General features: G+C 42.9%; 1 protein-coding gene across 1 annotated transcript; it reads right to left on the bottom strand.

Moving 5' to 3' along the window:
- Positions 1-3,738: 3,738 nt before the first annotated feature.
- Positions 3,739-60,123, bottom strand: fam20cb (FAM20C golgi associated secretory pathway kinase b). The gene is made up of 10 exons (XM_079577622.1): positions 59,062-60,123; positions 58,365-58,543; positions 53,734-53,812; positions 10,340-10,432; positions 7,773-7,888; positions 6,972-7,152; positions 6,715-6,824; positions 6,508-6,649; positions 5,640-5,790; positions 3,739-5,353 (listed from the first exon to the last, which is right to left on the bottom strand). Exons 1-10 carry the CDS (start codon positions 59,565-59,567, stop codon positions 5,237-5,239), a joined length of 1,674 nt encoding a protein of 557 aa, XP_079433748.1. The 5' UTR covers positions 59,568-60,123; the 3' UTR covers positions 3,739-5,236.
- Positions 60,124-72,089: the final 11,966 nt, after the last annotated feature.

A 72,089-nucleotide genomic window follows, 5' to 3' on the forward strand; every position in this document is an offset into this window, starting at 1 on the left:
GCCTATTACGCTGGTACATGTATCCGCACACGGGTCACCGAACACAGGTTAACCCTCATTGGGTCGACACCTGATTCTCTGAACAAGTCCAGATGAAATATGAAACATAACGGGACAGATGCACCAAGCTTTTGTTCATCTAAAGCAAAGCCACTGGTTAGTATAGCTCACATTTACGTTGTTTTATCGACTTTACACTAAATACATGATGGGAGAGTCATGTAAATATGATCCTTTTTATCAGATCATTTCTAGATCAAACATGTCTCTTTATCATACTATACTTTCCTGCAGTCAGTAATAAATAGTTTGCTGTATAAATTAACACATTCATAGATAAACTAATAAATGCTAATAAATAAAGAGAAGGACACATTTCAATCCTCTGGAAGAATGCAGAAGGTCAAAGTTAACTGACCATGCAGATGATAGGGCTGCACAACAATGAGATACAACAACTATTTTGAATACTGCGATAATAATATAATTGCAATATATTTCTAAATCCATTTGAACAGAGTAAGCTGTGCAAAATTCTTAACCCCCTTTTTCTCCAGTTCAACCCAAATCTTAACACTTAACACTTAACACGCAACAAAAAAGGAACAAAAATGCAACAAAACAGGTAACAAAAAAGTGATGAAAAAGCAACAACAACAAAAAACAAAAATGCAACAAAAAACACAACAAAACAGGAAAAAGACACAGCAAAATCGCACAGAAATCAGACGAAGAAGTGACGGGAAGAAGTACTGAAAGTTCCGAATGAATTAGAATTAACATATACGTGCAGTGATAGCACGTAGAAGCTTAACTCTTCATCCCGAGGCTATAGCACTGGACAATCCCTCTCTCCCTCCGCGCTCATAGATTTCTGGGTGGTCCGCTGTGCTCATAGTCTGCCTTTTTGTTTTATTTTGCTTCTTTTTATATCCTCATCTCTTTAACTGTACATAAAACATGCAGACTGCCCCAAACCAACAAACAGGACCCTTTGCATCTTTGTTTTCTTTTTCTCTCTGGTAAATCTTTAGCTTGTGTGTGTGTCCACCCTGGCCTCCGTTGAGTCAACGACGGGAAGTTTTGTAGATGCTATCTATAATGCTCCATAATGGCCATAAATTGTTTCCGTGTCCATAAAACCGGGCATGTGTATTTTGAAGGGATCTTAGCGAGTCTCTGGGGGCGACACAGGCCGGGACAAACAGCCCGGGGTCTGCTATAGGCCTCTGTGTGTGGGCCCATTGGTGCACAGCAGCAGCAGTAGCCTATAGGAGCTCAATCAGTCAGGCCCAAAGACATTAAAGCCATGACTGTTTATTTCTGATTGGCTAATGAAGCAGTCAAAAGGTCAGCACTGCACCTCCCTGTAGTTTCGGGCCCATTACAGTGGCTCTGTGACTTCCCCAGCTTTGTATTATTATTCGTAAAAAGGGCCTTCAGTTATGGCACTACATTAGGGATGCACAATATATCGGACATATTGCAATAGTAGACGCAATATCCATATCACAAGAACGTATATGAATAGACCTTTTTTTGCTATCAAATATTGCATTTCTTGCCTTAACTCCAGAAAATGAAACCTAAAATTCTGCGGAAACATTGATGAGATGCTTTGATACATAGTCATACAGATTAATTATGTATTTTTTCTTTATATTGTGGGAAATTCCCTACATACCATGGAATTGTATAGAGTTGTGTATAGACTTTTTGCCCAGTCTGAGCATTAACCTCATTATCTATATCTTCTTCCTTTTTTTGTCATTTGAGTGTGTACATCGGGAAAAATGTGTTAGTCAGACACTGTAGGATCATTTGTGAAGAAGGCTAATGTGAAGTCACATACCAGGTCACAGAGTGCTTCAGGTTGGTTTGTGGTGCGATCTGATAAGGACTCACTCCCATGACGAGTCTTCCTCTGCGTCCTGTCTGCGGCCGGCCACACTCATTAAAGCCCCTCACGGCGGAGGCGACTGTACTGGGCCTGCGATGCTTGTCTTACACACACAGCTACAAATGTGTGTGTAAACCGTCACAGTAACACTTTTCCGAGGCTGTTTGTTGAGGAAAGACTGTCGAACAACACAGTAGGGATGTCACAATTCTACATGTTTGAGTCACAATTACTGAGAGGAAAAATATTATGATTTTACTGATGATTTTATTATTCACGATGATCAAAAGAGAGAAAATACAGAGTTTCCCAATCCTTTACAGTACAAGAAACAAGAGATTATATGGACATTTTTATATTTATTTAAGGGTTGTTTTACTTGTAAACCAATGTATTCTTTCATCTTTATACGTTTACCCTTATGAAAAAAACAGATCAAATGATATTACAATAATGAATAGAAAAAAAGAACATTACTATCAGCCAAATCTAAAGGAACAAACTGGCGTGAATGTTTTCACAGATCATCTATATTAAGATATTTCCTTTGCTCTGTGTCTGACTAATTCACTATAATTACAAAAGAGTTCCTAAACAAATGGACCAATGAAATCAGCTGGTTTCCCTGCTCACACACAGTTTCCCTTTTTTTTTTATTTTTTATGTGGCATAGCATACGCACCAATGCATAGTTCTTTTGGGACTCTTCCTTTGGCAACCTTATACAATTGTCATGTGAAAATGGATAATATTTGGTCTCAGCACATTGGACTTGAACTTGCCGCTGACTTGTTGTGTTTTAGGGGGTGTCATACCCGTTGGCACAAATATGCTACGGCTCATGACACATGGCGGTTTACCGCGGGTCCTAACATTTTTACTCTTAACCTACCGTGAGCTTTTATAACCGCGGTAATTGTCAAATCAGTTGATCTTAACAACAGAGCACTGGAATATGAGAACAAGCCTCTCAACACCGGCACGGGGGTGCAGTGGTTAGCCCTTGTGCTTCACAGCTAGAAGGTCTGGGTTCTATTCCCACCTGGACGGGGCCTTTCTGTGTGGAGTTTGCATGTTCTCCCCCGTCTGTGTAGGTTTCCTCTACCACTAAAAACATGTACAGTAGGAGGAATGAGAGTGTGCTTGAGAGTGTGAATGGGGGACGACGCATCAAAATTAGCCTAAGGCTACAATCTGGCATGTCGTGTATCCATGTATATTCATTAACGTGCACTGTCCCAACCAAATAAACAAATAAATAGATAATAAATAAACTTTTTTTTATATTATTTCACACATTATGAAAATCGCCGTACATGATTGAGTGTACAGATGATGACTTGCTGTGTAGCTAAAACAAAGCTTTTCTGCTTTTGTACTGTTTCTAATCTTTGGACTCTGCAGTAATTGTCTTGTTTAAAGTCTGCTTAATGCATGAAATGGATAAAAGACATTTTAGTTGTTGTAGCACATAAGCTGAATGAAAGTGTTCATGTCGTCAGTTTTGAAAACAAACGAGCTTCATAAGTTTTATACTAAAATGGAGCAAATTATAAGATGTCTGTGTACAACCTCAAATAGTTGCTCTTCATATGACTAATTTATGAACAGCCTCTTCAAATTAATGGTGATAATAATATATAACAAATGCTATTAAATCAAATGAATTATATTTCTTGTAAAATGCAACTCATATGTTCGGCCAGCAGAGGTCAGTCTCATCCACAGTACTATTGTTTCCTTACTAACAATAATAGTGTTATTTTAGATTTTGAGACACAGTCCATTAACATGATGCTTAAGTTCATAAAAACACAATACAACCACAGTTCAGCTCATTTTGTTTATTGCACTTTAACCATGATGCAAAGAAAAGGAAGAGGAAATCCACAGAAACAATGAGTTGAATTAAAACAAAAGAAGCATTTTCACTTTGACAACACTTCATCTACTGTTCTCGGTGAAGAATCCAGCCACACTCCCGCACACTCTGCATCGACACATGACTCTGGAGACCGGAGCGAGTCCAGATGCGGTCGGCAAACACACACACATGTATTCCCCGCCTGTCTCTGTAGCTCGTACCTGGGAGGAATGGATCCAGACATTCAAGTATTTCTATCATTGCACAGGCACTAGATTTTCCTACAGTATATATATTAACTTTCAGCCAAAGACCCAACTGCCCACATTAACAGTTAAGCTCTCAGCTGGTATGAATGAAATATACATCCTGGAAAATAATCTCTCCACAACAGCAACATCAAATATATTACAAAGAAATCATCATATAAAAACTCTTCTGGCTTCTGGCGCCATAAACCTTCTCCCGTTAACGTAAAGGAAAACAGTAGTTAGTAACAGAGGAGATGTAAACAAAGGCATAGACGTGCTCATTTGACCGTTTGCGATACTGTGTTAAAGCGGGTGAAACATTTGTTGAGTGGTGAGTTCTGTAGGATTGATTCAAGAGGCACAAATCTGGCAGCTGCTTTAGCACGTGCCCCTTTTGCCCTCTTGTGGACAGATGAGGAAATACACCTCTGTCTTGCATTGATGATTTTTTTTTTCTAACTGAATCTTGTATGCTGCTGCTTAATTAATTTTAAATAAATATGAATTTTAATAAATACTCTTTCAAGGACACAGAACATTTATGGGCAAATTATTAGACAAATCCTGGAGTAGGCCTGCACTCCAATCAAATAATATCATTTCCAGTACCAATGCCATGAGCTGAAACAGCTCAGGAACAAAAGACACTTCTGCCACAAATAATTGTTTTGATTATTAAGACAACAGGAACCCCTTCTCCCTGTTCAACCCCAAAACACTAGGCAAAACCATCCTGAAACACACAGTTCAGCTGCAGAAAGAAGAAGCAGTTCTTTACAAGTCCCCCAGAATTCACTGAATTCAACACAGGGTCCTGGACAAGAAGCACAGCGGGGCCTCTTGTGAGACTCGCATGGTTTGTCGTGTTGCGATGAGCCAGTGAGTGCCAGCTGTGGTACTGTCCCGCATTAGTGTCATGACCAGGTGCTTTTGGAGCCATTTAGTCCAAGATCAATCCCCAAATGCAGAAAGTTCTTTGCATTGTAAGCAGTAGTGCACATAGAGTCGTTGCACTGTGTAGTTCCTATCCAGCAGGCGTGCAGGTCCAGACAGCTTGTATTCACCTCAGGCAGGTGACAGCACAGCAGTCCCTGTGAGAGCCGCAGCACTGATGCTCTCATCTGTGCTGAGGAAGGGAGTCCAGTTCAAACTGGTGCGCTCCGTCCAGTCTTCATTCCCTCAGGCTTCAGTTCAATTGGCGCTGTCAGACCCCACAGTCAGCTACCTCCTGCGGGGGCCACTGTGGCCCGGCTCTGGGCCTGGCTCTCCCTGGAGGTCATCCTCCACCACGTAACTGTAGCCCTCCTTTTCAATGCATTCAGCCAGCACCCTCAGCACCTAGAGACACAGAGCACAGCACCAAATCAGACCTGGATGAATAATGGAGGAGAGAGCTACAGTAAGGTCAGCAATAAACACGCAATGTCTCTGAGGATCTTTATTCATTTAAACACACTCAAGGCCGGTGCTACGAAAAGAGTGTACCCTTAAAATATGAAAGTGTATCTATGTACTTAAGCCCATAACTGATTTCTTTTTTATTTCATCTTATTCTGACCATTACCATGGACCATATAATAATACAAAGTATACATTCGGAGACTGTATTGAAATGTGAAATGACCTGGCGCAGTCTCCGGTCCATGGCGTCCAGGTGGGGCTGGATGAGGATGGGGCTGAGGCGGTCTCTCAACAGGGATTCTGCCATTAGCGAGGACAGCTTATATTCCTCTTTAGCCAGCAGCTGCACACGCAAGTGGGTCGACTTCCTTACTCTGCAGAAAGAGAGCAGCAGGGGGGAGAAGTCAGTGGCCACAGAGCACAGTGATATCCCTGTTCTGCAAAACCAAAGTCTATATATCATCAACTTCATATTGCAGCATGCTACTTTAGGAGTCGAGTTGGCCTCTTAAGAATATATACAGGATAAGGTATAAAGTGTCATCTGAAAAAATAGCCATCTTGGCTTTGATGAGCACAAGTGAAAGAGATAGCTATGTTTTTCAAAATTACAGTATGAGGTTTATCGTGGAATGTTCCAGAATAGCTTGAATGCAGAATGGAAGCTTTGGCCAATTACAACATTGGAAACACAAGGATCCTTGACTCTGAGTTAAGTTATTCTATAAAACTCAAACCAGATATATTATTATATATAACATATATGTAACATATGTTTTAAAATCAAGGTTCAGTTCATCAAACATTCTTGCATTTAGCTTTAGACTTAGAAGCAAGCTCCAAATCACGCTGTAAACTCTAAGTAAGTAAGTAAGTACGTAAGTAAGCGCCATATTTGTCATTGTACAATTGTACAACAAAATTCCGTTGAGGTGTTGGGTTAGTCCTGAGGTGCAGCGACGGAGCGCGCCGCCCTTGTGGGCCAACCTGACCTGCATGTTTTTGGCTACTAGCTTAGATTTGCTTGAAGAATTAGACATGAAAGCCTGAAATGTCATCTTTTCAGGCATAAACAAGCCCAGTTTGCTCACCTGCAGCACTGTGTCAGTGGCACCAGAATGGACAGCTCGTCATGCGAGTGTTTCCCAAAGCCTCTCCCATTGTCCAGGTGAATTATGAAGGTCTCGTTCCCAAACTTTTCAAAGGTCTCGTAGTGGTGACGATCCATGTTCCCTGCAATAGTGATTTTGTAACATAAGCATTTCTTTTGGATGAAGAAGTTTGTATGGACATCTTACCCATCAGAAAGTCGAAGATTGTCATGTCCATAATGTCCAGCAGCCTTGTCCCACCATCATATGGTGGTGTTTGTTTTACCTCTTCACAGTAGTCAGGGTCCACCTCCCATCTAAAAGTTTGATTAGATTAGATTTTAGGACCAGGATTTCAGCAAAGGTCTTCTTGGTCTAATCTAGCCATGTTTTAGTTTAGAGATGAGGCTTTTCTTTGTCTAAAAAGTTTGTCTGACTAGCCCAGTGCATGTCTGTTCACTCACTCTGCCTTCTTGCGCTTGTGATACGAGCGCCTCCACGGGTTCCTCCAGGTCTTCCGTTTGGCCAGGGCGAGGTCCGGGAGGAAAGCGGCCAGAGAGCCCTCGATCTGGTCGGGCTTGCCGCACAGAGCGTGCTCAGTGGAGCAGTAGTAGGAGCACTCGCCGTAGAAACACACATTATTGGCTGCATAAGCAAAGACACAGACGTTCTTTATAAATGAGAGGAAAGACGCGTTCTAAAAAAGTACTCCGTGATAAATACTGCTATTAGATGATACGCCCGTTTGGGACGCATTTTAAGATAGATGATATTACACTGGCCCAGGCTTTTTGTATTAATTGCTGAGATCCACAGTACTTTTAATCCTGTGAGGATATTCCATATATAATATGCAAAGTAAAAAGTTGCAAAGCTTATGAACTGTCATGTTTTGGCCCCAGAGTCCCCTGATAAAACTAATCTTGTGCAAATGAATATTGAGGACACGGGATGCTCCACATTCTAAAACAGACCCCCCTGTTGTTTTATGCATTACCTGAAGCATGTTGGAAGCACTAAAAGTTATACATAAAGCTCTTCTCTTTGAAAGCTCTAAAAGGTCACATATTATGCATCATTCACCTTTTGTCAAATATTTTTGCCATATATCGCTAAATGCAATAATGCAATTGAAGATTCAAGAAAAATAGTAAGGTAAAAGTGAGTGGGGGGAGTTAAGAAATATATCGAACCTCAAAACAATAAGCCCTTAAAGATGAACTCTCTACAATGTAGCTGATGTAGTCACTTGATTTGTCAGATACCTGGTGATATGAAGAACGTCTTCCAGAGTTTTTTGTCCCGGGTCACATCACGGATCTCCTTCGTCATGTTGACCAGTCGGCCCGCCACAGGAGGCACACGACGGAAGTCCAAGATCCTAGACACAGAGTAAGTATTGTGTTTTTTAAACCCTCTACCAGGCATTTACAGTATTCAGGTATTTTACGGCGAGTTAAAGAAGTGATTAGTTTCTCCTTCACTGAAAAAGGGAGCCCACCCCAGATGGGACTCGAACCCACAATCCCTGGCTTAGGAGGCCAGTGCCTTATCCATTAGGCCACTGGGGCATGCTTGAAAATATAATGTGGATGGGTAAAGTACAGGCATCTGCCACCAGAGGGCACTCTCATGCCACTGAACACCATCAGCTGTGATTCAAGCCCAGAGTGTCTACATTAAAACTTGAATGTAGTTTATAATAATGCTTCAATACAGTTTTATATTGATGTTTTTCCACTTTGAATGTGCTTCGTGCCCCACGTGCTGTTTGCGTGCTGAACTCTTGTGTTGAGCACCACCGAGATCGAACATCACCGCGGCCTCTTTAAAAATTGATCACCCTGACAGCCCCTAATGGCCACGGCCCGCGGGCACAGAGACAGAAGAGAGAGGACGGATGGACGCACAAGATGAAAGCTGACAGCAGAGGGACACAGGAGCAGGTGAGGAGGAGCATCAAACAGACAGACACAGAGAAGAGGAGACAGACGGATGGACACAGAGACATCAGAGAGTGCTGTTTGCCGTGCGGGGTCAGCACTAACAGCCATGCTAACAAGAACAGGACAGCCAACATCCTTTACCCTCCTAAAACTCTCTGTTCGACCCCTGTCCCGTGGACTTAGGTCGCACTGCTGGTGGTGGCTCAGGGAGGGGACGGTCTCTGACAGTCTCAGGGATCGGACTGTCTCAGCGAGGGGACAGTCTGGACAGTCTAAGTGAGGGGACAGTCTCAGGGATGGCACAGTCTCAGAGAAGGGACAAAGGGACAGTCTCAGCGAGGGGACAGTCGGGACAGTCTCAGTGAGGGGACAGTCTCACTCCCCATGAAGGAAGAGGATGGAGGGATATTTTTTGGACGAGTGGAGCCTTGTAACGCAGCATGTGCAGAGGTCTCTTTTCTGCCTAATGCAGCAATACCAAATGCACTCCCCATTTAAATCCAATCACATAATTAATGATGCGATGTCGCTTGTATTGGAGAAGACAGTGCAGTGTGTACGTGCACACAAGGCTTTGCGAATGGCATTTTAACAGAGCCTGATATGTCTGCGGCCCCCTGGGAGGCACTGTAGCCTAAGCCTCTGCACCAGCAGCAGCTCTGTAGCCAGCCACTAATTTAGAACAGACAAAATAAGGGAAAAAATAAAGCAGTGCTTTTGGCAAACCCAACGTGGCTTATATTTAGAATGGGCACAGGGCCTTTCATGCCTTTGGTTTTCTCTGCTTCCTCTTAACCCACACATATGCTCCTGGAGCAGGACGAGCAGATGTGGGACAGACTGTTGAAGAAAAGGCTGTAGTGCAGTTGAAGTGTGTCATTGTGCCTGAAGGAAGAGCAGAAGCACATCTGTATCAGTGTGAAGCACACGTGTGTGACCTCAGCTTCACCTTCAACACTAACACCAGCTCCGCTACAGCACAAAACCAGAGCTGATAAAACAACAGGCCATCAGGAGCAGTCCAGCCAAACACACTTTTTATGAAGTCAGTGCAAACAGGCGGCTGTGGCCTAAAGTGTGGCCTTGTAAAGCCAGTGTCTGCAGTTAGCTAAGCAGGAAGCCTGCACTATTGTTCAGTCAGAGGCTGCTGGAGTCCAGCATTCATTCTCTATGACTCATGGCCTCAGAGCCCAGTGCCTTTTCTGCACACGAGTCATGCTGCGCAGAAGGACACAAATACAAAAGAGGAGCACATGTACCAATAACCACACAGGCAATCTGAGAACAGCAAGGCGCTCAAGCACAGGGAGAAATGGTGTGTGCTACTGACTCCATTCATACAGTACACAGACACCCAGACACCCAGCAATACACTGATTTATCAGTGAGCAATCAAGACATTTCTATATTGAATGTGGTGGTCACTCATTAAGTTCTCAAGCAACATTATATTATCAAGTCTTTCCATTTGCATAAAATATGGGAAGCATTGTATTAAAACAAACACATTTCTTATTGCAGTAAAACTGTTTTGCCCTTTGCGCTCAGAGCTGAACAGGTTTTCCATCCCCCTGAGGTTAATGAGCGAAGAGGCAATTTGGCAATCAGAGAGGAACCAAAACGCTGCAGGATGTTAATGTTGAGGGCCGCGAGAGCTGTGTGCTCCGAGGAGATGAAGAAGACCATTGCAGTTCACCAACTCAACTGTCACATTTCGGGATCTGGACAATCTCTGTAGTTACTCTGTAGACATTTAGTTTCAATAACTCTTCACTTATTGCATTACATACACATGGCAATGTGCAAGTGTTCTTTTTATTTAGAATGTTTTGTTTGCCATAGTAGAGTGGCATCCACTACCGTAGCAGTGTGCACAGTCAACTTACTTGTCCAGATGAAAAGCAGCGATCTCAGCGTTGTGCCTCTCAAAGTCAGAGAAGTAGAAGAAGTCCGGAGGGGTTTCCTGCTCACGAGTTTGCCTGCAGAAACACAGAGAAGAAAAAAAACATTAGTAACTTGTTCCAAACTTGGCAAATGACACAAGTTATACGCCAGTTAATTTTTTTTCTTTTTTTTTTTTTACACCTGTGTACTTTCTCTCCACAGACTTTGTGCACAATAACCAATCCACTGTAAACGTCTGTCCTTGCCTGGGCGCCAAGTTACAATGGCTGTTTTGTGACATCGTAGAAGCTTTTGACAACTCAAGGTCAGTGTCTTGTCCTCAGCTCCTCTCTCTACCTATTTCTATCCCGCCTGTGATCCTGTTCCCCCCCCAAAAAAGTGCTTTCTACACACATTCTGCCTTAAAGCTCTTTAGCAGCGGCTTTTAAAGAGGCTTAAACCGGGCCGCTGATGGAACGCCAGCCAGGACGGGCCGGGGGTGAAAAGCCAAAGTCAAAAAGGAAGTGCAGGTGAAAAGAGGCGGTATTGAAAATATGTTAATGTCTAATTCAATAAACCTTTGGAGGCGGCAAAGAGCGGAGCAGCCCAGCGTCGCTTTCCCGTCCCTTTGTCCGGAGCAGCAGCATTTCTTAGTTATTTTGTCCTCATTCTTTCTATTGACAAGACTTTCCAGGAAGGCAGCTGAGCGCAACGATTTTGGACCGCGACCATTTGGGCTTCAGCTAGTTGAGGGAGGATGAGAAGAATGGGAACTATCTTGGCAACTTCTATTTCTCTCCCCATTCCCTCCGGATGTCTCTCTCGTGTTTATAGCGCTCAAAATCCTGTATCTCACCGCCTCCACTTCGGGAGAAAGCTCTCTCTTCAATTTTTTTTTTTTTTTTGTGTGGGGAATTTGAGGCTTAATACTTTTCTCAGCGTGTCTGCCTTTCTCTCCCCTCCCCTTCGGCTGGCGGGGCTGATTGTAACTGCACAGCTGCACGGCCCGACATATGCACCAGTCATTAACTAAACCAACGTCGAGCCCAGAGACGCGCACTCACAATCCCTCAATTTCCTCCACTTATTGTTATCGCTCGCCTCGTGTCACAGCCTAATTGCTCGCAAACCGAAGTTAGCGGAAGGCGGTGACGGACAAGCGGAAGCCCTGGCCTGACCTTTTGAGTTAATTTCCCTATACGTACAATACCTTTTTTTTCCGTACTTCTTCTTCTGCACAGTTTCAATGGTCGCAATTAGCAAAACATACTCATTTTCTTGTCTATTCCTTTACTACCGTTACTTACAGACACATGTTTTAGCCAATGGCGGCTGGCTGCTCTGCTTTATGCCCACGACACTGGAGGCCGCCATTGCTGTAGTACCTCCATATCGCTGCTTGTGCCCCATTGAAAAGCATTGGAGTTTAGACACCTTAAAGGGACTATACGGAGTTTAAAAATGTTAAAATTAAGTATTTTCCTCCCCCTACATGTTCCAACAATGTCCTAATGTGTAGAATGAGCCCAGACCTGTTCACCACAACTGCCTCTAAAATCCTGCACTGTCACTAAAAACGGTGTTGCTTCGGCCTGAAGTGCCGTCATGCACGAAGGTGCAGTTACACATATGACCTGAGGTGGCAGTAGTGAGTATAAAATGGCTAACTTGCGTCTCGCCCAGGGGTGCCCAAAGTGGGGCCCGCGGGCCAAATTTGGCCCGCCGAAACAATTCTGTTGGCCCGCCAGAGGGTGACCTACTTTTGCGCTGCATCTGGTTAACTCTCTTCCATTCATTCTCAATGGTAAATATGGATGCAGTACACTTTTTGGCCACCAGCGTCAAATTGGGGGCACTGTTTCACTCCTTTCGCAAAGTTAAGGAAACTCTGTTGTGGTGTCTTGGTATTTATCAATGCGTTGTAGCATCAACTTTCACAGTTTTCCAACTTTTATTGCAAAAGTTGTTGACATCGACAACAGTATATGTTAAAAATTGACTTATGAAAGAATTGATGCTGAACTTACACTTTCAAAATAATCTAATGTGTCATTTTCTTTGAGTTAACGAATAAGGTGCTGTAGATACAGGTTTTTGTTTTTTTTGCACTAAATTGCTACAATGGTTGATTTTCTTTTATTAACATTATGCTTTTGCCATTGTTACCATTTGTTTTGATACAGCATGTTATTTGCATAGATAGAATCAAATGCAAATGTAGGCTATTGAAAAAATAAAAAGTAAATAAATAATAATAAAGTAACTTTATAATTTGCAGTTATATGTGTTTTTCGTGCTTGTCATCGCCGTGTTTGGCCCGCGACTCACAGGCACTTTTTCATTTTGGCCCTCGGAGACAAAAAGTTTGGGCACCCCTGGTCTAGCCCCTTTAAAGGGACTATACGGAGTTTAAAAATGGTAAAATGATCTAATTTCCTTCCCCCTAAATGTGCCAACAATGTCCTAAGGCAGGGGTAGGCAAGTTTGCTCGGGGGGCGATTTTCTTTATTGTAAAAAGACCAAGGGCCGAACCTGACAATTTTAGCCAAAAGTAAAGCTCACAAATGCCAGTGCTGTGCATAATATATGACCTCATTTGGTGTTCTGTTTGGAATTTTTTAAGTAATTGACAGTATTTTTCATATTTTTCCAGTACTTAGCCCCTTAAGCGAACACATTTTCTCCAGTTCAATCTTTCCCAGATCTTAAAAGCTTCTTGGAAAAAAATTAATCAAAAGGTCAATGCAGCGGCAACCTGAGGAAAAATTGTAGATCAGTTTTGACGGTCTTAGCTTTCAAATGAAGTGTTACTCCTATAGGCTGTAAGCTCCAGTTGATAGGCTTTTTAGATTTGGGTAAAGGAAAACTGGAGAAAATGTGCTTGGTTAAGGCAGGGGTTAAGAGGTTAAACTCTACAACGGTAAAACTACCTCTGATTTGTATGAAGTTATTTCTCACAATCATCTTGAGGGCCAAAGGTTCCATGCTGGAGGGCCGGATTTAGCCCCCGGGCCTGACGTTGCCTACCCCTGTCCTAAGGTGTAGAATGAGCACAGACCTGTTCACCGCCTCTAAAATCCTGCACTGTCACTCAAAAAGGTGTCACTTCGGGGCCGAATTGCCTTCATGCACGCACTTAATATAGAAGGTGCAGTTACACGTATGACCTGAGGTGGCAGTAGTGAGTACAAAATGGTTAACTTGCATCTAGCCCCTTTAAAAACAACTGTAACGCCTGGTTTCAATTTTTTTCAACACTAGACTAGGCTAGATATTCCTCCTGAGATAACGCTGGGTTAGTCACAATTTAAGAAGCCAGGCTGGTTTTCGTAAGAAGAATTTTAGAAATCTCGTACTTAATGAGGGCCGGACTGTTAGCATCGGAGCAGCGCGAGCTCCACGTCATGCAAGGGCCGAGTCTACGGTGAAGATCCCGCCCGCATGCCCTTTTTAGGAACATGCTTCGTCAGAGCTGGGGAGGGGGAGTCTGTAAATCCGCCATGACTTCCCCCACGGCCGTAGTCATTATGGTAAACGGGGAGGAGTGAGCAGAAGCCGTCCATTTATATATACAGTCTATGGTTTCAGCTCAGCCACACAACAACTCAGCAAACAATGATCGTCCTTTTGTTTACATTTACATGATTGTGTCAAACCTCTCGTACGAACAGGCCTACCCCACGCCAAGCCATAGATCAAACTCCCTTTGAAAAAAACGGCGTCAGCTCCTACAATAACCTTTCCTTTGTTAATTTCCCCAAACTTGGCCGGCCTCGTCGTCCCTCTCGCCCGTGCGGCCGCTGAGCCCGTGCCAGTAAAAAGATTGTATCGCTCCCCTCCTTTTGGACAGCCTTGGATTCGGGGACACGCTGCGTTCTCCCTCTCCCCCCCCCCTCCCCGATGTCAAGAATAAAATGATAGTGACTTTGAACGCAGCGAGCGGTGTCTATTTACACCGAGCCCTTTCCAAACAGGCCAATATCACTCAGACTGGCATATAAAGTGACTGTGAGCGCGTTATCGACGGAGCGAGCCTGGGCAAAGTCACTTCTTGGATTTATTTTGTGACAAATGTGGGAAGTGTTTGTCTTGGGCAAATAAATCCATCTTTCCGTTCAGAAGGCCGTATTATATAAGGCGGCACGCACGGTTCTGTCTGTAGTTTAGCGAGCGTGTAACAGATTGGTTTGAGAAATCATTAGCAGCTCCAAGGTAAAGTTGTTTACAGAAGAAAGGGATTCGGTGTAACATTTTCAGCCCACAAATAATGATTGGATTCGTTGTTGTTTTGCAGTTAGACAAAAGAACGGATTGTTATTATCGCGATATGATACTATAGATGATGAAAGACAGTTGTCAAATATCGCATTTTATCCCCCTCGTTTGGCATCTATCCCCTCTCAACCGCAAACTAACAAGCAATTACCACGGAGAAAGTAAAAGATGCAATTATCTCTCTGCATTGCTTAAAAATCTGGTAATAGGGCGATTTGTTAAACTATTAAATTGCTTCCTTAGCCCTTTATTGCAGATTAACGATTAGAAATTTGAGCAACTAGCTTAAGGCAGTTTTCCATGCTTTCCATGAGGCACACAGTCAGACCCCCCCCCCCCTGCGTAGTTTTACAGCTTTTTCACAACACTATACGTAACCCATACACTTAATTAAAAGAAAAACTCATAAACCGCTCACAGCTGCCCAAGTTTATGCAAAGAAACCGAGCGCCAATTTTTTTTTTTTTTCCCCCACTCAAATGAAAGCTTTACAGAAACCCGTATTTTTTTTTTGGTGGTCGGAAATTGGTTCTTGGCTCAACTCTGTGTCTTGTTCGCCTCTCGCCAGAACACCTGCCGGGCTCAAGACGTCCCATTGGCCGTTAACACACACACACACACTCACACACACTCACACACTCAAAAAAAAAAACCCTCTTACTCATCCGAACTGTGAAGTATTTTTAGCCCCGCGTGACATAACCGAGATGATCCAAATCGGACAGAGAGCTGGGTGTCATTATTTTAGGAGTGGAATCGCGCCGATGCCGAGGAGCCTCAAGAATTGTCGCCATGGTGATCTGTCCGCGCAAACAATGAGGCGCTTCGCGAAATCACGGCCATTCCCGCCTTAAAGCATTATTCACATGTTTCCACCACGCGCCCGGGGACCATATGGCAGGATACTACAGTGCTGGTTTTGCAGCTACACCGTCTGCTAAGGCTGCACGGTTGTAACTAAAAAAGTCTGGTGGCAATTTCTCAGACGATTACAATTACTACACTCAGCTCGCGGTCAGGACTCCGCAATAGATCGCCATTTTTGACCTGTTAAGCCGAACAAATGTACGATCGTGCGTTTCTGACTGGTCGCTTTTCGCCAGTGTTTCGAGATACATTTTCTGTGGCTGCATTGACTCCCAGCCAGCAAGCAGGAAGGCATGATAATTACTGTGATCCTCATCCAATTCAAATGTCAATAAAGTTATTTAGAGCATGGCAAGACTCCCCTGGTGAATGGCAAAGAGGACAATGGGGGGGAAAAGGAAGCAGAAAGGAGGATGAAAGACGGAACAAAAGAGAGTGCATGTAGGTGCTTTTTTTTTTCCGAAGCAAAAGAGAGATGCGTGCGGCGGCGGGGACCTGAAGCCGTTATGTAACATTACAGCGGCACCGGTGTTGTTCCGGCAAAAACCCGGAGCAGGATTTAATCAGGCAAACCATTAGGAGGGGCTTGTTACGAGGGAGGCAGCGGCCGTGGCATCGACAGTACGTCAACCCAGGGAAAGCATGCATAAATTCATGACCGCATAATACAGCTTTCTTGGCTCTATAAATGTTTGAGCACACAGCAGGCAGTAAGCGGCGAGAAAAACAGAAAGAGGGGCAGAGACGCGAGCCGATCGAAAGGCCCCGCTCTCTTTGGACCAAGAGCGAGCTTGACCTCTAAAATATTTACAAATCTACTGTGGATTTGCGCTGGATGATAAGACGATGTACTGCAGATGATGCCAGACGATGTGATTTCGTAACGTCGAGGCTTACAGGGGATTCAGAAAGTATTTGTTCCTATGTTGTTACAGTAAAGTCTCTTATTGAAGATTTTAAACTCTATTCGACCAACATAACATAACATTTGCGTTATTGTGGAATCAGGCCCGCTGCATAATAAAACAGAAATAATCAAAACAGGACGGCAAACTTTGTGAACCCACTGCACACGCCAGTCGTTTGATGAAACATTTTTATTTGGCTTCGCGGCTGTCTGTCCACACAACAAGGTCCTTTATCAGCACGAGCAGGTGAGCCCGAACTGAGCATGCCCACAGTGACCCTGCTGTAAACACATAGTTTACACTGTGTGGCCAGACAGATTCTTGGCTTCGCTTCTCTCCAGCCAGAGGCCTCGGCGGCTGCCACCGGGACAGAGGGAGCAGGGAGCAAACAGGGCAAGTATGTCGAGGGTAAAGCGCATGCAGAATGTTTACCTGGGGTTTGACCGTAACAGAAAAACACATTTTATTTGTGGCTGTGGGAATGAAGGATGGGATTGTGGATAATGCTAATTTATTGGGTTTATGGTTGTACTATTTTGCAGATGTGGTTGTGAGATGGTTGGTCAGATGTGGTGCAGTTTATCGTTCACATAGGAATACTTTTCCTACTTTTGCATTTTGCCAATCCCTCAACATATCTTCAAATCTGCCAGGTTCAAGGCCAGGAGAGTCTAGCTGGAGCCTATTGTGCATGCTTTGCGTTGGAGTAAGAAGAAGTCCACTGCAAAAAGTGGATTCTAAGAAAGTAAAAAATGTCTTACTTTAAGAAATAAGTTCTTATATCAGGCGCGGGCAATATTTTCTTTAAATATTAGTATTTATTAAGAACATTTTGCTCAAAAATGTGTGTAATTTATAACATTTTACTTAAATCAAGCAACATTTAAGTAAAATACCCCACAATTTTTCCCTAAATAAGAATGTTTTCCTTAAATTATTCCATTTTCTGAGGACATTTTGCTTAATTCTAGCTATTTATTTGCTTAAATTTAGTGTTTCTTTCTTGTTTTATGATAAGAAAAATATTCTAGAAATAAGAATTCTTAGCAAGAAAAAAATGCTTACCCCATTGGCAGAATATTTTCCTTAAAACAAGACAAGATTGTTTTCCTTGTTTTTAGTAGGGTACTTTTTGCAGTGTAAGAAAAAAACAACAACAACACTGAGCAAACTACAGTTTAAGACAGCACTGCATTATGTTCTGCTTGATATTCAGTATAATCGTTGCTTTTCAAACTCAAACCGTTAATAGTTTAACAGAGTGAGCCTGTCTTTCTCATTTGTCCTGTTTGAAATATCTGGATGCTCTGATACATTGAGCGTGTCTGGTCGCCCTCCCAACATCACATCTGTGTTTCTCGTTTGTCAGACACCATAGTCGATACTCGCTGCTCCGGCTCATTCATTATGAACAATCGCCAAGTTGTGACAGCTCAGTGTTATGCAAAAACCCTTTCACTGTGAAGTTTCATTCCCCAGCTTCACAAAAACCTACTTGGTCTCTGCCTTTTATTTCCAAAAGGCTTTTCATCTTTTTTGTTCTTCTTCTTGAGTTGTCAACACAGCGCTGCGACTTTACAGTAAGATTGAACACGCTATCTACAGTGTACACAAGTGATGGATCATGGCCCAAAAGTCACACTTGTCGCCGCGAGCTTGCAAACGTGGCGGGAAGAGGATGTTTTATCTAGTTTCAAAGTCAAACTGTCAATCGATCAGCGCGGGCCAGGAGCTACAGTCGGAGGCCACATATGCAGGGGAGTGGAGGGGGGAGAAGCATCGCCCCGTGAGTAAAAAGATACGCTGTAAAATAAAAAGGGACAAGGGCATCTTCCAGCCCCACTGGAACCCACCAAAGGGCTGACTCCACAGACTTGTCACACACCATCCGTCAAAGGAACACACAAAACCTTTTAGGCCCCGGCTGTACGCACACACACACACACCGATGAGAACGTGTGGACAGCTTGCTTAATAAAGAAAACCTCAAGGGGGAGGCGATGAGCAGTAAGCAGGAGGTAAGCCCTGTATAGATACCAAATCCCACAGAAGAAGAATCGGCCGCGGCGCCTTTAGGGAGATGGCAGATGAGACGAGGCTTGCATTGTTTTATCTCAAGCGTGACGAAGGCTGACCTTTACAGCAATGGCATTTGATGAATTGGGACGAAAAGCTTTTACCAACACAGACGCACCTGCCCCCCAACCATACACACCGCCGCTTAACGTCACTGCCACTGTAATCTTATGTATAAGTCTGCACAAATGGAGGGCTGTGACAGGCTATTTGCTATGAGTAAGAGCTGGCTATGTAATACACCGAGATGGCATTTAGAATATCGAAGTAAAAGGGTGCATGGCTGTAAATAGACCAATCTTACACAAACAACACCACAGAAAGAATAGAAAAGGAATAAGACAACTGTGTAAGTATAACATATTTAAGAAACTCAGTTAAAGGGACTATACAGAGTTTAAAAATGTTCAAATTAAGTATTTTCCTCCCCCTACATGTTCCAGCCATGTCCTAATGTGTAGAATGAGCTCAGACCTGTTCACCACAACTGCCTCTAAAATCATGCACTGTCACTCAAAAAGGTGTTAATTCGGGTCATGCACGAGCTTAATATAGAAGGTGCAGTTACACGTATGGCCTGAGGTGGCAGTAGTGAGTATAAAATGGCAAACTTGCATCTAGCCCCTTTAATGTTGACGAAAGGTTCTTGGGAAACACCTCCAAGCTCATTTTTCTTTTTATCCAACAATGACAACCTCTTGACTCCACTCTTTAGGCCCACTGGTTCTCAACGGGACCGATTTCAGTGGCTTGGATCCAGTTGTTTGATTATTTACTCACAGGAGGCAGCTCTTGAAACAAGCACCACAATCCAAAGTTCCAAGTTTTTATTTATTCACATTGTAAAGTGGATCATGTTGTGCCAGGCTTAGCGCTTGGTGAATCGCAACTCACTAAAACCTTCCAGCCCAGTTGCTTTCATGTTGCTGTATAAAGACACGCTCTCTGACAGAAGCATCCTGGCAGCAGTGTTGCGTTGGGCGCGTTGAGGAGCGTTGAGGACATACAATATGAACAGATACAGCGTTCTGTCAAAGCCACCGGTGCATGCCTCAGATGTTGATGGCTTCATACGCTCTGTTTATCTGCCAGCGATATTTACTGGAAAGTGAATGATGGCTGAGTTATAGGCGGAGTTGAGAAATGTACAGTAGATTTAAAAGTGAATTAATTTTGGGACAAATAGTTTAAGATACGGCTTTACTGAAAGAACCGCAATGCAAATCTCTTCGTCTACTATCACCCACACTTCCCCTCCTTGTACACGCCTCTAAAAGCTTCTCATGAACAACCCCACTTCCCTCCTCTTCATGCCGTTTTAGCCCTCCTCCGAAGCTCTAATAGCTCTGTTTGTCTCACTGATTTTCATTTAGGACCATTCTCCGCTAACGCAACGCCTTTGAAGTGGCTCCAGTGAAGGAATAAAAAATCTGTTGTGTTTTTTTTGCAAAGGCGTGGGCTTCTTTTATCCTGCTTTTTTTTTTTTTTTTACCAGCCCCCAGGAAAAGACTTAACTTAAGACACCATATATTCTTGACACAATCATCTCTCTCTGCATTATTCATTACATGTTCACTTGTCTTTATTGCGATCTAAACGACTCATCTCGGAATACTTAAAAGCTCATTTCTAGAGAGCACAACCAGGATTCAGAAGTGCTTTTCCGCCACCGTTTGTTACCCAGACTGTCACACGTGAAGAGTCCTATACCTTTATCATGTGCCAGACCTTGAACTTTAATGTGTCTGTGAAGGGAATAGCTTTCTTTCTGTGGGGTAAGGGAGAAAAGAGGGGGGTGAAGAGGAGCGCCTGGGGAGTTATGGCAGCTGTCACACAGTAAAAAAAAGAAAAAAAGAGAGTGGAGAGCGCACACACCTGGATGGTCCCCCGCGAAGGTGATTCTTGCAAAGGCCCTTTAGTGTTTTTGTGCGGTTCTATTTACAAAGCCTTGAGTCCACATGATATCCTCTGTGGTCTTATACTCATATAATCAGACATACATTGTTTGTTTTATGTTTTAATGGAGAATATACATTTTTATCTGCAATAGACTATTCACAGTGCCTTTTAAAATCCCTTGTTTTATGCCGATTCCAAGAATTTACTTAGCAAATAATAACACAATCCTATATCTTTTATGTCCAGATTGTTAAGGATTTCTTTACCATTGTGTACTTTAGTAATAATGTTTGGAGCATTTTCCCTAAAAAGTAGTATGACAGTGAATTAAAAAGTCCTTTTCATCTGGGAACTGAAAAAACTAAAATACACATTTGTTTTGCTTGGATTTCTCTAAATCTTTTAATGATTGTTCCAGCTTCCCCCCCAGGTTTCCTCATCACATTCAACAGCTCAGGTGCATTTGAGGTTCCCGCTGTAGACACATTCACTTAGCATCTTTTCCATTGCACTTCTGTTCCCTGGAAATAGCCAATCATTTCTTATGTCATTTTAAATGCATCAAAGCCAGAGGGAAAGCAGGAAGGGCTCCAAGTTAATTAAATTGCCTTTGATTAAAAATTGCTTGGGAATGCAGTTCAGCAAAGCAAGAAAGCGATGCAATTCCATTTTTTTTTTCCTTCAAAGAGTGAGAGGACTTGAAGGTGTAGTTGTATACAGATGCTAATTCCTGCTAAACGTAAGGAAATTTAACAGAAGCTTGCTTGTTTTAAAAAAAAAAACTATATATATATTCTTCAAATCACATTTCCCATTCACCAAACTGCGGATGCTCGCCGAACATGCATTCAATTTAACCCAAATCTATGCACACATTTATTATTGAATTCCTTCATAAGCCATATAAGACGGGAGCAGATTTCAGAACAGTTCTCTAATCTGCGTTTCTAAAGCCGGGGTGGATTACACACGTGTGCGTCGAGCTGAGTAGGAAGGAGAGAAGATGAATTTCCTCGCGACGCATAAAAGACATAATCTGAAACCATCCATTCATTTTTTTATTTTTTTTGAGCGGTAACATCGACGAAAGAGCTGCCGCCGTCACAGACTCAAAGATATGCATTACAGCGACATGTACAGGGCTGCCTGCGTGTCGACCAAGTAATCATGTTGTCTCACAAACACATAGAAAATCTTGAGTGTACTGATTAATAGGGAAAGGCAAGTTTCTGTGGGATTTGAGTTTGTACAAGTGGTTCTCAAAGTGGCATTCAAAATCAGACACAAGAGACTTCAGTAGTTGCTGGGATTATCACATTTTTGCTGGTTTTAGGACAGTTAAAGGGATATTTCAGGATTTTTGACATAGGGCCTCATTTCCTAGTTATCCAGAGTGTTGCTGATTTCTGGAGATATTTTTTTTTGTAATTCATGCAGTTCTTATGTTTGAAGAGTTTCGTGGCGCTAGGCTAATGCAAGGCTAGCGCATTTCTAGGATATCAGCTCGCCTGTATTAAAAACAGTCTGAACCGCTCCACAGTGCACCTGAGGCAAATCACTTATAACGCCAGACTAACCATATAAATGTCTGTGTCGATAGAGTCATTTTAACCATTTTGCATTTAAAATAACTTATATTTGAGCAGCATCAGCTTCGTGGTTGTATAAGCTACGCGGCGGCGGAGTGATCTGCTAGAAAATAGTCCCTCAAAATGCGATCATTCATGTGATGCAAGGTCAGTAATATTTCAAAAATGATTCTATCGGCACAAACAATTATATCGTCAGTCTGGTGTTATAAGTGATTTGCCTGACACACTTGAGACACGCTCTGGATAACTAGGAAATGAGTCCCCGTGTCAAAAATCCTGAAATATCCCTTTAAGTGTAAAAAGTCGTAACCAGTGGGAAGATTCTTGCAGCAACTGTCAAAGCTGGAAATTGATCACACAGCACTTGCGGCAGTATGTGCCGCACTTGGCTAATTTAGCTTGTTGGAATCCTCGAATCAGTTTAGATTTCTCGGGTCAATCAAAGGCGTCAGTCCTCACCCCAATCCTCCTTTCTCCTCAACGCCACAATGCAATTTCCCATTCCCATCGCCTATAGAACTCCTCTGCATCAACACAAGCCTCACATACAGAGCACAGCTGTCATGGCCGCCTTCTCCACACCCCACGTTCCTCACGCTTGTTTCCACCTTGGGCAGTCAACTGTGCACAACTTTTTCTCTTTTTTTTCCAACCCATTCCTGTATTTACAGCTCACGCCTGCCACTGCTTTTGGGTTTGTGGGTCGGCTTACATTCAATTTCTCATTCAATTCATAAATGCCTGGTTGAATATTAAAGGAAAGAGGAATATCAGCGAGTATAAATGCCATTGGCTAATTTAGCTTGTTGTTTGTACAGTGTTTTACAAATGGTCGCAAACATAGTATACAAATGTTATTGCAGGAAGCATTTTCATACAAAAGACGCCTTCATTAACCAATTTCAAGCAAATCCGCACTTAACTCTTGCATTTTGCCCTTTGACCCCACCGCTTTCAGCTTGCTCCCTATTACCCCGCGAACAACAGCAGTCGTTTATCTCAGCACCTCCTGCACTGCGCACGGTCATGCGGACGAGCAGCTCAATTCCAATTACGTGGGGCTTGATTGCGGCGCTGTCACAAAGGCTACAAAGGCCCCCCCTTCAATGGCCGTCCTGCCCGGGCTATTGTTGACCCGGGGAGCGCTCGCACCGGACGCATCCATCTTGTCATCAAAAATCAACAAGATTGTTAGTCGGCAGACGCGTGTGCAGTTTGCGCAGAGGAGCTTCACCTTTTTGGACGTTTTACTGGAGAGCGGGTCGATGGATCGATGCGGAGGGGAAGGCACGCACTCAGCAAGGCCAGAATAGCTTGGCAAAAAGGGCACGGCAATCAGTCTTAACCCCCCTCCTGTCCCCTAATCATCCCAGAGAGGTTGTCCAAATCGGGCTAGTTTTGCAAAGCACCTCCAACCAAGGCGAATGTGCAGCAATTCCACCCACTGATAATTGATTACGGCGAAGCAATCGGCATCTACAACCAGCGTCTGACCAGCTGACGCGGCTCGAAGATGGCCGGTCACTAAATAAAGTTTGTGGGAACCTTTCAGAGGAGGCATGATAGCGTGTTTTATCTCTCAAGCCAGAGGCACAAAGAAAGTAGATTGTGCGGATTCCCTCTTTGAAGCGTTTTTTTTTAACCAGTAAATGCAAAGGAGGTCTTAAGATAGATTTAATTAAAGCGCCAGGCTGGAATTTACAGAGACAATCCCACGTGAAAAGCTAAACAAGCGGAGCCACAGATTGCCGCAGAATACCGGCCGTCCCGACTCTGAATGGCAAATAAATAACAGTGATCAAACACGGCGCCTGCTAATAACACCTTCGCCGCCGTCCACTGACCGCCGGGCAATCAGACGGAAAAGTTTGTTTAAGAGAAGAGCCACGTTATAAAAGCTCGACTCCTTTCAAGTGCAATAAAATCGGCGGTGTGTAAGTGCGATGGCCGAGCTGTGATATAATGGAGGGGGAATGGGAGCAGTGCTGGCGCGGTCTGTGGTCATAATGGCACAGAGCAGGAAAAAGTAATGACTCATTAGATACATTAAGATGGCTCTAGTTAGCGCTTTATCTCATTTACTATAGCTTTAAAAAGTAATTTAGAAATAAGTAAATTTGCCCTTTTTCAATTTCAGCAACTTAACACTTCCAGGCCTTTTTATTTCTGTTCCGGAAATAGGTAAATAAATGAATGCAACACATCTGAAAACCAAAAGTCTTTGTCTATCACAGACCGTAAATGAAATGCTCCTAAACATTCCGTTTCACAATCAGCACGAGGAGCCCACTGCATCAATTAATATTAATGAATGAATTCATTAATATTCACTTTTAGCTCAATTAGACGCAAGTCAACCATGATATTATTCTGCAACGCTCACACCATGTTTAGTATGCACACTGTTGCGATGTAGGATCAAGTGTAAGTCATTCCTAACATATTAGTGGTGCATTTCTTACTGTATGTAGTAGTAACTTCATTTTCTAACCATTGAAGGAAAAAAAAAAGGGCGTTTAGTATCATTATGTTGAAAATGACGGCAACTTCAATTCAAAAATGCCATCAATGAATCAACAAGAGTCTTATTCCTTGATACGAGTTACCTTCTGACACTTTCAAACTTCAGGCGCTGGAATCCTCGAATCAGTTTCGATTTCTCGGGTCAATCAAAGGCGTCAGTCCTCACCACCAATCCTCCTTTCTCCTCAACGCCACAATGCAATTTCCCATTCCCATCGCCTATAGAACTCCTCTGCATCAACACAAGCCTCACATACAGAGCACAGCTGTCATGGCCGCCCTCTCTACACCCCACGTTCCTCACGCTTGTTTCCACCTTGGGCAGTCGACTGTGCACAACTTTTTCTCTTTTTTTTCCAACCCATTCCTGTATTTACAGCTCACGCCTGCCACTGCTTTTGGGGTTTGTGGGTCGGCTTACATTCAATTTCTCATTCAATTCACAAATGCCTGGCTGAATATTAAAGGAAAGAGGAGGTGCAGAATAAATGCCATTGGCTGTTAAGTCATTATTTGGTGGAGCTTTTTCATTCATTATTTGCAACAGCATCTCGGCAGAAGATTATATTTAGCACATATACAGTGCCTCTCGTAAGTATTCATACACCTTGAGCTTTTGCACATTTTGTCATGTTTGATTTTTTTACTGAACGTTCACACACAAGTAACAGACAACTGTGAAGTGAAAGCGAAATGATACATGATTCTGTTATTTTTCAAAAAATAGAAAACCGAAAAGTGGGGCGTGCATAAGTATTCATACAGCATTTTCTGAAAGCATTAAATTGCCTTTAAAACATTCCTAATGACTCCAGAATGTTCACACCTTGGCCTAACCATTAAATAGAGGCCACCTGTGTGTAATCTACTCTCAGTATAATTTCAGCTGTTCTTTTAGGCCCTCAGAGCTGTGGTCGGAGTGCATTGTTCACTAAACAACATCATGAAGGCCAAGGAGCACCAGAGAGGTCAGGGATAAAGCTGTGGAGAAGTTTTAGCAGCATTAAGTTATACAAAGATTTCCCAAGATTTAAACATCTCCTGGAGCACTGTTCAATCCATCATTCAGAAATGGAAAGAGTAAAGCACCAGTGCCACCTTACCAAGACACGGCTGTTCACGTAAACTAACAAACTGAACAAGGAGAGCACTGAAAAAATAAAAATAAAATCTTTATGTTTAGGGTTGTAAACATGACAAAATGTGCAAAGGTTCAAGGTGTATGGATACTTTCGAGAGGCACTGTATACTGTGTTCAGTCCAGCATTGGCCTGCGTATCTGCGACTGTGAAAGAGCAAAATGCCTTTGTGGAAAGATAAAGTTTGAAAAAGCCAAATCACAAATCGGGCTAATTGCAATTAGGATCATGCGTGCAAAATGCAATTACTGCTTTTTGTCATTTCGGGAGTTATAGATATTGTGATGCTGTTGATTGCGCAGTAATTATTTGGCAATTAATATCATTGGACTGGGTTGCTCTTTTATCATGTGAATTGGCAGCGTCCCACGAATGAGGCATCTTTGAATTTGTTTCTCACACTATAACCAGGATAAATGAGTTGCTGCGTTTCTCTTTGCGAGTCAAACTCCTCAAATTGCTTTCAAGCGCCTCTTCAAGGAAAACTAAAAAGTCCAATCAAAAAGTCCTATCTTAAAAGTAAAGCCTCATTGTTAGTGGGAACCTCTTGATACGCGGCATCTGCACAAAGTATCCCACCTTGCATGTTTAATGCATAAATCAATAATGAAAGGAATCGCTATCCGCCGCCCGTATGGATTAGACTATTTTCTGCGAAATGCCCGGCCCGTCTTGCCATCATATGAAATCTAATATGAAATCGTTCGGCGCACACAAAGCGCAGGAGAAGCTCTTGCAGCCCGGCCCGAGAAGTGGAATGAAACCTGAAGCGAGCGGCGTCTGGTCCCTCCCCGAACAACAATTAGCGCTAATTATCTGCACTTCACCCTCCTCTGCCTCATCAATCCCGTACCGCTCTCCATTCTCCCCATGGCGCCCCCTGCTTTCTAGCGCCGCTAACCAAAAACAGCCCCGTGAGAAGCCGGGGGGGGGATGTCACCAAGCTTTTCATTATTCATAGCCGTCCTCCGCCACTCTTCCTCTCACCTCGATTCCTTCATCCTGCATCTTTTTTTTTTTCTTTTTCTTTTTTTTTTGTGTTGCTCTCACAGCGTCCCGTGGATTTATTAGGACGTGTTACGGCGAGAGCCTGCCGGTATTGTGCCCACAGCCTGATGGTCACAATGCAGGAGGCAGGATGTGCGAGGATAAAGGAACAGGGGGGTAAAATAGGCTGGAAAAGAGCAGTAACAGATCCGGCAACAGAGGAGCGCAGTGGGCAGCGCGGCAGGACAGGAAGGAGCAAAGGAGGCCGGTTCCCGTAAATGCATCTATCAGCTGCGGCACAACAAGGCGCACGCAAGGCTGTGTTCAGGTGATGTATTTGACTGTAGCACAATGGCACGGTGTAAATCTTTGGCCTATGACTTTCACCTGACATGCTCCCATCACAGTTGCCTCTTGAAGCTGACAAAAAGAAGAAAAATGAGGCTTGTTGTGCTTTTAGCTATTCAGTGTTGGGCTATATTTTAGTTCTAGTGAAATGTAGAATGGCACAAAACATAAATGATCACTGTAAAATGTCATGGTTAATCACTGTCCACATTAGGGCTGCTTTTTCATAGTTCCAACCAATCAGTTTGCGATTTCAACTCCAGTTTGAATATTTGTGCAGCCGTAGACGTTATAATGATTATATAGAGCAAGAAATGTGTAAATTGTATATATTTGAAAAGAATACTAAGGTTACTCTTAACCCCCACCTGAACCGTGCACATTTTCTCCAGTTTGGCTTCACCCAAATCTGAAAGCATCAAAATAGCGACAAAAACCTGGCGAAAACACCACAGGAAAGCAATGAAAAAGGAACAAAAACTTGATGAAAACACAACAAAAAGGAGACGACAAAAATTAGACAAAAACGCTGCAACAATGTGTCTTAGCTTTCAAATGAGGTATTGCACTGTTGCTCTTCAGTTGAGACGCTTTTAGATTAAGTTAAAGCCGAACTACAGAAGATGCACTCGGTTTAGGCGGGGGTTATGAGGTTAAAGGGCATTTGCCAGATACTAACCTGCCACAGTGAGGGGCTGTTGGTCATACATACAAGTCAAACCATTCATAAATTTTTTTTCACCCCCATTCAATGTATGAATAGCTGTTTGTCTGAAACTATTCAATTAACTAATCATATCATAAAAAGAATAGGGATAACTATAGTATTTTAGCATGGAGTAATATACATAATGTTTCCCCTACTACATATTCAAAGCATCCTAAATCTAGCCAGAAAAGCAGCCCCAAATTCGTGCCAAAATCCAGATTACAAAATATAAACAGTAGGCTAGCTCCGCCCCTCACATATTCTAATATTCCCCAATGCAGCGACCGCAAGATTATCCCCGCCGCTGTCGCCGTGTGTGTGAGCAATCGCTACAGGTCAAAGATCGTCCACTGGAGAATACTGCACTCACGCATCACAGGCACTGGGCACTTTTGCTTAAGCCTCTTCAGTCCCCGTATTGGTCTTACACGTCAGCAGCACTAACCAAGAACAAAGCACCCCGTCCAGCCCAGAGCCATCCAAACCCCACTAGAACTACCCCCTCTTTGTCGCACTCTTATCGGGCAGTGGCTGAATGGGACGTGCTAATAGAATTATGAGGCGGGAGGCGAGAGAGAAAAGCGTCCATGTTTCTGGGCAGAGAAGATCCGCTGACATGTGTTGGAGCTATTGTGCAAAAAAAAAAAAAAAAAAAGGCCCAGTCAATAAGGACATGGCTGACACTGAATGAACTCGCAGACGCTGGGCTAAGAGCGCCCGAGGGATCCACGTCTGCGATCGGAAAGCGGGTGCAGGGAAGGACGGGGGGGGGGGGACAACCTTAAGCAAACGTGATTATTGGAGTCATTAAAATTGCGATTTGAGCGCAACACAACACAAACCGTCCCCCCGAGGAGAGACGTGTAAAAAAAAACAAAAAAAAAACAGCTGAACAAGCGGACATTTCGGCACGGCCCCGGCCTCACACTGAGGTCAATCAGATCAGCAGCACGACTCCAGCCACTGTAATAGTTTCTCCTCCTTTGTGCCTGTGTCTCAGCGTATTAACTCGCCCATAAAATGCCACAGGTCATTCAACACACATCCACGTGTGAACCGGCCCTGGCGCCCTCCGGAGGCAGAACGACCATTAACATTTTCATTAGGTAGAAGTCTTGGGCATATCAAAATGTTTCAATAAGGCCGGCTGAAAGTCCACATATTATTTTGTCAGACTAGTTTCTAAGCGGATTCTTGCCAGCGCCGATCATTTGAGCAAATTGCGGCGGCTCAATTAAGGGAAATGCAGCATGGTCTTCTCTCCAACGGCACGCCATTTGCAGCCCCATACCGCTCAAGACGCCCTTTTCTAGTCTTTCCGTTACAATGGGGCAAGTGCACAATGCCATGGCAGTCTCGTGTTACTCTTGTTGACATGTAAATGGCTCCGCTGGGCACCGATTCCGACGGCGAGGGGAATGGAGAACAGCGTGTCTGAGCTCCGACGACACGGGCAGGTTTTTATATGACTCACCAGAGCCCCGAGGGACGCGCCGCATACGGAAAATTGGAAATTAACTTATGCTAACGTTTCAGGGAGCTAATCGCGTTGGCTGATATTAGGCTGAATGGGTGCAAGAAAATAAGGGCAGGTTTTCAGTCGAGAAATAGCCTTGTTGACAAATGTGGGCAAAAAACAAACCTTCCTTAATAGTGGAATGGAATGATTTACTCCTTTGCAATATAGCTTCCATGCGACTCTTAACTTTCAGACATTTGTTTGTTTAAGCATCCCGTGAGCTGGTTTTATCATTTAGCTGAGTTTCTGGGGGTAAATGAATGGCTACGTAATCTTAACAGTGTTTTTTGTAGCACTCTATGGCTATATTCACATGCCATGCCACACAAAGATAATACGAGGTGAGAGTTGAAGGTAAAGGAGGGTAGCAACCGTGAGGAAAAGTGTCTTTAAGGATTATGCATGTATAGATGTGAGGTGTGTGCCTACGGCTTGTTTAGATTGCATCATGTAGACGCCCCGGGCTTCTCGGTGCGCTCCAAATGGCACACTAAGTATAGCCTGACTACGGGGAGATGCCAGGAGATTGCCTTTGATTGGGGCTGAAGTCATCGCTCCCTTCTTGTCTTTCATGTGGGCTACATTAGTGACAGGAGAGTAATCAAAGCTGCCATTAATGCTCGGCCATTTCCTGTGCTGTTGTCATACAGGCCCACGGGGCAGCGCGAGGCTCAGGGATGGGCTTCAGAATAAGTGGAGGGGGCGTGGGGCGCCTGCAACTATCAGGCTAATGGATTTCCCCCCATTTCCTGTGGCTTTGGACTTGTAAGTGGAAAAATAGCGCGGATGCCGGTAATGGTAAGAGCAGTGATTTGTTATGACCGCTCATTTGAGGACAATACGGCCTATCTTTTAATCAACATTAGCCGAGGGAAGAAGGCTGTTTAATGTGGCAGATCAGTCAATTGTGGGCAGCAGGAAATCTCTCTAAAAGCGGCATTATGGGAATCCCTGCCTGCACAGTGTGCCGAGATTAACACAAGCTTAGAACGCTGGTTAAAACAAAGGCAGTCTAAACAAAATACAGGTAGCAGTCTTCAGTGAATCTTCTTTTTTATCTTTTTAGATCTTTTAAACATTGAGAATTTTGCGAGGAAGGTGTCCCCCAAGGTACTGTTTTGGCTCCATTACAGTTTCTAAACAAAGAGAATTTCCTGATTAGTCTTCATTCATGCTTGATTTCTTACTATTTGCAGTCAATATTTTATCTGTGCAGCTTTTACGACGTTTTGTCAAACAACCACCACCAATTTACTGAATATAAAAAGTGCATTTATAGAAGGCCAACGATTAAAACCCTTTTGTCATTTCTTTGAACCCAAATGAAAAACCACATATTCAAAAGGCCTCTTTAAATCAGGATGAAGAGGCTCCTTCTGAGCGCTCTTCTTTCTGTCTACCTCCCACGTCGTCTGTATCTCTGAGTCACTCCACAGCACCAACTCTTGAAAAAATAAATAAAAACGTTGTGGCCACCGCTCACGATTTCGCTTAACTTCATCCCCACTGCCTCTCGCTCCACAGAAGTCTGATAACCGAGGTGCCACATCATACACAGGTCTACAAACGGTCTACAAACTCTAACAGCGATCAGCAACACCACCTCCCCCTGAATTCTTTCATGTCTGGGTAGAAATTTATTGCCAAGACAATTAGGCAAATTATACACTTAGCTGGTTGGTTAAAAAGCCAGTGGCGTGACAGCGTTGCAGGATTCGACTTGTGAGTGCTACCGCTTGTCTGTCTGCCGAGTTGAGTCACATGCAATCGCAAAAGCAGACAGGGATATTGTGCAAAAAAGATAAACATAAGCACACGGATGTGATTTAGCAACATGGAGGCCGTAGGTGTGTAACACGTCTGATTTATGACGGACAAATCTCCGCGGATCACGGTTTCACACTCTACAGCTAAAGTCATACGCACATGACGAGACAGAGCAGGGGAAAAACATTATGGGCGCAGCGCTGTTATTGTGGAACAGCACTTTGGGGGAACCAAGGGATTATACGCTATTGCAGGTTGCAGCACACAATAATGTACTGACTTAAACGACACGTGTTGTTTCTTAAAGCCACACTGTGTAACATTAAGCCCTATTCCAAACGCCTTACTTTGATGTGACGTACAAAAGTTTCATTGTTTTGGCGTCTAGCTGATCATTAGGGTCATGTTTGGTGTTTGTGGCTTGTTTTTAGTTTTACACCAGTTGATTTAAGCAAAATCAAGGAAACACTACTTTGTTACATAAAGTAGTCTTGTTTTTTTCTCTTTTTTTTTGTACAATCTCATCCAGAATATGCGTACTCCTTCCCTCTCGGCTAAACACCCTCACCATGGTAAACCCCTGAAAGCTTCGAGTCGGTGATGAAAAGTAAATGGATTGGGCCTGGTGAGGAGCTCCGTGAATAAGAGGCCTATGCCGGTGCTGGAGGTCCGCTGAGTGACTGCTGCCAGGCCCTGTGGCGCGGACAAATCCCTGGGCTTGTCGGCTAAATTGGTGGGTGGGGCGCATGGTGGCTGTTGATAAGCAGATAGAAAACAGAGCCTGTAAATACACTATAAATACACATAGGGAGACCCTGGGGCCAAGTGTAGGGTGAAGCCTACGGAAGGGAATATCTAAGGACAAATGAACTTGTGTACAATATGAATGAACAAAGATTAAAAGTCTGACAGATTTTGCCAAAAGTTACGCACCCTCCACCCGAAATGAATCAATCGCTAAGTAAAGTTTACAACAAGTGACTAAAGTAGCTGCTGCACAGTAGAAGTGAGGTAAGCTATAGGTGGCTACCTGTGCTCTTATATGCAGCACCTATAAATACACGGCACCCTGGAGCTATGGGGAGAAACTGGCACGAACACACAGGATGATAGAGAGAGGAGCCTTTTGTTGTTCTAACCTCAAAAACATACCAAGCATATTTTTTTCCCATCATGTGTGCGCCTTAAGCAGTTTAAAAAAAAAAAACGTTTCCATTGGTATTTAACGCTTTATAACTTCAAAACAAAACACTTTGCCCTCATTTAGTTTTGTTCACGCAGGTTTGATTAATACTGATGACTGATGGTTGTTTTTTCTTCTACTACAAAAGAGCTGTATTTTTAATTTCCTGGATTTTGTTGCTTGGTTAGAATCCAGAAGTGTCAAAGCTAATAAACCATCACTGGAGCTGCACTCAAACTGCCCTCATCACCATTGATTTGTTAGCATGCCATTGCCTTTTTGCAGGAACTGGTGATAGTCTCACACATCTTCATCACTATCTTACACACACACCCAAAAAAGGGATGAAACAAAACAAAATCCAATTTTTTCACTTCCTGATTGTCATGTGATGTCACCGCAAGCCCCTCCCACCACCTTCTCTTGCTCCTTTTTGCTGCGCGGCTGTTTAAATGGAGAAAAAAAAAAAGCATTTCCTGGATATGTAGGACCTCAGCGGTGCTAAGAATAACCACTGGTGAAGATCCAACGATTACTGAAGTGACATGAGTGGCCTTGAACACGTTTGCCATGATAAAAGGAGAGCAGTTGAAACTATGAATGTGAAATTTAGCTACTGAGGTGCCCAAAAGCAGGTTCCTCAGCCATATGTCTGATATGTCCACTTTAAAGAGCAACACGTAAACCTATACATAGATTTGAGACGCTGTGACTCGGCCATTCCTCGTTATGTAACAGCAGTAAAAGGAATAACACAGTGGGCCTATTGCATTGTGTTGCCATTGAGAAACATAGAATGGCAGAATACTGACCTTGTTAAGCTTTTATAAAGGCTGTCTCTGAGGCTTTATGGGCTGAGGGGGAAGAAAACAAGTTTTGCAAGAGCGGGAACAATAAAGGCGGATTCAGATTTTCCGAAGATTTGAGGGCGGGCTAGGTTTTTTTTTTTCTCCCCCAGTCGTGTTTTGCTATCACACGGGGAGAAAATTTGAGGGAGGACTTCGGTGTGCACAGCCGAGATTGAGAGGTGTGGCCTGAGGCGGGATGGAGTGATGGTGAAAAAAAAAACATGTCAGGGAAAAGAAAGGGGACAGCGGTGGAACAGGAAATAGCCTTTGGATGGCATGAATGGAGGAGACTGAGGGAGAGGAGAGGGTTTATAGAATGAGGAACGAAGCCAGCGGGAAAGAGTGACAGCTAATCTAGAATGGTTCAGGGAGAGGAGGGCCACAGTCGGTTCGGGAAATACAAACATGTTTTAACCATTTTCATTTTCAACCAACCATTTTCTTTTGACGCATGTTGAACTGAATACTTATTTTAAAACATATTTCACAGATCGAAGATGTTTGTTATTTTTCTAATATCGTGCTGCCCAAGCTAGTATAACCTAATAACAACACCACAAAACAGGCAAGAACATTTTTTTGGGTCCTTTTATTTAAAGCAGCAGTAAGTAACTTAATAAATCCTTTCCGTGGTCCCTCTGGGGGTAATGCAAGTGTTACTGGGATGATTGGAGGCTTTCATCTCCCCTCCTGGCCAGAAAACCACAAAGCTAACTGCGGGCTAGCGCCATTTAAACAGTATTTACAGCCAAGTTTGAGTGGAAAAAATGATCTCCATTGTGTAATTGGATGTACAATATCGCTCTCTGCCTTTGTCTTTTCTGTCAGCGTCGTATTTACTCTCACAGATAATTAATGAGCAAAAAAAGCGACATGCTACGACACCTGCTGTCGTGCTTATGGCCTCTAGGGGTACAATTACTTAGTATTGCTTTAACATGGAAGGTGTTTCAGAATTTCTTCGCCTTTCGAGTCCTGTCCCCAAAGGCGACCGCATTTTCGAGCAAACCGATAGGAGACATCAGATAGTGGCACCAAATAAATCACTCATCTTTTGATCCTTGTCCAACTTCTACTGAGCAGTTTCCTACCGGCCTGTTTATTTTTTTTCTGATCTTGCTCTTTTCTCGCCAGGATCTCAAATTTCAGTATCTCTCTGTCAGCCTGAGTCACAAAAACAAGAGGGTTGTCATGTCGCCGCTCAAAAAATAACCAACTTCCTCATGAGCTCCCATGCGCGGCAATTCCACCGTCGCCGAGCACTAAAAATGCATCCACCCTGACAGGCGCATGCACATTTAATTCAAGGCCATAAAGAAAACATGAGCAAAACATGTCGCTTGTCATTCTACAATTTTAATGCCCAGATTTCCAGGCAGTCTTTTTCTACAGTCTGCTGCTCTTTACTGCGGGCCGCATTTGAATAAAGGGAACAAACCGCGCCTAATGTTTTCTTACGTGGCAGATGAAAGCCCCCCCTTTACGGCCCAAGCTAATAAATCATGACTTTTAAATTTAGGAGTGTTTAAACGGGGCGGCTCGCCTCCCTGAGTGGGAGAGACGTGCAGTAGGTGAACAGCCGGGACTGTGTAGTCGGGTCGAGAAACGGGCCAATCATCTCTCTCCTTCAAGGCCACGCCCCCCCACCTCCTCAGACAGGCGTTTGGTCAAAGCTCATATTTGAATAAGCGCTGGACAAACAGGGCATAAAATACTCCAGTTTTCGCTACTGAGTGAAACGTACACAAACCCATTGCGTCTAAGAGGTCGCTCTCAGACAGAATGATGGGAGGGCATCTGGCGTCTGGACATCACCACGCAGCAAAATCGGAAAGAACTAAATGAGAAAGAAAAAGAACAATTCCATGACTGTTTCTCAAGAACAACAGTGTCCGCCTGACAGCACACAGCCTCACAGTTGGCGGCACGGTCCTCCCTCACCACGCTCTAATCCGTGCCATTTTGCCAAGCTGTTTTCTCCTAACAATGCTCAAGTCACTATTTCTCCCTCTGTCGCTTTTTTTTTTTTTTTTTTTTTTTTTAGCAAACAACAACAAACTGTAATCCTTTTGCTTGAGCCCGTCCATATGGCCTATTCTGTATCCTCGCTTTATCCACACCCCACTGACATTAATAATCTGTAGCAATGGGGAGACATGGTATGGGGCCAGGACATTGCAATAATCCCAATATTGGACTCCCTTCAGGGCCGGCAATTTGTGTTTGGGTAAGTGTTCCCGAATGAATTATGAAAATCAGCTCTTTAAGTTCCACTGATTTGATTGGCAGAGTTGTTATATCATTGAGGGATTTAGTGCAGATATGCGATTAGTTCCACTGGAGAAGGTTTGCAACTTGTCAAAATATCAAAGTACCTCATTAGTCTGCAGTCTTACGCAAATATCTGCACTTATCTTGTCTAATAGTTCAGAGTGACATCAATTTGACTTCTTTCCAGTTTGATGTGAAGTCAAGTAAGTCTTTATTAATGTCAACAAGGCATCCATAACCATTACTTTTTAACTGGATGAATCAATGAACTAAAATTCTCTCCATTTCTTTTGCATACACTGTGTCAACAATGCTTTTATTCAACAATCATTATAAGCCACCTGCTGCCACCTGCGCTATGCGATTTTATCATTTCACCGTTCACAGAATAGTAATCAAATAGCAGAGGTGGTCAAAGTACTTGGTTTCATTGCTTGAGTAAAAGTATATAGATACTCCAGGTCAAATGTTACTCCAATATACCAAGTAAAAGTTGCTCTGTTAAGTGTTTGCTTAAGTCAGGGGTGTCCAAAGTGCGGCCCGGGGGCCAAATGCGGCCCTCAGACCAATTTATGGTGGCCCTCGGCCTCTTGCTGTATCGGTACACATCACCAGAGATGGACCTTTTTATTTGAAATGTAATAATTCTATACAATTCTAACCTAACAACTAACATTTTATTGTGAGACAGAGCTGGCATGAAGGTTTTAAGCTTAAATAGACGTATGGGGCACAATTTAAACCTATGCTAGTCGAAGGTTTTGCGGCACTAACTACCGATCTACGGCCCTTCACCCCGTGTATGCTTCAATATGCGGCCCCCCATGAAAAAAGTTTGGACACCCCTGGCTTAAGTGAAAGTACTGAAGCAGTTGCTGAGGAAAATAATTAAACATTCAAAGTAGAAAGTACAAATCAGCTTATACAAGTGTTAGGAAAAATAACTAATAATCTGTGAGAGTAAATACTACACTGACAGAAAAGACTAAGGGAGAGAGAGATATTGTTCATCCAATTACACAATGGAGATTATTTTTTTCACTCACACTTGGCTGTAAATACGGTTTAAGTGGTGCTAGCCTGTAGTTAGCTTTGCCCGTTAGCCATGATTCCATTAGTGTGTATTGGGGCCTCCGACCCGTAGGCAGCGTAGTTGCAATTGTGGTTTTCTGGCCAAAGACACCAGGGGGAGATGAAAGACCCCCCAATCATCCCATTAACACTTGTATTACCCCCAGAGGGACTACGGAAAGGATTTATTAAGGTAAACAGGTTACTTAGTGCTGCTTTAAGTGCGTTTCTTGAGTAAATGTACTTTCTGACCACTTTCGTCAATTAGCAGCTTTACTTTTCATTCATTCATCCATTTATTATTCTGAATTGGAGGAGAGTCAGTTGCAAACATAAATACAAAACAAAGATGGCGGCACAGTGACTGAGAAGCAGGTGCTACAATTTCCCCCCCAAAATCCTGCACTATTCTAATCCAAGTATGAACCAAGCTCTAGATCCACAAAAAGGCCCCCACACATACAATATTCAGAACCCCATGTACCTTAGAGCATAAGCCAAGACATATTTACATCATCGTAGTATTTCAGAGTAAAAATCACGCCCCCAAAAGCCAGATCTAAACCTGCTCTGAGATTTTTGTTGCAGCACTTAGAGTCTCCCATTTAAAAGTGAATGACAATTACACGCTGTCACGGCCTGACACATAACTTACTCACAACTTAGACACTCGGTCGCTGCTGTCGGCTCCATCCGGCACCCCGGCACCTCTTCATGTCTGAACTTGAGTTTTTCAGCCCTCTTCTATAATCTTTGTATCTGGTTGCATCACTTGTTTTGACTATCTCGCCTCCTGACTTTTTCAAAACGACGGCGACGCTCAAGGAGTGAAAAAAAAAAAAAGAATATTGAATTGCAGGAGACGTTTGAATCACGTTATATTCAGGCTTTTGAAATCAATTTTGGACACATTCACTTTCAGGAGTAGGAAGCAAGAAATAATGTGAGCTCTTAAGAAGGACACGCTCTGCCGGATTTGTTACATGTACGAAGAATAACATCTCTCCAGGCGTGTTTCTGATGAGTAAACAATGTAACACATGAAGATTTCGCATAATGAAGGCTCTTTAAAGCAAGACGGCGATGAGTATGCAAAGTTGTTCCATCCACGGCTATATCAGGGAGCCATGGCAGCTGCGATGGGCTCCTCACAACCTCAGCTTGCCCAGTGCTGTTTGGCTAATTACGTATCACAATATGGCCGTGTCCTGCTCGCGTCTCCCCTTGAGGATGACGCTGGAAGAAAGGGGAGCCTAATTAGATCAAGTGTCCATCGGCTGGAAGGTGGGAGAGGAAAATTAGATTTAAAAAAAAAAAAAAAAAAGTGACGCTAGCAAAGACCCAGCGGTGGCGCGGTAATTAAGGGTGACAATCAGGAATGCCGGGGAAAAAAAAGAAAAAAAAAGCCAGGGCTGAACATGGTATTTTGCCTCCTGCTTCATTACGGCCTAATGGTCCCCCCAAGGTGTTTTCCTCCCGACACTAACTGGCGCTTGTAAAGGGGGATCGGTTTCGGGGCGAGCAGAAAGGGTGCGCTAATGGCCGTAGGAGGTTGAAGGATCTTGGAAAGTGCTACTGTAAAATGCTACTGTAAAAAAAGGCAGACTTGTGGGAGAAGACGGACTGTTCCAGCACCAAACGCCTGTGAGGAAAAGAAGTTACAATAATCATGTAATTCGCTTTGATCATTTTAGAAGTTCAGGCTCAGAGGTCTAAAGTGTAACAGTGCGTTCCGTGATTTCCCTTTGATCATTTAGTTGTCACGTACAGAAACCAAGAAAGAGGTTTTTTTAGTTACACAATTTCAACAACAACTTTTGGACGAGCGCTCCCACCTCACAGCATGAAAGTCCCTCGTTTTGGCAGGTTGACCTAAAGCAGGGGTGCCCAAACTTTTGGTCTCTGAGGGCCAAAATGAAAATGTGCCTGTGGGTCGCGGGCCAAACACAGCAATGTCAAGAGTGAAACACGTATAAATGCAAATAATAATAGTTACTTTATTTTATTTTTTGGTATACATTTGCATTTGATTCTATCTATGCAAATATCATGCTACATTAAAACAAATGTTAAAGGGGGGGGTATTATGCAAAATCGACTTTTTCAAGCTTTACATCATATTATTATGTCATTCCCTCATTAAAAACATGCCTGAAGTGTTGCCTTGGCACATTCACGTATTTTTGAGTAATCTGTAAAAACTCTGATGGCAGCCATTTTAGGGATAGGTTTGCCTGAGTCCTCCTAGGAACGCCCCCACCTCCTGGAGACGCCTCCGAGCTTTCGTCACCAGCCGAGTAACCAACCACTGCTCCTCAGCAGAGCCCCCTCCCCACTGATGCCACAGACAGCGTGTGGAGGGGGCGTGTCGGAAAGGGTCCGAGGTTCTTAAAGAGACAGAGGCCTATTTCAAGACATTCACTACAGCCATTTTGAGAGAGCAATTTTATACAAGGCAGTTATTCTAATTTACTGCATTTACAGACCAACAGAAGGTTTGGTCATCATTGTAGTGTGCTATAGACTGGTGTTATGTGATTGAAAAAAGCATAATACCCCCTCTTTAACTATGGCAAAAGCCTAGTTTTAGTCAAACAAAATCAACGATCGTAGCAATGTAGTGCAAAATGTAAACAACAACACCACCTGTATCTGCAGCACCTACAGTGACTTTACCTCATTCATTTAACGCAAAGAAAATGCCACATTAGATAATTTTGAAAGTGTCAGTTCGGCATAAGTTCTTTTATAAGTCAATTTTTAACATGTACCTTTGTTAATGTCAAAAACCTTTACAATAAAAGTTGGAAAACTGTGAAAGTTGATGCTACAACGCTCTGTGATAGATAAATACCAAGACACCACAAGTGTTTCCTTAACTTTGCGAAAGGAGTGAAACAGCGCCCCCAATTTGACGCTGGTGGCCAAAAAGTGTACTGCATCCATATTTACCATTGAGAATGAATGGAAGAGAGTTATATTAACCACTCACAGCGCAAAAGTAGGTCACTCTCGGGCGGGCCAACAGAATTGTTTCGGCGGGTCAAATTTGGCCCGCGGGACCCACTTTGGGCACCCCTGATCTAAAGACATACTAGGCAAAGGATGGAGGACAGTAATAGCCTATATGCTAACATGTTGTGACTTTCTCAGGGCTGCACAAATAATGGAACACGCAGCGCAAAAATGGTTTCGTATATGGCAATAATATTCTTCATATAAGCGAGTTGAGTGTAGTATTTTATGTCTCGTTTTCCTCAAGCCCAATCTTCAAAGAAAAAGCCAATCTCCGGTTGAAAAAACATTAAATAGCAATTACAGAATCATGCCAAAACAGCATGCTAAACTAAACACAACAGAAGCTAAATGCCATTTCCAATCGCGCTAAGTGCTATGCTAACACATTCCAATTTGACTTGATCACCCATATCAGACCACCTGCCAAGACTTTTATCAATCTCTCTATCCAACAACCAACTTAACGCGCAAGATCCCTTTCGTTCCGACTCTCTGACAACTCCCTTTTATTCAGCCGCACATAAGCCCCAATAATCCCACCAAGTGTAAATATTGTTTTTCCCCGAGATGACAGTCTTTCTAAAGAAGTGGATTGTATCTGGGCCAGTTCCTTTCGCACACAAACCCAAGCGCATTCTCCAACTGCGCTCTATGTTTAAAAAATCAAAACAAACTCGGTTACTTCATCCACTGGAAGTTGTAGTAAGAGAGTCCAGCAGCGGAGTGAGTGTGTAGGGAGATTTTAGTCAGACTGAATTGGGGCCAAAACCAGAAACCTTAGAGGAAGATGACAGCGCGGCAGTAAACAGTGACTCATCTGGGGTTTGGGTTAGACCGGGTTTTGGTTGGATACAGGAAATGGATAGTGTAAAAGGTTAACATAGCGGACCAAAACAGTTTTGTATGTCACCATAAGGTTTTTATAGAGTTGACACCTGTGGTCTTTACAAAGTGCACGCGTACTGTCTCTGCCTGTGTCCGGAGGCTACAATGGGAAACATTCAGAGACTCATTTCCAGTCACTATCTGCATCTGCTTTCAGCTCCACGGTGACTCTCAGACCTGGATGAGAGCCAAACGAATCAATGCTTGCTCCCCCCCCCCCCTCCTCCCCCCCCCTCGTCCCTTGTCACTCCAGAGGCTGAGGTGTTCTGACTGTCAGTCTCTTCAAAAGCAAAAAAGACAAAGCGGCAGATGGTATCTCTAGGCCAAAACCCAAATCTGGAGCAGGCTTTTGAAATGTTTCTGGAGCCTTGTAATTAGACAAGACGTGTTATGCAAAGTCGTGGACTTTTATGTTAAAATGTTAGTGATTTGTGTTTGAACTGATGCATGCTGACGTATTTTCTACAGATAATATCAGTGAAAGTAAGTTAGTTCATGTTTTATTTTTTTTTAAATCTAAAATATTGTAATTATCTTACATATTTTTTTGCATTATTTCTTCCTAGAAAATGTGATCTGTGGTGATTTGTGAAAAGCCTGGAACAAGTTGTCTCTGGGACTGCGGAGTAGGGAATGGCAGGCGCATTTGCCACAGCAGCTTTGCTGCAGTTGTGTATTGCCGTGCACAGCAGCGCGCACGTTTACAGATGGCAGGGGAATTTAGCCGCGGCTTTGATATGCAGATTGGATGAGGGGCTTGTCATTTCTGCTGCCTTCGACACTGTGTTATCATACTGGAGCACAGCATTAGGCGCCGATAACATTTTCACCTGAAGGGGGCAGTTTGACTGATAGCATCGTCAAGACATGGGCTGGCTCCTGGAAGGTCTAAGGTGCACGGGGAATTAGCCGTAACCGAATACGAGAGAGTGAGCGAGAGAGACAGCTTTTCATTATATAAACAGTAAGAAACATGACCAGCCCGTGTCGCCTAGGCAACTCCAATGTGAAAACTGTGACATTGTGGAGTAGGGTGTGACAAGAGACTAGCACGTACTGAGGAATTATGAGGCAGTAAATGTATATATTATTCTCCATATTCTCCAATGGTGACAGTTGGTTCTAGTTATACTGTTGGATTAAAGATAAAATAAGCAATAACATTATAAGAGTGAAAGTACCTTTTGTAGTAAAGGTGGTTGTTTAGTGTTTCTGCGGGTTATTAAAACGTCAATACATTTATTTTGCCACAATGATTAAAAAGCCTTAAATTGCAACTGTCATTCATTTTCTTGTAAAATAATGACACTACTTGTCTATTTTGCTGCATAAGTTTGTGGAAAATACAAACATAAGGGTGTAAAACACACTCAACTACAGTTTTAGCAGAAATGATACAGTTGTCTGCTCCCACTGTGTCCAAATTGCTTTTCATTATGGAACATTTCTTTGATGGAATTTTTACAAATATGCACTTATTTTTCTGTGCTTGTGGCAGTATTGACAATGTATTTTGACATGAAATTGCATTAAATTTCACTTGCGGCTTCCTGTATAAATATAACAATGTACCCCTTATGAGTGGGGTTTGTATTTTTGAACCTGTATCACTGAAATGCCCCCCCCCCCTGTTGTAAACTGGTATAATAATAACACACTGATGATATAAATACATAATCGACAGCGCACGAATGATAGTTTCAGTTTGGCTGAAGGTGCTAAGATCTGCTCGCTGTTAGCGCCTGGTTTACTGCACTGACAGCAGCAGTTACGAGTGCTAAGAAAAATTGACGCTGAAGAGGGAAAAAGCAGCACATCCCAGCGTTTTTAAAAGACATGTCAAACTTAACGATTATGCTAATCAGCCGCACTGATTAAAACTGGCACGGCACGTTCTAATACATTACGAGGGAAAACATCAGTGGATTACTAATATGCGGCGTGTACATAAATCATGATGGCTGATTACTAAAGATGGCAGCGCGCCAGCTCGACATTAACAGATTATTATAGTGGATACTTGTTCATGAGCAGTCCTCTCCAGACCACAGATTAGCGTAAGCCTCCATCAATGACTGTTTTTCTATGGCCGGCCGGAGATTACTGTAAAAACGGTCGAGGTAACCTTTTTATTTTAATTGCAGAGTTGTGTATGCTTGATAAAGACATGCTAAAGTCAGGGGTAAAAATGAAATGAAATGAATGAAAATGAGTCAAATGCTTCACCAACATTATCTATCTAAATATTTTTTAAATAGACTTGAAATTATTGCAAACAGCAGCAATGGCGGTCGTGGCCTGAACAGTTTGGACATGCTCCTTTTTAAAAAACAAATAAAATGTTAGTTTTACCCAATCACGCTCAGAGTTGTTTTAGTTTGGGGGGATTTGCTTTTCCCTTTGCATTTGTATTGTCAACGGAGCCGCTGTTAGTCTTTCTGGTTCCGCCAAGGGGCCCCAATGTAGCATCTCAAGGCTCATCTCAACAGGTGGCACCTACATAATGATCTTAATTTGGGCCCTGCCTCTCAGAAAACCACCAGCCTGGTCATGTGCCACTGCCAGACTGGGCTTAGGACCGCCCTGTTTTTATTTCTTTTTTAACAGATGTTTAGTAAAAACAGTTTGAGAACCACGGATTTAAGTGATTGCAACATTTTCAGTGCATGTTTTACCTTTTGGTGATCCACTGGCTGTATGAGTGTTCATCGTGGCGCCTTCACTTTCGATCACGGTGGTCTCTATAACGCTCCAGGATCAATTGTTTTGTAGGTTTTCTGGTGAGAGGGTCCGTCAGCCGTGAAAACCTTCCGAACAATTGGTCCTGGAGCGTCCTAGAGACCATGATGGAAAGTGAAGGCGCCATGCTGACCACTCATACAGCCACTGGGTCACTGAAAGGTTAAATACGCTCAAATTAAAAGTATTGTTCTCACTTAAAAGTTTCATAATGCACTCAGCTGAAACCCGCACCTGACTGGTTCTTTTTATCATACAACTGAGATTTAGTCTGATGGCACTTTCCGAGAACTGAGGTACAGTTACTGAAAGTAACTTGCTGTGCACATCAGAGTCACAGAATCAAACACAGCCACTTTGCTCACTTCTATTGGTCTAACTATAGTCCACATCAGACTGTCCTGTGCGAGAGATAACAAGAAGATAGTTTGAATCAGAGTGCGGTCGATGCAGTTCCGTGTCCGTGTCTTGTTTTGCATATCGCGGAGAAAACAAGCGGTGAACGGGAGTGCTCCACTTTGGTGTCATGTGTGGCAAAGTTTAGGGCAAGAGTGAGAGTAGGGGAGCGCTATCAGACCAGACCTGTCGCTATAACAACGCATTGATTGACAGACGGAGCAACCCAATGAGGTACGGGGGCCCTTGCAGCCGCGGGGTCCCACGCAGCCTCGTCTGCGCCTGCTGCACCTGACACATTGAAAAACTGTCAAGCTTTCAACTCCCCTCTCACGTTCTGCTTCAAAATCCACCATCACTAAGCACATTCAGCCTTGTCCCCCATTTAGCCTAAATCCTCATGATATACACTTGCACTGCATTTCTTCACAGTGGCTTTACGTATGGGGGGAGGGGGGGCGGGGGGTGAAAGCGGGGTCACGCTACCAAACGCCACAGGGCTCCATTTGGTTCTCTCGGCTGCACTCCGCACAAACACCACTGTACAAATGTGCCTCCTAATGTAAGCACTTACTGTAAAAGCACGCCGTTTCATTCATTTGTCGACCGAGGAATAATACCCCGGTGAAATAATTAGAAACATAGGGGGAAGCAGTCAAAACAAGCCAGCGCAGTGCCTTAAGTGCTGCTAAATCACCAATCTCACAGCGCTTGTAATTTCAGATTAATTATTCAACACTTTTTTTTGTGCGGGCGTGCTTGTGTGCAGGCTTTTTTGAGGACCGGGAAATGAATTGTAGCTTTCCGCGGGTCACTCCACGAGTTTGCAAAAACAGTGGGATTTATTATGGCAGAGCGGCGTCCAGGTGGGTCGCATTCTGTTTCGGATAAAGAACGGGAAAATAGATGTTTTTATAAAGCAATTTTTGGAATGAGAGATTTCAAGTGGCGCAAAAATGAAGGAGAAAAAAAAACAAACAAAAAAACCCAGAGAAATCGCTAATGAACCGAATTTCAATTTGGCCACCGCCGCGAAGGTGAATATGAAATGAAGGATGTGATAAACAGAATCATAATTTTAAAAATATTTTGATTAGACAAAGCCGTTTCAGTTCAGCGATGCGATGTGGGTGTGAAAATGCATGAATCGATGCTATAGCCAGTATTGAAAGTATCTATCTCATGCCTAAATATGAATTCTTACATTTAGCAAAAAAGGAAAACAAATAAATAAGAATGCAAGCGACATTATTCAACCATTTTTTTACTGTATAAACTCCTCACAAACACCAAAATGCTGGACCAAAACATATTCAGTCACAGTTTTGGATGAAAACACCACATTTCCTTTGCCCAACAGTTGCCCGTTTTGTCCCCGTTTCCAATCCATCCGTTTAAACCCCGATACATGTCAAAAGCAGTCCACACATTTTAACCCGTCGGTGCAATTAGCCTTGAATATTAATTGTATTCATCAGTTGTAATGTTGTGCTGACTGGAGCGTGCCCGGGCCGTTCTGATTACACGTGTATGCGATGTAACCTTTAGTTGGATTCGTCGCCTCATAAAAAGCTGGTAATGAATGCAAATGGAATCACTGTTAGTCCTATTGATGTGTTTCTGTGGCGTGCTGCTGCAGGCATGTTGGCTTTAATTACTGGCAGTACCTCTGTGCCCAATTACGACCGTTATAATGCGAGATGGGGTTACGGTTGAGTGGATTAGAGAAATCTTTATTTTTTTTTTCATATCTTTAAATTGGAAGCTTCGGCTGTTTAGATTTACCGGAAAAGTCAAGTCAGACATTTTTCATAGGAGGATCAAGTACAAGAACATTGCGATAATGTGACTGTAACATTTTGTTTTGTGCAGCATTAAGTAGCCGAAGAAACTAGTGATGAAAAGGTTGTAATGTGTTGTTTTTTGGCAGTAACAGTTTAAACACAAAGACAAAGACTGTTTCTAAGGCAACTGAAGAGAAAGGATAAAGAAGATAAAAGGGAAAGTGTCAACCGGTATTGTCCTATTGATTCGAGTGGATAAAGAAACTCTGAAGTCTTCAAAATTACACAGTGTAACAGAGTGTAGAAATTAGGGATGCACCGATCCAGCACTGGTATCAGATATCGGAGCCGATACTGGAAAAAATACGATATCACGTGTTAGAGAATTAACAATGGTGTTCGAGAGGATAGATGAAAAGTAGGCAGCAGTCTGGATGTCTTGTACAGGAGAAGTTTATTTACCATCGGTGCGGGACCCGGAGACTTCCACACTGCTTTCACAGAAAAGGGATAAATACCCTCTCAGAGCGTCAGACTGATACGCAAGAGTCTGAGCACCACAGTCAAGGCTATGACAGAGATAGTACGACTGCACAGCCTGACCCAGTATGATAAATAGTGATTTAGTGTTATCCTCTAACATCACGTATCGGCTACACATATCCGATAATGAACCGAGGCCAGTTTTGGCTCTCATTGCAATTCAATCGCTGAGTTAGTTTTAACCTTCGTAAATGTATTTATGCATGCTAATGCTAACGAAAACTAATCAAGGCTGGGTCAGAAACTATGATTACAATATCTAAAGTAGTAACCTATATACCCAAAGTAATTCATGATTGATCTTGACAATAAAATATGACTTTATTGATCTTACAATGGAGAAGAGACAATCACATTTTTCACTCAGAAAGACACTATTAAGAAAGTCTCTTAGCATCGGTAGATGTCGGATATCAGCAGATACTCAAACCCCAGTATCGTTATCGGCAGCAAAAAAGCTGGATCGGTGCATCTCGAATAGAAATGCACTCGATGTTAGAGGAAGGTCAAGGAAAAATAGATTAGTTATTCATATTATGAATCTTGACCGCACATCTCAAAAAACAAGTTGTGAAATATGTGGAAAACCAATAAAGTATAGGAGACAAAAATGTGTGTCCATTTTACCGCTGCCCTGGCAACAACACACTGGAATACACAACACATTTAGATTAACAACAACTGTATTCCCAAATGTACACTTAACACTTTTTAATTTTACAATTCTTTATCAGCTTCATTATCGGCCCGAAACCCTTTTATTGTCATGGGAGCTCCAAACAAAGCTGGAAATGGCCCTGAATGTAGCTGTCCCATATACAGTAGTAGATTCATAAACATACAGTATTTCTCTGTCTCTGTATCTCTGCCTCCGTCTTCCGCCTCTCCCAGAGCCCCGCGCTGCTGCTTACATTCGCCCCGGGCTGTTATTCGCCCTACTGTCGATACATTATTGACGCAAACTAGGTGACACTATCCCACGTCTCCCTGGGGTGTCAATCAAATGTTTCTGACCAATCCCAGCGCGGATATGGATCGCCCGGACGGGGGGCAGGGACACGTATATATATATCGTGTATATATAACTGTACTCGGGATGCTGACATTGATTGCTGCAGGACTGGAGCCGGAGTGAACTGATTGACAACTAATGCAATTAAGTGGGAGACAGAGGCAAGCGGAAGAGCTCTATCATATCAATCATTGTCCTTCCTTGTCCTCCTTCTGTCACATCGATCATTGACTCATCAGCTAATTGGCTTCGTGAGGCTGATTCACTGGAAAGAGGTGATTGATTCTTTCGCCGCGCAAAATGTAAAAAGAAATGTAGGAATGTAGGGGGCGGCGCGATTAATCCCAGTCGGAATAAGCAAATGGCAAACTGCGAATGTAAACCTCCTAACCTTGTGTTTTCGGTCTCTATCATTGCGTTCCCAAATGTAAGTCATACTGTAAATGAGTTTGTGGGAGGAAATACATTGACGAAACACGATTAACAGGCAAAAAAAAGTACAGGAGGCAAGCTGCTATTACGTGCTTGTAAAGTAACATAAAATGACGGCGCCTGTTCAAGAGCTCTACCCAGTAAAAAAAAAAACACTCCCACACTTGAATGCCCCTTCCCTTTTCACATTCACCCCCCGCACGTTACACAAAAGCCACTCGGACGTTCTGACAGGACACGGCACATGCACCGTATTAGTATTACTCGGACTTGAAGGAGCGCTCCAAGGGGTCTGTTGCCGGACTTCCCAACGGGAACGTGCCTTTTCATAACAACAACAACAAAAAACCCACCTTTCGCACGCCGCAGCCAGGCTAACAGCCCCCTTCAAAACTCAAGGGTTTCTCGAGCGACTCTTGGACACACCGCGGCCACTTTGTGTACTTGAGAAAAGCACGGCGGCGAGGGGAAGGCGGTACACATAGCAGTATTTCACTCAAGGTCATTGTGGACAAGATTCGCACAGAAAGCTTTTGCCAATATAATTTTAAATGGAAGATTGGTAGCTTTCCTTTGATGACGAATTAAAAAATATGAATTTAAGTGAATCTCAAATGGCGGCAAAATACACCGAACAGCCTCTCGTCTCGCCCTGGGCCCCGACAAAGAAAGTGGCCCTGGTTTAATCAATGTTCCAAGTCTCGTATACTGTGAAATATTGCTTCTACAAGTTGCACGCACAGTTTTGTTTTTTTTCACCAAAAGTAGGGATATGTGAAAACCCACGGACGCTTGCTGGAGCAGTGTCATAACAGGATTGACAGCAGCGGAATGAGGCTTTATATATAGTGTGTGGGTTTGACTTTGCTGTGCATCTGAAAAGCCGCCTATAGTTTGCTTTCTTTTTGCATATTAACAAGCAGCATGCAGTTTTATAAAAGCCCTTTCAAACTCGCTGGAGAGAAACACCGCCGAATTGCCGATAGCGCAATGATGACGTGATAAAGCAACTGGTAGTTTAACTCATAATTGAAACTGCCTGTCAATAAGACCCATAACCTGTCTGACCAATAGGTTTCAAGCCTGGAAACCCTTCTCCTGACCAAATCCTTGCAGTTGCTTTTCCACTTCAGTCAGACGGCTGTCAGCGTATCATGCACCCCAAGACAAATGCAAAATATTTACACCGGAACATATGCAGACATTATGGTAAAATCTGTCCTTGTTTTCACAGCTGGCTTCCGTCACAACAGGAAAGCAGCCTATGACGAACGCAATTATCGCGATGATTCATAAAACCAATGTTATTCTGGTTAAAACTGTGTGTTTTTACTTTGAGTGCAGAGGTGGGAAGAGCGACGTCTCATTTCCTTCTGGAAGGTTTTTGAAGAATTGCACTTGAAAGAGAAGTTTTAGTAAATTAATACAGTTGTGCCTTTTTTTACTCTTCCTTTTTGTACTTTTGAGATATCATCTTAGAATACGGATTTGCTGGCTCCTCTTTATTTTTAGAGAAATTCCGAAGTTCATAATTCAATCACAGAGAAAATTGCAACTCTCAAACTACTTCTATTTAATTATTTGAGGGAAACAACACTACTGCGAAGCCGAACGTGCATCTCCCCGCATGGCCTTACGTAAGACAGACTTATTTAAGCCCGGGTTTTGTTTTGGCGTCTGGAAAAGCGCACCGCAAATAGCCTTTCGGGGCTGATTCACCGGGCTGAGCTAATGTCGAGGCGTGGCCGGCTCACCCACACAACATCAGGGGGAACTAAATAAAAGCTCGAAGATAGTGATTATAGTCTGCGTGATGAGAAGAGAAAGGCCGCGTACCTGGGGGATCGATACGACAACGGCGCTAATGGATTTTTGGCATTTGGTCGAGTTTGGGAGAAAAACAAACAGCGGGAAAAGACAGGGGAGAGTCTTTAGGACAGAGGAGAAAATCTGACGCACGCAAGAGTGTGAAAGTACAAAATACATGTTTTGTCACTCAGGAGGAAGGGCAAATCCGTCCACTAAGCTTTTGTTTCTGGTAATATTGCAGCGTTTTAAGACTCTTCCATGATGCAAGAGACATTAAAAGGGGATTCCGGACCCATAACACTTTATTAGAAAACCTGCTCAAGTATTTGCTTCCAAATGCACTGACCAGTAAAAGGGCCGTAAGACGTGGACGCTACAGGGGCCAGCGGTCCGGTTACCTATAAATCCGCGCGTTCCTGATTGCCTGGCTCACGTTAGCATTAGCATTAAGCGCCCTGCCGGATCCGCCTTTGATCTGCGGCCCTGTGTGCTCTTTGATGCACCGCGGCAGACGGACACCGGCAGCTTTGGGAATCCGAAGCGATGCGTGTCGAGGAAAGTGACTGCACACAACCGTCAGGAACTTAGCCCCTTTTAAGCTCCTTTACTTGATATTTGGGCTAATTTGTCCAGTAGATGTCTAGTCAGAAAGGGAGCGGAGGCCAAGCTTGCTGAAAACCAAGGGAATAACGATAATGTGGTGGTGAAAGTAAGACGTTGAATAAAAAAGATGTATACTGTAGTAGTATCATAATTTTAATCTGTCACTGGTGCTAAAAAGTGACTGTTCTCTTCTTCAGAGTCTCACACCTCTACAAGTCTTTGGAGACTAATAATAAGCTTTACTTCCCCCCTTACGGCCTAGGCACTGTAATCACAACGTTCTAGCCTAAATAATGCACAGACGTATGTACAAGGCCTATAAAAGGACCTCTTGATTGCAGCCACGTTGGTTCTCTGTAGTGCTGAAGTCAAGCGCACTGAGGCAGGACACCGAACCAGGACATGGAACCAGACTCCTCACGCTCACATGTTTGTGCGGATTATCAAACACGGAAGCACCTCCCGACAAGCACCACTGTCAAAGAAACACATTTACATCGAAACGTCATTCAACATTTCTCAAGGCTGGTTCAGATTGGGAAGCAGGCAGAGTTTTCAGACTTGGAGACTTGGAGAGTTGCCTTCTGTCTGTAGTATTCTGGTTCATCTACAACCACAACATCCATCGACAATTCCCTTTCTAGAAGTAGACTTTGAAGCTCGGTTTGCGGACAAGCTCAGAATGCTAACCTGTGACTGTAAGACCATGCTCATGAACCGATTCAAGCATTGAAACCATTCCATATTGCAATTTTTAATGCAAAAGCAACAGGCAGGTTAAGTGTTTTGTCCAAAGGGGATCAAACCAGTGACCTGTGGTTGAATATAGACAATATTTGTGTAATCTCTTGAAAAGCCATTAAGTTTCTCAGAGAAAGAAATATGAACCACATAACTTCAAACGTTATGAAAACTATTCATGCAAACATGCACAAGACATCTTTTTATTCACTTCACTTCCTCTTATTATCTCAGACTTTGCACACATGACAAAAGCAGTTACAAGGTTAAAAAAAATACTCACACCCACTGATCTATTGTTTCGCTTGAGGCAATTTAGAGCAAGAAAACTATTTATAGCATTTTTCAAGCGTGTTCGTACTCTTAACTGCATAAGATCTCGAGAAAACAACTTCATAATTCTGCAAATTCTTAACAATAGTGCAGCATTTTCACTCATGCAGTTCAATAAAGCTCTTGGCAGGTGGTGTAATAATGTGCTATATTACAAGTGACTACCTAGCAACTTTTATTTCACTGGATCACTCGATCGTCGTTTTTCTCCTGTTCATGACTGTGAACCATTTTTTTTTTTTGGACAATGCGTTCTCTATGTGTGGTCCAAGAGCTACACTCAGTTGCTTATCTGGAGTTCTGTGCACAGTGCTCTTAAGGGGCCCCTAGTTTGACAAATAATTGAACCCTGGGGCCTATGCAGGTGAAGTGCCGGCTTATCCTTAGGTTTCGCACAATAGTACAATTACGATAGTTGTCATTGAAAAAAGCAATTGAAATGATCTCCGTTCTCAATCAAATAGGCAAAAGTCCTCAAAAGGATGTCAGGTCAAAGTCACATGACTGATTAGAAGGGCTCTGGCCACACTGCAGCAATCTCTCATATTCAGAATATCCACATTTGATCACACTTCTAGCCTGCTTTTTTTCTCCCTCAAATTTATCCAGTGTGTAATTCCTTCATCGCCAGTAATACCTGCAGTTTAAGTATTAACATACTAATCCCAATCCCCTCCAATTTGTATCATGTAACCACACTGATTACACCTTAATTACAACAGCTTTTGCTTCTACTGAGAAAAATCGCTATCATACCAGGACTTAACCCACAACAGACAGTGTGCAAAACCATTAACCCAAAATTAAATCACAATCGCCACCACAAGAGGCAGAGTGACATTTAAATCCACCAATCAGGGACGGATTAGGAGGAAAGAGCGCTTCTCTGGGGGGGTGTTATCGCCCGAAATGTGACAAGAAATAGGAATCTCTCATACCATATCAAGCAATGTAGTGTCTCTGTAATGGAAAGTAATGCGAAAGTGCCTTATTGACCACGAAAAATGACTGTTGCTTTGTATGAGACATCTGTGTTAAGTATCTCAGGCAGCGCTCGAAATGTTCTCATAAAATAATTGGAGGAGGCTTCAAGAGGAGATGAAGCAAGAACAGAGGCGCTGACGCATCTCAAAGCTCCAAGCAATTACACCTGGCTCTTTTCTGAAGAGAAATGGTTGAAAGCACTGTGTCGGAGCAGATATCAGGAACGCAGCTGTGATAGAGGGATTAGGTCCAAGTTAAAATGGTATGTAAGATGAATGTCTAATAAAGGTTGGGAAGTCTGAGCATGAAGAATACGTAAGGATCCCGGCACAAGCCTTTTTCTATCAGATTTTGATCTTTTTTTCTGTTTATAGTAAGTCGGTCCGTGTCTTTTCTATTTAAATTTGATTTAGAGCCTGGGAAACTAAGAAGGACAGAAGAATGAACTGTGGAAAAAACTTAAGAAAAATTGTTGAGAAGGCCCAAGTATATATCATTAAATAATCAAAAGTTAGTCTACTTTTTGCTTTTTCAAGGGACATTCAGAAATCCCTCAGGGATAAATCTTGGGTCCGCCTCTGTTTATTATTGTTTATCAGTAATAGACCAAATTTTGGGGGAATAAAAATCTTCCATTTACCATTCCCATGCAGCCAATATTATAATCCCGGCTCAGATCAGTTATTTACTTTTTAACTCACTTAAATGCACTTAAACAATCTCTGTTCTTCCCACATTTTTGCTACAAGTGGGTGGGCCGGCGGATGACCACTCCAACTAGTTCCCCTCTAATCAGTGCTCTTACTACACTGAGTGCATATAATTACACTTCACATAATAGTTTAACTACAGCATGACCTTGTTATTGTTAGAAAGGGTAGTAACGCAGGTAAAAGTCCCACACTTAAATCACCGACTCGCAGCATACCAGACGGTGGAGTTCAACAACTGCAGCATCTCCAGCTCAGAAGAGCACTTGGAGAATGTTGTTATAATTCTGCTATTTGAAAAAGGGATTCATGAGGGGAAAAAAAAGCTTATGAGGCCCACCACAATTTCATATTTTCAGTTAAAAATGTGTAAAAATGAGCAATGACTTTGCATTTGGAACCACCTGTTTTTATGCAAATGGACTTTGTTTTCTTAGCAGGAAAGTCATTGACATATTCAGTATAGTGACATTAAGAGTTTCTCTGTAATTCTGCTGTAGGTTGTTTAAACAAATTTAATGATTAATCTCTACTGCCCTTAAAATTAGAACAACTACTTAAGTGCAATTACACCTCTCACACCCAATGATAATTAATTTCTACTACAACTGTAAGAAGCAATTTAATGCACTTAGCAATGTTGTGATAAATGAAAACATCCCATTAAATGGCTTATCCTTTGGCTTTGTTAAGAAGGTCATATTATTCAAATGGTCTTAAAAAATTGGTCTCTCAATTAGCCCAGTTAGCAGCACTGATGGCGCATGCTAATGAAAAACACTTTACATAATAGCCTATTTTCTGGACAAAAATGTAAAAAAAAATATATATACATAGATATAGAGCCGATAGCTAACTCTCTTGTAGCTAAGGCTGTTACACGATTTCACCCTAAACTGTAATTAAATGAAAAGTAAAGGGGTGTTATCGCCAACATATTAATTAAGATGTGTTTGTTGAAATCATCACCAATGTCAAGTGCAAAACGCTACTTAAAAAACACAACATCTGAGCATGATCTGCCTAATTCTCCTGCGGCAAAACAAATGTCAAGGCATCAGCAAGCCATTTAAAGCAACCACAACCACCGGATCAATACAAAATGATATGCCTTTGGGTTGAGCACCGACCTCCGACTTAAAAACCGCCTCTGAAAGATGTCGTGTCATCTGAAAAAGCCAATAGTGGGCAGCTATGCCATTCTGACACAGCAAAACCACCAGTGGGAAAAAAAAAAAAAAAAAATCAAGGTTGGCCATAGAAGAAAAGCTATTTGATTTCACCAGAGAGGAGACTATACAGACGGATGGTTCAAGGGCGTTTTTAGATGATGGTCTTACAAAGAAAATTGCGCTTCAGAAATCTACTGTGGACCAATGCGTTTGTAGAAGAAGGGTAACGATGAGATAATGTGGTGGAACTTACTTCATCGGTTTGAACAGGGCTTGTCCGTAGTTTTGGAAAGTCATGATGAGTTTCAGTTGGGTGCCTCCTGACTTCATAGCTGTGGGGGTGAAATAGAAAAAGTCAGAAACAAATTTACAGGAGCACTCACAAAAATAGTCGTAAATGTATGCCATTTTGTCTGAGGCCCCAAAAAAAACAAGTATACAGGACACAAATTTCCCCCCTGATGTGTCTCATCTCTGCTTTGAATGTGGAGCCTTTGATTTGCATGCCGACCTTGAGCTTTCATTTTCTGCTATAGGGAAGTGGTTTGGCACTGTGGCAAGGTCAGTAACAACCATTTTGGGGTTGCATTGAAGATTGAGGTCAAAATGTGTCCACTATCAACAACACGGACAGGAAGGTTCGCCACACGTTGGAAGCTTTGACCAATCTAGACTAAAAATGTGAGCACAACTTGGCCTGGCATCACTTTGTGTTATTTGAAAGTCTCCTCCAGCACCAGCTATGTTTACTCTCGCAATATACTGTTGCTGTTTGGAACCACGCACAAATAAATATTTTTCAATACCAAATGAATGAAATAAAAGCTCCGGCTAGCTCTTGTTTCGTCTGAGTGTTTGTCTGTGTTGGTGTGCGTGCCATCTGAAATGACTGTTTGTTTGACAAAAGAGGAGAGTGAGGAGGTGAAGGACGACCAGCGCTTGTACCATTCTCTCTCCCTATGGCTGTTTGCTTTCCCTCCATTCCCCTCTCTCTCTCCCTGTCCCCTTCATGCTTCCACCCGGGTAATGCATTCTGAAGGCACTCGCGGGACGCCGCTCTGAACGTTGCACAAGCCTGAATTTTTTCCAAAAAAGATCTGAGCCGAGCAGCCACGGATCGATCGGGAACAATGTTTTCGGTGGCCTTTTGCCAGTAGTACAACCTGCACAATCAATCCGCTCATTTATTATTATTTTTTTACATATGGGAATCGTGGAGACAAGAAAAATGTCTACTAAGACGAGCAATCGATGTGGGGTTCAAGCTACCTGAAATAACAGTGTCTACACTTGGGGCTTCTACAGGTAATACACAGCAAGTTAATTGGAATTAAATTCATCAGATTATTTTAGTAGAGTCAACAAATTTTTATTAACAAGGAGACCTAAAATCAATTGATTTTTGTTGTTAATAAACTGTAGCCAAATTACTGTCTCAAGTACTCGATGTATGCGATGAATGTCTGAAATAATAAATATTATTCATGCTTTTAAAAATTAGAATTACTAAAATTAATAAATGAAAACATTTTTGTCTTTATAAATAAACCATAGCATATCGGCATTTGTCCAACGATTGACCAAAATATTTGTATTTAGTTGTGTTTCTTAACTGTAATATTGAAACATAATTGTAATCGTCGAGAATTGTCGAGAACTTTTGACAGATATTCTACATATTCTGTATACCATATTAGATTAATACTGTGAATTAAATTAGCTGGCCCATTTTAGTAGAGATTCTCAAATTGCATCGACTGGAATGGGTTGATTGGGTTGAGAAGTTCTAATCTCCTGAAGGAAGTGGTCGGGACTGCAATAACCTCCACCCACTGCACATTACATCTGACGAAAGCGAGAATGTTCCAGCCATGTCCTATGTGTAGAATGAGCTCAGACCTGTTCACCACAGCTGCCTCTAAAATCCTGCACTGTCACTCAAATAGGGCTGCAACTAACGATTATTTAGCAATCGATTAATCTACCAATTATTTTCACGATTAATCGCTTGGCTGTGAATGGTGTATGAAAATCGTATTTTTAAAAAATCACATAAAGCTAAAGTGGCGCCGCTTGAGGACATGTTGATGGAGTAAACTTAAAGTGAATGTTTGTTGGAGGCTCTTGGCGCTAATTTTTCTTCTGATTGGATGAGACACAGATGGATATTTATGAAATGTTCAATGTACAAAACACTACAGACCCCAACTTTAAGAACAAAGTAGTATAAAAAATACACAATTTTCATGTCATTTTTGCTCTATTTGAGTCTGTGTTTACTGGAAAAGGATTAATCAATTACTAAAATAGTTGTCAACTATTTCAATAATCTATAAGTTCAATCGTTTCAGCCCTACACTCAAATAAAAAAGGTGTTAATTAGGGTCCGAAATGCCGTCATGCACAAGCTTCATATAGAAGCTGCAGTTACACGTAAGACCTGAGGTGGCAGTAGTGAGTACAAAAATGACCACCTTGCATCTAGTCCCTTTAAGGTAGAGGTAAAACCTCCTCAACTCAACCAACCCATTTCAGTCGGGAATATTTGATCGTCTTTACAAGAGTGGGCTCGGATGACCAAGAGCCTCAGTATTGGCTTTTGCAGTGCTGGCTAACTTACTCTCCTGATCCAAGCATTAGTCAAATCGACCTGTGCTTCACGTCTCCATTGACAAATACTGGCAGGTCCAATGTATAAAGCGTCCACTATTCTTAAGTTGAGATAATAAGCATCTTCCGTTGGCGTGGTATTGGTATTCTGCCTGGGGCCTGTGTGAAAGCTCTGTAATTATGGAGCCAGCATGTATTTTGCTGGATACAGACGCTGAGACCGGCTTCCTCTATCCACTCGGAGAGAGGGAGACCAGGGCTATTTCTTAAGTATAAAGATAGAAAGAGAAGGAAATTCCTAAACTGACCAGCCAGGGAGTGGAGCTGTGTCAGGTCGTTTTTTTTTGTACATCTATTCGTCAAACTTTTAGAATTAATTGACCAATTGCACATATGAGCATTTATATATTCAAAGATCAAGCATATGTCATATTGTACATTTACATTATGAATTAGATTTTTTATTATTTTTTCTCTCTCTATGAGTTCTCTGTTGACAAGTGGCATAGACGAACAGCCAGTGGGAGTTTATCATGAAGGCCAACAGCCAAATGTGACGTTAGAACCAGAAAAATCAAACATTTTCAATCGCAATGATGGCCTCTGTGGTTTTCAAATTATGTGATATTCGTTTTTTGGTTAGTTTCTATAAAGTGAAAGCAGCCTTGTATAATAGATAATGAAGTAATTCAGGGTAGGAAAACATTATTTGGATTACAGCTGGAGTAAATGGAGCAGCCTTGAGTTACATAAACAATGACATTTCAGTAGGTGACCCAGCCAAAATGCAAAATGCAAAAAGATTCAGATGATTTTTGCCATACAGCTGTACATGTTGTTAATCTTTAACTCATGTTGTCCTCTGAAAAACACTTCCTCTAACCTGTGCAAATTCCCCTATTTCTCTCCTTTTCGGAGTGGAGCCAGTCATTTGCATGCTGAGTTTGTGGAAAAAGCTTTCTTTCCGCTTTACCAGCTGTATTGCTGTGGCACAGGCAAAACACGACAACACCAGTACGTCGTTAAAGTGGAAAAATGAACAGAATCCACGCAAAGTTTTTCAGAATGTTCAAAAAAAATGCACGTCTTCTCTTGATAAACTCACGACATCCACTTAAAATCTGCAATCACTTTACAGCAAGTGGAGCGACCTTGAGTGTGCAGGAATTTGAGGAGTGAATGAAGCCAAAACGCAAAACGATCCAACAAAAAAAAAAAAACATTTGTACTACCTTTAAAATGTCCAGAGAAACCTGTGCGGCCTGGACTTAGTGAGAAACCACAATACATCGCAATATCGCACAGACCTCGCGCCTGACTGACAGAGATTTGCCTATTTTGCCGACAGACCGAATCAAAACAAAACACTTGGGTAACCTTAAAGGAACAGGCCACCGTTTTTCCATACTGAGGCATGTTCTTACCTGAGCTTAGACGAGTTGATACGTACCTATCTGGTCTTTGTGCCCGTGGAAGAGCTTGGTCGCTTCTAACTTCACCCCCGTTTGGAGCCATAGGAATACATTGGGAGAGGCCAAATGCTAGCAACATCTTTCGTCGTTTTGCGTGACTGAGGGCGCGCACAAAGACCAGACAGGTGCGCATCAACTCGTCTAAGCTCAGGCCAGAACATGTCTCAGAATGGAAAAATGGTGGCCTGTTCCTTTAAAATGTGCACATGTTCTCATATTACGCTGCCTGAAAAATATGTCAACACTGTGATCAAAATATTTCACCTTAACTCATTTGTGCCGACAGAGAAGACATTGAACTTTGTGGATGGGCCCAGTAATTACAGAGTCATTCATCGTAAACGTGATCAAAACATCTGCATTTTGAGCGTTGAAAGTCAAAAACTACCACGGAATCCTGACCTGACCTCAATCTTCATATTAAAGTATGGGATCATCGCCGTTTTCCTTGTTATATGGTGGAGAGTTTGGGTGTTTTATGGTTTTAGAAGCTTTGCGAGACAGGAGAAGGCAGAAGCAGACGTGTCCATCAAAAACCAGGAAGTAAGAAGTGCTAAGAACCTTCGAAACCTGAAAGTCCACTTGGAAGCTTGAAATGGAACGACACAACTTTCCTTTTGCAATGAATATGAGTTCTATTTTCAAACACACAGAAAATCCAACCAAAGAACTTCCTTCAACGCTTTCACAATATCACAACTTTTCAAAGCCTCCCCCCCCCAGTTTTCCTCCTACAGTTTGGCATGTGCAGTCAAGGTGTGACTTTAACCTTTCCCCATTCAGCTCTTTGGCCTTCACTCACCCACACTCGTGATCCGCTGGGTGACCAGGTCCTTGAGGAGCGCATCGATGACCGGGTTGTGTCTGGAGTACAGCTCGTATCTATTAATCCCGATGTGGAAGCGCAGCCAGTTGGGATAAGAGTCCGCCGTGAGCTCCCCGGTTGGACTAAACTCATTCACGGCGGCACCTTCCCCGTTCCTGCGAAGAAAGAAAGAAAGAAAGAAAGAAAGAGAGAAAGAAAGAAAGAAAGGCAGACTTAGAGGCTTGATTTATTCACGTAACGCAGCCAGGTGTTGTGCAACAGCTTGATAAATTGATGTGATTGCAGACAGATAAACTGGAGGCTGCGCTGCCGGGACAAATTAAGGATGAGCCGTGCATAAGTAAGAAGGAGAGTTATTTTGGTTTTCAATGCAACACACTTTATAAACGGGATGGTGCATAGGGGATGCTGGACCTTAACTGTGCATTTGATCTATTGTTAATCTTCCGTGAACACAAGAGGATTAGAGTGAGAGAGAGAGAGAGAGAGAGGTGCTCAGCCAAGATGACCATGAAAAGGGAAGCAAAAGTGGACAGTTGAGCCAATGGACAATGGTGCGATAAACACTGTAAACCATTATAATACAGTAACAATCGAGGTGCTAAAAAGGGGAAATGGTTTCTTCATGAATGGCCACGTTTACCAGTAAAGGATTATAATTGTATAGGTTTACCATTCTGTCTCGTCCGCCACTTTGGGGTCAAATCTGATGTCCGTGTTGACGTTAAACAGCGTGTCCTCGTCGGTGAGCGTTGGCAGGGCTCTTTTATATAACGGGTGATCATACAGGGCTGACAACCTTGACCCCCTGGGCGCCACGTTCTTGGTGACACCCGCGTCCTGGATCAGGGGACGCTTCCTGTCCGCTCCGAGCGGCTCCATCCTCCTCAGGGACTGCTTCTTGTCCCCTGCGCCCGGGAGCCTCTCCAAAGAGTGCGAGGACACGTTGGAGCTGGGCTCGTTGCTGAAGTCCTGAAGGATCCGCAGCGTGTGCTTGTTTGGCCAGCTCTGCTTGGCCCAGTTTTGAGGCTCCTCGCTCGGCGTGTGCGAGCACGAGCAGCCGCTGTTGCCGCTGCGCTCCAGTTTGGGCAGCAGGTCGATCATGATGTGCATGGAGCAGGCGACCAGGAACACCATGAGAATGAGGACGCGGAATTTACGCAGCAGGATCATCTTCATGGTCTCGCGTTTGAGCAGATGCGAGTATTTGCTGCAGATGATGAGCACGCAGATGAAGAGGCTGACTACATCGCTGATGATATTGATCACACTGGATGCCAATCTAATAAAGTACACGTTGAACACATAGGAGCCATCTTCGCTGGCCGTCTTGAGTAAAGGATTCAGGGTCCACACTTTGGATGCCCACTTGTTTTCAGATTTCTCTCACGCGCGTAAAATCATCCGCAAACGTCCAGGTAGAGCAGGTCGCGGCGGTCCGCACCACAGCCACATCCTACTGCCCAGTCTCTCTCTGCGCGAGGAGCCACGGAAAGTGACACGAGAGAACTGCGCGCATAGGGCTCTGGAGCTGTACAAATCTGCTACACCGGAAAAGCTGATCAGACACAAGTCATGTTTCTCGAAAAGGGAAACTCCTCCCGGAAAAAAAAAAAGTATTCTTCGCCACACAGGTAAGACCTCGAGCTAAATCCCAGCGCGGACAGGCGAACGGGAGAACGCACCGCTGTAGCATGTGTGAATCTGGTGGTGGGTGTGTTAAATACGACGATGAAACGGAGACTAGATCCAGCCTTTGCGCAGCGTCACCACGCGCAGATTGGCTGAGAGCGGAAAAGAGAGAGAGGACAGTGGGCGCATATGAGAAATGCTCCTGTGTATCGCTCTGGGCCGATCCTCACTGTACATCCATTCAGTGCAACTAGAGGGCGCGTTTCCTCACTCCAGACACATGAACTGTACTTCAGCTCCCTGAAATTCATCTGCCAGAATCCCAGTGAACGCCTCCTCCGAGACGGCAGTCAGTCCATCGATGATACATTAGACAGGCCTATTAGAGCGCTCATCAGTCTGGGGATCTGGTTCCATCCTGCGCCGCTGCCACTCAGCAACAATCACAGCTTCAATCACTTTTAAAGGCTGCATGAAATCAACACCACGGCACTGTCATTTGTGGACTTGGATATAAAGAGTGGACGTTATAAACACAGCTTCAGAAAGTACAGCTATTTGTAATACAGTTGTTATTACATTTTACTCATATAAAATCACTTTGAATCTTGACTCGTAGATACATATTGTGACTACGTTCGGCATAAATAACAAATATAAGCAATTGTAGCCAAATTTGACAACAATGTGCCCAGTCTCCTCCGACACATTGTCCATTGTGTCCAAAACAGACCGCAGCAGACTGTCGTAGAGAGACCTGTAAGCTGTAATTGTAACCCTTCTCCCTTTAAATCACAGCCTAATGAATGGTGCATAGGATAGATCAGTGACCGCTGACATTTGGAGCGCCTTAATCACACACAAAGACAGAGGAGGGGCGGTGTGGGGGGCTCCCATCAGATGTCCCGGGTCGGTGTTGGGTGTCAGTGATAGTGTAGACAAAGTGAAGTCTGTTGCCTGTCTTCGCCCCGCAGTATAGCCTCGGCCTCTGCAGCGCCACAGTAGCCCCGGGGTGAAGCGCGCGCAGATGAATGTGTATTGATGTGGAGCAGTCATGGATCAGAGCTGACGGTGGGTCAGTGCCTCTTCACAACAGCCCCCTGTTTGCAGCTCTAACCACAGCCTGTCTCAACTCATATGCTTTTATATGGGCAGAGAACACGGCCGCAGGAAAAGGTATGATGAGAGCCGTGATATAGATGTAAGAAGGCCAGTTTGCTTCGGTGAGAGTCGAGGCCAACGTGTAGAAAAGTACAGAATTCACCAGATACAATAAAACGTGCAACAAAGATACGTTTCTGTGCATGAAAAAAAACACAAAAGTAAATGTATGAAAAGGCTGGGGTTACAGCAAATATGATACATTCAAGAAAATCAGTCCAACAGAATTAGTTACAACTGAGTCCTGAACATTGCTTTATGATGTTATTACTTGATAGGTTTTGCACACATTAAAGGTCGTTAAAAATTATTTACTTATTTGTAAAATGCATTATTTTTGTTCTATACTGCTCTGAGTGATTGCAAGGCATCACGTTTACTACCCTCATTGAATGCACACGCTTCAAGAAACTCAAAACAAAAATGCTTTCCATTGCATCACACCCGTAAGTGACAAGTTGCTATCGTAGCCTTTAACCAATCCCTTGACTTTCTTTGTTTTTAATCCAGGTTTGGGCCCGCCTTTAGGAGTTTGCTGGATCATGTGACTATAGATTTACTCCAAACAAAAACCCAAATCCTGCTCGCCAACAAGAAAATCCGATCGTCTCGCCCGTTTCTTATGTACCACATGGCCGAGGTGTCAGCACATTTTCTATCTCTCATTTTACATGCCGTCAAATTACATTACTCATTCCGACCCGCTAATGGGACCGGACTGTTGCGAGATGACAATTTGCGAGTGCAGTGAATTAGCATTCGCTCTCTATTATTGACCGAAAGCCACGCAAATCATGACAAAGCACAAAAGCGCGCCCGCCGTACACGTCGCCCAGGCGTTTCCAGCGTCCGGTTTCATCCAGTCATTCAAAACTTGACAATAAGTTGCGCTCATGGTGTTCTAATCTTAAAGCCTTATCATTTGTTGTTGGGGATCAGGTCACAAATTTGCAAACATGCCTATCATTTGGCAACAGTAACGTCTAAATGATTGAATTTCACACCACTTTTTAATACCGTAACACAAAATAATAGTAGATTCCGCCATGTAATTCTGGTCTGTCCAAACTATATAACTTTGCGATTGTGCTAAAACCACTACACTCCATGTAATATATTATAATGACGATTATAATATACAAGAAGAATATACTAGATGTGTGTACTTGCTTGTATAGCTTATGTTTGTTTATTTTCTATGGTAGCATTTCATTTATAAAATCCCATCCCAAACACTATTGAGACACACTGTCTGGCGCCGATTACCTTATGTGACAGGAGTATTAAAAGCAACTAACCTTGCACAGAGGTGATGGGGAGGGAATGGGGGGGAGGGCATCCTAACAGATAGCTGACTACTGCACTGGTCGTAAATACGGCAGATTAATGTCCCCCACTCCTTACTGTGTCGAGCGTGAGATAGCCCGGGATAGCAGATAGTACAATCCGTGTACCTATCTATTATATCACGGCGCGGGCTCAGCGCTACAAAGTCCAGCCGAGGCAGCGGCAGGAGGTGATTCAAGTTCAAACGGCAATTTCGTTTGTGTATAGGGTCATGGATACATGTTTATTTGGTAGGATTTAAGCCAGATACCTTCCCTGTACCGTTTGCCATGCAGGCTTTGAGGCCGATAAAGATCATAAGTACACAATTGTTGAATACACTGTGAAGCATTATGTTGCAGAGCCATGCCAGCTTAACACTAGCTTGTTAGCATTCTTTGCCACTCCGTTACTTGTAAACAGAGCAGGCAACATGTCAGCGTAGAACTGAAAAGACTTTGATCCATGTACAAAGTGTCAGGGTGTGTCTCCTTCATAATAACTTTGCATGTAAATTGGGTGCAGTCGTCTGGGTGCACAAACTAAATATAGCAAGGCCGTCTCTGACCGTGATTAGCTATAATGTGTAATCTTCTGCGTCATGAATGATGCGTTAAACATAAGGAGTATTACGATAGCAATGCAAAGTCATATGTGCTTAGAACAAAGGTACAGGGATTAGTAAATGTAGGTGTCGTAGTCACTTTGCCATATTATTTAAGGCAGGGGTGTCAAAGTCGCATATATTGTAAAGGACTGTGGCCTCATAAATAACGACTTACACTTATTGTGCTTCATCAGCCTGTGACACATGTTTCTCAAAGTGCTACATGAAGTCACTATTCTGCCACATTCGATGGCAGAAAGTTACTATTGTAGCCGCAGCCGCCCTGGGGCAGACTGATCATTTACCACATGGCTATAATATCCATCCATCCATTTTCTTCCGCTTTATCCGGGGCCGGGTCGCGGGGGCAGCAGTCTCAGCAGAGATGCCCAGACTTCCCGATCCACGCACACCTCCTCCAGCTGTTCTGGGGGGACCTCGAGGCGACACCAGGCCAGCTCGGAGACATGAAATCCTCATCCACGCATTCATCACTTCCAGACTCGACTACTGCAATAGCCTCCTCTACGGACTTCCCACCACTCATCTCCAAAAACTGCAATACATCCATAACTCTGCTGCCCGCCTCCTCACCCACACCCGGTCCAGAGAACACATCACCCCCGTCCTCCAGCAGCTCCACTGGCTCCCTGTTCAATATCGTATTCAGTACAAGCTCCTCCTCCTCACCTACAAATCCCTCCATAACCTGGCCACGCCCTACCTCACCGAGCTCCTGCAACAACACCAACCCCCCCGCCGCCTCCGCTCAGCCGACTCCAACCGCCTCACTCCCATCACCCGCGCTAACCGCCGGACCCGCCAGCCCATTAGAAACTCTGACAACCTTCAAATCAGTGCTCAAAACCCACCTGTTCAAACTAGCTTTTTCCTAAACCCCCCTTTTTGTTTTGTTTTATCCCCCATGTAAAGCGTCTTTGAGTGTCCAAAAAAGCGCTATGCAAGTCTGATGTATTATTATTATAGTCCCACCAGCGTGTCCTGGGTCTTCCACGAGGCCTTGTCCCGCTAGGACATGCCTGGAACACCTCCCGCGGGAGGCAACCATGAGGCATCCGGAACAGATGCCCGAGCCACCTCAGCTGGCTCCTTTCGACGTGAAGAAGCAGCGACTCTACTCCAAGCTCCTCCCGGGTAACTGAGCTCCTCACCCGATCTTATGGCTATAACATACTGTTTATATCCAGATCTCTTATTATGTCAGTGCCCTCTGCTGGACACGTGTGGAATTTTTCTTCTGACATACTCGGGAATTCATACTCATTAAAGGGCCTTGACCTTGACACGTGATTTTAGGTAAGCAAGGTTAAAAGTACAATATCTAGTTTTTACCAATTTTGTCTAAAGGGGTTTTCGACCACTGAATCAAAATGTGACATATCAACAAATCATAATTTACTTTCACAACATCCCAATATGGGGCAAAACAAATGTTACCCTACAAAGAGAAAAAAGTCAGGTATAGGATCTTTAAGGTTGAAGACTTTTGTGGCCATAGTGAAAATTGTCCAGGACAGGTCTAACCAGGAGTAACCATTTGACATGTTTTAGGTTGGTGAGGAAAAACTAGCCAGGAGCACATTATCCTACCATTGTATATGGCCAATGCCTTGGTGGAGGTCAATGAGTAACAGTATTACTTTTTCTCTCAACAGAAAAATGCTTCAAAGTCTGTGTGACGGCGTCGTCTTTTCAATCAATCTCTTTTATTTTGCTTCTGAGATGTCATTTTGGGGGTCGCGTCAGTGTGATTTTTAATGAAGACTTGTTTATATCACTCAGGGTTATTACAGGACTAACAGATCGGTTGCATCAGAGCGCAAGTTCATTTCTGACAACACTGTGACAACCTGAAGCTCCTTTCCGTCTAAAAAGTCTGTTTTGGCAATAAATCCTCATTTGCAAAGGGGAATTAAAGGTCGAGGCATCATTATTGCTTCTGAAATGTATTTAGACTTTCAAATTTGGCACGCCTCATGGTTGCAGGTTGACAAGGAGGAAGGTTTTGCTGCCGTTGTATAAACTGTGAGTTAGAGATAGAGAAGTGCTACTGCCCACGAGTTTCCCCAATGTCCCACAAGTTTTGACTTGGGGGGGGAAATGGCCGCTACTATCAAGCCTACTTACCTCCCCCTGAAGTAGGAGCTGTATATTGTATTGTTGAAGTGACAGGATTAGTACAGTGGTAGTGAATTTCTTTTCAATCTATTCTATCTAGTATATTACTTTTGCATCCATGCGAGTAAATTCATTTGTTTATGTGCTCTTTCTATTTTATGCATAGGCCAACATGCTGAATCTCTTTTGCCCCCAATAATCAGCCGTTTCACTCCCCAATCCCCTCTCAACCTCTCCCGCCTCTGAATCTGTGTACATGTAAATAAATCCACATCGATATTTGAAACCTTGCCCTTTCTCATTTGTTTTCTTAGATTGCTCGGAAGAATGATGCGCCTTTTGTTTACACAATTATCACTGTTGCTGGGTGTCAGCACAAAGCAAAGACGACATTGCGCCTGATTGCGTATTAGAGACATGCAAACATAAGAATGGAAGCAGCAGATAAACATAATTGGCGTCTGAGAAAGCAATATTTGTTTTGGGAGTGGAGGATTCTTAAGAAAAAGCCCGCGGTATTAAAACACATCTTGGCAATCGCTGACACATCAGCGGCTACAGTAGTGTTAGTGTTTACAAGTGTTCAACATGTGCCTCAGGGGCTTTTTTTATAACAAAGAGGAGAGGCTGGATTCATTAGGGAAATTGCACACAGCCAAATGAATATGATAGAATATACTTTGATGTAACCGAACCTATACATGGTAGTTTTATTGTCAACAACACTAATTAAAGTTATGTAATGAGAATGAACACAAGTAGGCCCAGTTCCTTTTAAACACGCAGATTGGAAACACTAAAATAAATGTTCTGATTAACATAAGGTAAACGTTGAATGCTGAGCTTAATTAAATGTTTTGTATTTAAGCACACCTTAACTGTTTCATTACGGGAGCAATAACGTGCTAAATGCTAACATAACAATACGGATTTTTTTAAATACTTGCAGTAAAGTGAAGTCCATTTTGGTCCCTAGCAGCAGCACTACTCGGTCACTCGGTTCTCCCTGAAAGCAACTCATCCCATTGAAGAATCAAGGTTGGGATTAAAGTGAATCATCAGGAGTTAGGAAGAGGATTGGACACATTAACTGTAAAATGCCTGTTGATATTCACTGATTTCAAGCTTCAATGACTTTACTAACTTTTCTTTTGCAGAATTTGTTTATTATTTGTATTACCTACCTTTCCTTTATATTTGTTATAGTGTAGTTTTCTTTCATTTATTTCTGTTTCAATTCGTCAAGATCAATGAATAGTCTCCTTTTTTCCACTAGTTTAATGTGTGGGGGGAAAAAAGCATTCATTACTTGCACAATGACTCTGTACTTCATCTAATCATGGTTACTTTATGTACAGTTCTCCCGACTGAACACGATGCTCTCAACCTTGCCTTGAAAACTGCGGCGATCTGAGAAGCAACTATCTTAAACTAATGTTATTCTAATCATATCTGAGTTGACGTAAGGCTTGTGCTCGTGCCCTTGGCTCTCACCTCAAGAGTTGGAGATGAATCTAGGAAAGCAACAGCAGAGGCAGCCCCAAGTGCTTTCTCATGTAAAGTAAAAACACTGGAAAAGCCCGAGCCGCGTGCTGAATACGCTCTTTAAGTGGCGATCCAGCCTCCCGCGGGTCGTCTCCTAAAACATCTTAAAAGCCCTACCCCTCTCTGTTGCTATGATTAGCTGTTTTTGAGCCTCTGCCTCGCTCTTGGAGTGCGCACCATACTTACTGTACCTAGGTATACTATATGTTGTTTACGCAGCGTGGGGAGAAAGACTGTCTCTGTTTAAATGACTGTTTGGGGTCCGCGCTGAGAGGGAGGGCGGGTACCTGGGTCACTAGGTGCACAGGCCCACTGCTGTCCGCCTTTGGCTGCTGCACGGGACTATAATTAAATCCCAAGACGTGGTTGAAGGAGCTCGGGTAGAGGCGCGGGTTTATTTTGGACTGTGGCCACCGTTTAAAGACTCAGGAATCTGTTTCTTTTGGTCGGAGGTAAGTTCTCTCTAGTCGCGGTAAATGCGGCGTGACAAGGATAATCGCCTTCTGTAATAAAGGAGGACAAACAAGTCATTACAGAGGGATTATGTAAAACTGAGGCCATGAGCGCTTTTTCAAGGGTCAAGTGTTGTCTGAGAGATTTTGAGTCACAAAATATGTAGATGAAGTGATAGTGCGTTTACTCTGTGCTTCATTGTATAGTTCTGGGGTGAATGCGAAAACGATCGTAAGACCTTCTTGTGGCTGAGATTACCATATTTTATCCAATCTTACAATGGAACAAAATCTTTATGCATTATTCAGGCTTTGAAAAACACCTTGACCTGGACAGCCAGCACTGATACGCTGAAAACAGACTCTCACTGTTGTGGGCGCTTCTCTTTCATTGGTCTGCTAAAGGGAGATACTGTTTGATGTTCAATGTACAGCTTCTCACAACAGAGGAGTGTTTGCAGGAGAAAGAAAAGTGGATAGAAAGCTTTCACCTGGGGCTGAAAAAGCAAGGCATTGGTGACGCATGGGTATACTGTTTGCAGGGTTGTGTGAGGGTTTGAGAAAGTTTTTGGTCTCTATGTGTGAGTTTGGATGAATGAATCAATGAACGACTGTATGAAGTCATGTAAATGTATTGTTAAAGGAACAGGCCACCATTTTTACATACTGAGATATGTTCTTACCTGAGCTTAGACAAGTTGATGCGCACACACAAAGACCAAACAGGTACGTATCAACTTGTCTAAGCTTAGGTAAGAACATATCTCAGTATGGAAAAACGGTGGCCTGTTCCTTTAAGCTGTTAAGCTGACCGCTCAAGGTCAGTCTAAATCATAAAACTCTCGGACCGAAAGGGGTTTTAGTCAGTGCGCCACTGCCATCATTCAGAACAATCTTTAGACCCTCTTCTCATCTCTGACTAACCGTGTTTAGTCCTTTTGATTCTTGTTTCTCATGGCCCAATCTTCTGCCTGGCGCAACAACAGCATTAGAGCAGAAGAGAGTGATATCTTGCATGCAAACAAATGGAACATAAGTGCTTGTGTGGCCCGGGCGGGGGCGTGACTGAGAAAAAAAGGGGTCGACTGAGGCGTGGTGGGACTGCAACAAGCACTGGTTGCTTCTTTTGCTTCTTTCTCTGCATATCTTGCTTTAAGATCACGCGTCCTTCAGCATTTAGGCTACATAATTTTTCAAGCTCTTACAGGACAACTCCTCTGTGAGTTAACGAGAACATACCGGTGGCTCTGGTATTGAAGAGCGCCAGATGGGGCTCTGGGCTCTACATGCCGCAGAAATGTGATAAAAACATCAGACCCCCCCACCCCTCAGCCACAGCCACCCCCTCTAGAAAACATTGTTCTGTTGGTTGAAAAAGCTCGGGGAGGGATCACTGTTATACAGAGCTTCGCCATTGGCCATGGGTGTCTGTCCAGCCCATGTACAGCCCCCGTTCAACCCACTTACTGTGTTTAGTCTGGAGCTGAAGATTGCACAGAGCGCACCTCGTCAGCACGAAAGTCCAGTCTAAAGCCTGCGTTTAGAAACCCAAAATCGGGCCCCTTGTCTTCTATGTGATTTTTAATCGTTCTTTTTCAGCCATTTGCATGAGGACCATTTGCATGAGGACCATTTGCATGAGCCATGGTCTAACTTTTGATCCAGTTAGACCATGCTTTTCTCAGGCTGGTTGCTCCAATCATGCCCACCAGAACTCGACTGCACAATATATTTTCCATTTAGGTAATTAGTGAATGTCTTACTAATTCAACAACATGCAAACTAATATAAGTATAGAATGACAATAATTACGCTCCGTTTTTCATATTTTTTTATTTAATGAGCAACATCTCTCGGCTGTTATTCATTTCCACTGCCTATTTTAATCTCAAAACTAATTTAACCCTGCATCCATCTTCTTCCAGTAGGTCTCATTCCGAGCTTCACTCCAACAACTTTTCATTACAAATAATATTTCCCACATCGCCACATACTCAATTTCATGCAAATGTTGCTTTGAATTAATGACTGTAACCGTGTGCGCGAAATAGGGAAACATTCTTATCTCGTGTCATGCCCCTTTAGCTAAACAAATCTCCCCGCTTGTACATGACCAGTTTTACCGATAGAATCGTCATTTTCATGAGAATATTTTTAGGGTCTTTGCGTGGGTTGGCTCCACAGGGATATGGCGCTCCACGGATGCAAATAACCTTCAAATTCTGTTCAAATCCAGCTTCGTATTTAGTTTGGTAATGCAGTGGGAGTGGTGGAGAAGCAGCGCAGTAAATCTCTGTTAAATATGGGAGCTAAGTTAAAATAAATAGGCAGATCCTGAGGCCATTAAGTCGTAATGTGGGGGGGGAATGAAGATGAATCAAAGCCAACAGAATTAGGAGGATGATGTATGGTTCTATATACCATCTGTGGGAGCTAAGGCTATGTCCACACTCATGATCATCAGGCAATCTCTCAATTAGCCTTAACACACTAAAGGGAGAACTGAAGATCCTAAAGAGCGTACGGCAGGTTGGACTATACACATTTGCTAAGATAAGGCACTTTTTTTGGACCTCCATTATTTTAAATTGGCGCACAATGAGACAAAAGTTGCCTGACCATCCAGACTTCGACGTTATCTCTTCGAGTTCTGAGGAGCGTGATTGACAGACGAATTCACCAATGAGAGAAGCACATGGTCCGTCCATTAGGGCGACTTACCCTGGTTCAGAGACATGAAAAATAGCTAATAAAAATCACACAGCACACTGAGAGACAGCACCATCTTCTGCCAAATCAACTGGTGAAGCAAAACACGCTTTTAAGTTATACAGTTATTTCTGAATGATGAAGGAATTTGAGTCTTCTGCCTCCTGTTTTTGGACAAAAAGCATTAGTGTCTTGTAGGGCTGCTCGATTATTGAAAAAATAATCATCACGATTATTTTTGTCATAATTGAAATCACGATTATTCAAACGATTATTCATCGCCTTTAAAAAAGAGTCTTTATTTTATTTATATATTTATTAATAAAGAAAAAATGCTGAATATTTTCTGTTTTCTTAACAGTCATAAAAGTACAAATGATTTCAAGTTTGCCTCGATTAAGGAGAGGTCTCTGTTTCACACCTGCCCCCTGCTGGCCAGCCCTCACACCTGCACAAGTAAACTGAGCAGCGCGGCCTCATGACATCATCACACAGAGCTGTTTGTTTTTGTGTCAGGCAAAAGCATGAGCCATGGCACGTGAAATGCGAAGGGAAAATAAATTCTATAATCTATAATATATATATATATATATATATATTTTTTTTTTTTTCCGATAATGCTAATTTTGTGATCATTTAGTGTAATTATCGAAATTGTAATCGAATTAGCAATCAAAAAGAAGCGGGAAACATTCCATACTCGTCGCCACGCAGGTATACAGTACATAAGGACCATACTTATAAATGTTAACTTTTATCTCCAACTTTTCCTCATAAAATGGCCACTTCACTGCGATTAATCTGGCTTTATCAAACTAAGTGATGATCAGACGAATATGGGAGCCTGTCTTATGTGCTTAAATCGTGTTTGGAAAGACAGGGAAGACCGTATTGAGCGGTTGGCTATGCAATATAAAGCAGTGACTCATGCTGGTGTCTAGTGTCTGTCTGGTCATCTCTGACTCACAGCACTGACGGAAAACAAGAGAGATATTCATGAAAAGGGTTCTCTCCTCTGATCATGGGGGACAAAGCTTTCAGTAAAGAGTTTGGGATGGAAAGTGAAATCTGCCTGTTAAGGGGGAACTATAACAAACATCAGTCCACACCATGTGCACAAAGCTAACAGAATTGTACATTGTGGATGATTTTAAAAGGTTTAGATCTTTGTGTATAGTGTATAACCTCCACCAGTTGCAGCCTATTTTATCCTATTCCCATCTCATCTCCTGCTGACTTGGCACTTGGCTATACCCATCTCCACTTATTCAACTTCCTTTTTACTTTTCAACATATTCCATCTTCATCCTCCTCCCACCGGGACCTCGCGTCTCGAGGGTGCTGTCAGAAAAATCTCCTCGAAAGACACAAAATGGCTGCATGAGAATGAATTTGGGAGAGAATTTGGGTTTAAGTCGGATTGTGGTTGGACAGGGGGGATAACCAGTCATAGGCGCTGGGAGAGAGACTTATCTTTGTTTTTCAGCCTGGAGAAGTAGAGTGGCTTAGAATTCAACGGCGTAAAACTGAAAAATCGTCCATAAAAGTGTGATTTTTCAGACACCGCTGCACGGAGTTGTGGTGCAATTGGTCCATAAAGCCGAACAAAACACCAAATATATATGTTTTTTACTGGATGTTGTTTATGATCCATCTTGTGTAACAGTGATGTCCTGCCACCCTTCCGTATATGACAAATCAATGGACATTTATAACAGCTTTTATTCGTATATTTTACAAAGGCTATTTCGATTGGCGATGGTTTGTTTTGTCTTTTGCGGAACCATGTTGGAGTAAAGAATATGCTTTTTGTATCATTCTCCGTGCACTATTTAGAGTGGTTTCTTGACATTTGGTAATTTATATTCAATTTGGGAAATCTTGCTCCCATTTTGAGTATCTAAAATGTTATATATTTGCAATCGCATTTCATATAAAACTTGAAAACACACCATGTTCCACATTTCACCCAGAAACCCAGATGCATAATTGACATAAACAACATCAATTGAACATTGTATATTTGACGTTTAAAAAACAACTATGGACAGTATAGGACTGGCATGTGAGGACATAGTGTACCCATTCTCTTTCACAGTCTCCCCGGAGGTTCTTTGGCTTCTCCATTTC

Source organism: Gobius niger (assembly GCF_951799975.1).
Source record: "Gobius niger genome assembly, chromosome: 19".
Lineage (NCBI taxonomy): Eukaryota > Metazoa > Chordata > Actinopteri > Gobiiformes > Gobiidae > Gobius > Gobius niger.

Coding starts and splice junctions, on each gene's coding strand:
- fam20cb (XM_079577622.1), bottom strand. CDS start 59,567: ATGAAGATGATCCTGCTGCGTAAATTCCGCGTCCTCATTCTCATGGTG. Junction 7,889..10,339: donor GCTGCTTTTCATCTGGACAA/GTAAGTTGACTG, acceptor CTCTGTGTCTAG/GATCTTGGACTTCCGTCGTG. Junction 6,825..6,971: donor CACAAGCGCAAGAAGGCAGA/GTGAGTGAACAG, acceptor TCAAACTTTTAG/ATGGGAGGTGGACCCTGACT.